This window comes from Ruditapes philippinarum, unplaced genomic scaffold (assembly GCF_026571515.1).
Source record: "Ruditapes philippinarum isolate M1 unplaced genomic scaffold, ASM2657151v2 ctg5594_1_1_1_1, whole genome shotgun sequence".
In the NCBI taxonomy this organism is placed as follows: Eukaryota; Metazoa; Mollusca; class Bivalvia; order Venerida; family Veneridae; genus Ruditapes; species Ruditapes philippinarum.
In genome coordinates, this window is record NW_026851530.1 from 1 (window position 1) to 72,089 (window position 72,089).

The 72,089-nt window shown below is 33.2% G+C and overlaps 2 protein-coding genes across 2 annotated transcripts in view; one reads left to right on the forward strand and one right to left on the reverse strand.

Moving 5' to 3' along the window:
• Window positions 1–6,266: 6,266 nt before the first annotated feature.
• On the reverse strand, window positions 6,267–41,787 carry LOC132736783 (retinoblastoma-associated protein-like). The gene is made up of 26 exons (XM_060724032.1): window positions 41,607–41,787; window positions 39,105–39,284; window positions 38,459–38,575; window positions 32,997–33,128; window positions 31,207–31,242; window positions 30,474–30,547; window positions 29,873–29,983; window positions 28,908–29,008; window positions 27,800–27,868; window positions 26,649–26,755; window positions 21,558–21,699; window positions 20,720–20,893; window positions 19,931–20,045; window positions 19,334–19,485; window positions 18,807–18,857; window positions 18,135–18,244; window positions 17,382–17,554; window positions 15,255–15,319; window positions 14,568–14,645; window positions 13,328–13,432; window positions 12,080–12,193; window positions 11,244–11,308; window positions 10,425–10,548; window positions 9,785–9,921; window positions 7,772–7,879; window positions 6,267–7,275 (listed from the first exon to the last, which is right to left on the reverse strand). Exons 1-25 carry the CDS (start codon window positions 41,636–41,638, stop codon window positions 7,777–7,779), a joined length of 2,667 nt encoding a protein of 888 aa, XP_060580015.1. The 5' UTR covers window positions 41,639–41,787; the 3' UTR covers window positions 6,267–7,275; window positions 7,772–7,776.
• A 4,691-nt stretch (window positions 41,788–46,478) lies between these two features.
• Window positions 46,479–72,089, forward strand: part of LOC132736883 (histone demethylase UTY-like) — a gene marked incomplete at its 3' end in the record, with an annotated part of 45,529 nt that continues 19,918 nt past the window's right edge. The window contains 5 exon segments of the mRNA XM_060724130.1: window positions 46,479–46,649; window positions 51,150–51,216; window positions 52,005–52,146; window positions 53,263–53,312; window positions 54,377–54,435. Coding sequence (XP_060580113.1) covers window positions 46,582–46,649; window positions 51,150–51,216; window positions 52,005–52,146; window positions 53,263–53,312; window positions 54,377–54,435 — 386 coding nt within the window.

Below are 72,089 nucleotides of genomic sequence, written 5' to 3' on the forward strand. Positions count from 1 at the left end.
GCATGTGTTTCTTCGTGTCGTCTGCAGGTTTACACTCAATGAATGATTCCATCGGCTGCTGTACCTTCCTTGATTTGGTGGCGTTCTGTTTCTGCACAGTCTATTGCCAAAAGAAAACATCAATAACAAATTTTAGAAAAAAAGAGAAGAAAATTCCAAAATAATAATATAAAGAAAGAAACGTTCTCGTTCAAATTATTTATATATGTATTTTGTTTTCATGCCAAATAAGTGTATTAAAGGTCATTTCTAATAGCGTTATATGGAATATTTTGGCTATTCTCATTTCGACAAATTACATTCTTATATTTTTTATGCAATGAATCAATGAATAAGACTAAACTTAATGCAGATGATTTAATTTCTAGCTGACAGGGAGCTTGGATATTGCTAACAAATTGTTCATTTATAAATAATTATCCGACATTGCATTAAACAAAGTACTTAAATATTTAAACAACCGAAGCAATATAAACAATGTGTATTGAAATGTTTCATAAAGTTTATAAGATTCGACAAAAATCATATCGTTCAAACTTACCTTTATCTTATTCTTCTTCATCGCCTTTTTAGTGGTCACCTCGTCGTCACTCTTCGTTATTCTAACATTGGCATCTTTACATTTATCTCCGACATTTGCTGGCCTGGCTAAAAACATGTCTGCTATTCTATGAAGCCTTTCTTGTTCTGTTTCTTGCCTTTTAGCTGTATCCTTCTCAAGATTTTCGTCAGTTGGGTGAATTGTAGCGTATTCGATGTCAATTAATTCTAGATCTTGTGTGTCACTCATAGCTTTAGACTGTAAACAGTAGACTGCATCTTTAGGTTGATCCACACTTTCTTCTTTTATCTTCATTTTACGTTGATATTCAATACTCTCTTTGCTGTAAAGCGGTCTTGCTAAAAACATATCCGCTATACGTTCAAGTCTTTCCTTCTCTGTTTCTTGCCTTTTAGGGTTATCCTTCTTAAGATTTTCGTCAATTGGGTGTATTGCAGCGTATTCTATGCCAATTACTTCTACATCTTGTTTATCACGTTCATCTTTAGATTGTAAACAATTGCGTGTAAGTTGATCTGCACTTTCGTCTTTTATCTTCATTTTACGTTGATATTCAATACTCTCTTTGCTGTAAAGCGGTCTTGCTAAAAACATATCCGCTATACGTTCAAGTCTTTCCTTCTCTGTTTCATGTCTTTTCGCGTTATCCTTCTTAAGATTTTCGTCAGTTGGGTGTACTGCAGCGTATCCGATGTCAATTACTTCTAGATCTTGTTGATCACTCTCAGCTTTACTTTCGTCTTTTCTTTTCATTTTACTTTGATATTCAATACTCTCTTTGCTGTAAAGCGGTCTTGCTAAGAACATATCCGCTATACGTTCAAGTCTTTCCTTCTCCGTTTCTTGTCTTTGCGTAATATCTTTTCTGAAATTGTCGTCTGCATTTTCTGCCAATGGATGTATCTCTGCGTATTCTATGTCAACCAGTACTAGATCTTGATGATCTTTTTCAGCCATTTTAGGCTGTGAAGAGCTTGTTGCCAACCGTCAATGTTTGGTTAGCGCCGCTCTATGATTGCCGTCACTATGTGACGTCTTGACGTTCATCCTTCTGTGACGTTATTAATTACGTCATGAACTTTGGTTGGTTAAAGTTTGTTTAATTATTATCACGTACCATTTTAAGGCCCCACCGAGGTGAAAATGTTTTTAAAAAAAAATCGATTTTTTAAAAGATCTGGTGAAGAACTTATATTCAATGGAAAAAATCTGCAGAGGATAATATAACAATATTCTCAAAGTTAAATTGAAAATCGATTGATTATTTTGGTGCAATTCTAAGCCTGATTTTAGTGAAAAGCGTTGTAACGCTTTAATTTTTTTAGTGTCAAATTGCACAATAAAAAATAATACACTGGAAAAACTGGGTTTTGCAAACGTTATTTGTTAAAATATTTGCAGTCCAAGCATGTAAAAATCTCAGTGGAGTCCCTTTAAATACTTGTTTTGAAAATATCTAACATGTTCTCTAATACAAATTGAAACAAAATAAATGCCATCAGTTGAATTTATGAAAATACTTGGCACTACGTTTCTGCAAATATCCACATAAAAAGCGACATTCTTTACACAAGTACTTCTATATAAATTTTAAGGTTGAACTGCAACGTCTTCTTAAAAATTTTACCATATCGTTAGATACATTATTGATGACGCGATTTAACCCATTACTTCATGAGCATTTTGTGAAAAATGGCTGTTTTCATTGAAAAGTCTCCCGTTACAAGTTCAAACTTTTATAATTCTATAAAAACTGCTTTAATACTAATCAAACTTAGCACAAATGTTGACTGGACCATTGCCCTTGCAACAACATGCTCAGGCTTAAATTTTCTGTTACCATGGCAACGAGGGGACATCTCAAAATTGCCAAAAATCACTATTCTGCGTTGATTTTTTTCCATCAAAATTGATTTCAAAGTGCTGCAACTTCTCAATGGATTCAGATGGAGTCAAATGCTTTTCAGCGTTGGTTACACCTTACCTTATAATCAATCTGGGGTCATTTTAGCCTCTCACAAGTCCAAAATTTTCTTGGCGATGAGGGGGACTGTCGCCCCTCTTCAAACCCCCAAACAGAAGGGGGCACATCCCCCTTCTGGCAACCCCCTGATGTATCTTTTGGTCACTTTTTTTTAACAATATTTCTCAAACAAAACAAGTGTTGAGGGCCTAGATAAGACAATTTTTCACCATTTGAGACAACAAAAAGGGAGGTGGGGTGAAAAAGACGTTAAAAGGCGTTTATATCGCGTAATGGGTTAAAAATAGAATACAAAATGCACAATTGAACACCGCTGTCTTTAAGATGACCCGTTTACTTCTTAGTATGATGGTCTAAGGGACATTTTTAATGATTTTAATACGTGCTTGTGCTTCGGAAGCGCTAATGTGTGTTACTGAATAAAAATCTGAGGGATAGTTACCAATAGAATAACAGCCCTACTAGTGTACACCCAATACTTAAAAAGTCTGAATATGTACTGGGATATTTGTAATCCATCACTCCTGAAGCATGCTATAAAGGTGTTCCCGAGTCAGAAACGATGCAGCATCTCGTAGGTAGCCAGGAACACTTTCATATCATAGGCAACTTTTGTAGAGGTTAACTAATAAGTATTTTTTATGGAGGTTCACCAGGTAATGATACATGTCAAATATCTAAGCTTTACGCATTGAAGAGAAAATATCAATGCATTTCAATGTAACTTTATATAAACTAAATGGCTGTATGGTGTGAAACCAAGTTTGACACAAGAGGCATGATTTATATACATTTTGTAGAGGATCACAAGGTGACGACATGCTACATGCCAAATATCTGTGCATTGTATTAACTACTAATATTTTGAAAAGATTACATTTTACAGTATTTTTAGCTTCAGAAACCTATAAACAAATTAGGCTATTATATAACTTTTGTAGAGGACCACCTGAGCATCATTCTTGTGAAGTTTGGTCAAAACCCACCAGATGGGTTTTTTTATCAATATTGTGGTTTATGGCAGACGACGGACAACTTCCGATCACAGAAGCTCACCTCTGAGCACTTTGTGCCCAGGTGAGCTAAAAAAAATAACAAACAACGAATTAACTTTAGTTTAAATTCATATTCACTTATTTAGCGATATAATAAAATTCATTAAATATAAACAGTTATCAATTTAACTAAAAGATATTATACTAACAAAATAAAAACTATATAATTTATGTATTATTTCCACCAAGTATATTCAATTTTGTTACAAGTTAATACCTTTATGACATGTATCCCCTAAAGCAGCATGCCAACAAATTCATGCCATATTTTATATAATTTTCAATACAATACATCTCCCTTGCTGTAACCTAAGTGAGGGGCAAGTGGTTAGCCCTTAACAAAAAAAGAAACTGGAAACAAATACAGTGAATAAAATTGTTCAGTCATTCACATCATGTGCAAAATATGGAGATTTCATTTTGGATACTTAAATTTCTGAAATTTTCAATAACAATTAAAATTTGATTTTTTTGAAAATAAATTTTTCATTTTTGTTTTTGTCAAAACATCTGTAGGCATGCAGTTTTATTAGTATGGCTTACTTACAACATAAATATAGTTATGAGTATTGTAAAGTTGCACAAAAAATATCTGGTTTCATTTCTTGTCTGACCAGGCCATGTACTGTACTGTTGGTCTCTCAATTTTTTGTAAAGGGTAAAGATTGTATGGAATTCAGGGGAAAATATGTGAATTTATTTTTTTAACAAGTCTTAATTAAAATAATTTAAGATTCCATTATTCTATAGCAAAATGACTTTTAAAACAACAAAATAAGTATTTGAATAAATTGAACAAGTGTTACATCTAAATACATGTAGCTGCCTTTCTAAACATTTGTCTTTACTGATATAAAACTTCTCTTTTCTCGAATTACAATAAAAGGGATGAAGTTTCCTTGTGGTTAATTAACCTTTAGTCTTACATATTTTTTAGCTCATTATTTTACCATTATAGTAAATAAAGAAGTTTGTAAAGTAAACAATTATCCAAAATTCTTCATATTTAAATACACATGTATACTCAAACAATGTTCAAAATTCTTTAAAATTGTAAAGTACATTTTGTATATTTGAGCCGCGTCATGACAAAACCAACATACTGCATTTGCAACCATCATGGATCCAGACCAGCCTGCGCATCCGCGCAGTCTGATCAGGATCCATGCTGTTCGCTTACAAACCCTATAACAAGTAGAGAAACTGATAGCGAACAGCATGGATCCTGATCAGACTGCGCGGATGCGCAGGCTGGTCTGGATCCATGCTGGTCGCAAACCCATTATGTTGGTGGTGACACGGCTCATTTTAAAAGCACCTTAAACATTAATGTATCCAGTCACCTTACAAAACAAATCAAACATTTTAACAAAGAAATACCACATACTAACAATAATGTAAACAGTATAGATTATAACATTAACATTATAATATCAATAAAAAGTTCCGCACAATGTAACCTATAACCTTAAAAGCAGTCTTCAGCTTTTTATTTTTTATTGGAAAAAAAATAAATAATTCTGTGGGTTTTTTTAAACTAAGTATTTCAATAATTTTATCTTGGAAATGTGCATTATTTCAGTGTTAAGTCTTCTCTAAAACAGCGTCCCGAGTGCTATTGATAATGTTTCTGTGACATTCGTTTCTAAAAATAGAAATCTAAAAATAAGAAATCTTGTCCGCCTTACTAATCTACATAGACAGAACAGTCCGGAAGATTAGAGGTATAGAGGGGTCTCTTTATTGTTTATATATTTTATCGATGGCAAATTTTATTTTCCACTTGAATTTCTTTTGATTTGACAATAATATGTAACAATTCTATCTAAAAATAACATATTTAACCTTTAGAAAAGCTGAAGGCCGCTCTAAATTTCATTTTAACATGATCAAATATTTCAACAAAACAAAATAAATGTTAAAATCATTCAATATTACCTTTAACCATTAACCTGCTGAAATTGTGCAATGTTTCTGTCCAGCTTTGAATGTGGAACAGTCCATTCAAACATTAAAGGGACTCCACTTAGATTTTTTTTTACATAACAGGACTGGAAATAATTTTTCAAAGTAAATCTTTTATTTGATGTAGGTCTAGACCAATAACTTAAGTGCAAATTTTCAGATCATTGCTCACTCGGTTTTTTCCAGCAAATAATAAAAAAAATAATATTCTAAATGTGAAAAAAGACCAAAAGTTGCAATGCTTTTCACTCAAATCGGGCTAAAAATAGCACAAAATATGACTTTCAACATATTTTTGAGTATATTTCTTAATTATCATTTGCACATCTTTCTGTTTTAAGTGTTCATGCTAGGATATGTAATTCAAATTTTATATTGTTAGGCTTTTGGACCTCAGTGGAGTTCCTTTAAGAGATTGCAATATTAAGCTATACAAAGTTACCAAAAGTTTAAAGCCTGGTCAAGTCTGCACAGAAGTGCAGGCATGCCTGGCTCTATACTGGTGATAGGTTGATCACTTTCTATTCAAACAGGTTAAGGGCAGAAGGGTGTACAGATCTAACTAGTGAGATTTACTATATAAAATTAATAAACTGTACAAACATCTTGTTTTAATATTCTTATGGTCATATCTGGAGAAATTTTAAACATGAAAAGGTCTTTGTTATTTAATACACATGGATTTTTTAAAATGAAAACATAATGTTCAACTGCTATTTAAGTTAAGTTTAACCATGATTTTGCACATGCAATATGCGCTTTATTGGCAATAAACAAACATCATTCTTTCCAGTTACTTACTTTGGTGCAATATTAATCAAGATAACAAAAATTCTATCCATTATCCACAGACATAAAATGGCTTACATTTACTAATTACTGGCAGCCCAACACTGGCTTATATATACCAATTACTATCAGCCCAATACTGGCTTATATTTACCAATTACTATCAGCCCAATACAGGCTTATATCTACCAATTACTGGCAGCCCAATACTGGCTTATATCTACCAATTACTGGCAGCCCAATACTGGCTTATATATCTACCAATTACTGGTAGGCCAATACTGGCTTACATCAACCAATAACAGACAGCCCAATACTATCTTACATTTACCAACTACAGACACCCAATACAGGCTTATATTTACTAAATACAGGTAACCCAATACTGACTTATATTTATTTACTACAGGCAACCCAATACTGGCTTATATCTACCAATTACGAGCAAATAATTCTTGCTTATATTTACCAATTACAGACAACCCAATGTAGACTTACATGTAATTATTACTGGCAGCCCAATACTTGCTTTTATCTTCCTGTACAATTTTCACAGAGCCCAATACAGGCTTATAATATCAACCAATTGCATATTGCCTAATACAAGCATATATCCATAAATCTTTTCAAAATTAATCAAACTTTGACATAATTTCTGTAAGAATTAAAGATGTGAACATAAGCCCAGCATAGTAATTCTTAATGTACAGGCATGAATATTCTTCCAGTGAGCAAGATGATCAATGATGGCAACTCATATCTATTAAAGTTAAAAGTCTTGAACAGTAATCAGCAATCCCACAAATAAATAGATATTCCACCACGTTGTCATATATGTTCTGCTGTAAAGTACTGTCTCATATTTCATTTAACTTACTTCTGTTTACATCAAATTTATTTTCCTGTTTCTATGACTGTGTCTGAAATAAAAAGACAAGAAAAAGATGAAACGGATACATGGTATGAAAAGCATATATCAGATGTATCACACACACGTAACTATCCTCATTGCTTCGTAGAAAAAAATCAAGGCTTATGCTGAAATTTTCTTTGTTCATTAATGGGAATACTTCATTAAAAAAGATCTTCACATGTTTATCTTATTTTATTACTATGATTTCAATTTTTTTTTTTTGCATTACCTCTGCAGTTAATCAACCTAAGCAGTTGGCCCAACCTGACATAATAAAAGGTCCAAAAAGAGGAATTGCTTTACGCTTTTCAATTATTAGCTTCGATGTCCTTTAATTTTAAGATTTTAAGTAAAATAGAAAATCTAGAAAAACAAATCCATTTAAAGATACTGGAGTCTGCAGTATCCATCTACTTTAAAGGTCACTCAATCTTTGTTTCTAGTTAGCAACTAATTTCTGACAAATACCTGATTCCTTTATAAATGTATGTACATTCATTTACCTATGTCAGTGTTTTGCAGTTGAATTTGCTGTGTTGGCTTTTGGTGGAACAACTCGTTTTTTCTTTACCACAACCGCTGGACTACATTCATCAGTACTCTTAGGGCTACTGGAAATAATCAAGAGACAATCTGTAAATAATACAGCTATTAACAGTTTCCAAAATAGTAAAAGCTATCAATAGTTTTAATGAGAGAACATATATCAACTGCTTCCAAGATAATTTATCAACTGCTTCCAAGATAATTTATCAACTGCTTCCAAGATAATATATCAACTGTTTCCAAGATAATTTATTAACTGTTTCCAAGATAATTTATCAACTGTTTCAATTTCTAAGATAATTCATCAACAAGAGGGCCATGATGGCCCTGAGGTCGCTCACCTGTATATAGGCCCCCCCCCCACCCCCGGGCCAATTTTTACCCAAGGGCTTTTATTTGTTTATTTGAACAGACTTGGTAGACACCCATAAGATGTTTCATGCTAAACATCTAAGTTCTAGCTCATTTGGTTTTTTAAAAGAAGATTTTGAAAGTTTTTACTTTACACATATAGTTAAAAACAATGACACCCCTGGGGCAGGGCCAGTTTTGACCCCCGGGCTTTTATTTGAACAAACTTTGTAGATATTTACTTAAATGTTTCATGCTTAATATCTAAACTCTAGCTATTTGGGTTTTTTCAAAGAAGATTTTTAAGTTTTTGCCATACACATATAAGGAAATTCAATGACCCCCCCCCCGGCGGGGCCAGTTTTGACCCCAGGGCTTTTATTTGAACATACTTGGTAGACACCCATTAGAACATGTTTCATGCTAAATATCTTAGCTCTAGCTCTTTGAGTTCTTTAAAAGAAGATTTTTTAAGTTTTTACTATATGCATATAGGGAAAATCAATGACCCCCTGGGGCGGGGCCAATTTTGACCCCAGGGCTTTTATTTGAACAAACTTGGTAGACATTCACAAGAAGATGTTTCATGCCAAATATCTAAGCTCTAGCTCTAATGGTTCTTTAAAAGAAGATTTTTTAAGTTTTTACTATATGCATATAGGGAAAATCAATGACCCCCCGGGGTGGGGCCAATTTTGACCACAGGGCTTTAATTTGAACAAACTTGGTAGACACTCACTAGAAGATGTTTCATGCTTAATATCTTAGCTCTAGCTCTTTGGGTTCTTTAAAAGAAGATTTTTTAAGTTTTTACTATATGCATATAGGGAAAATCAATGACCCCTGGGGCGGGGCCAATTTTCACCCAGGGCTTTTATTTGAACAAACTTGGTAGACATTCACTAGAAGATGTTTCATGCTTAATATCTAAGCTCTAGCTCTTACGGTTCTTTAAAAGAAGACTTTTTAAGTTTTTACTATATGCATATAGGGAAAATCAATGACCCCCGGGGCGGGGCCAATTTTGACCCAAGGGCTTTTATTTGAACAAACTTGGTAGACATTCACTAGAAGATGTTTCATGCCAAATATCTAAGCTCTAGCTCTTACGGTTCTTTAAAAGAAGATTTTTTAAGTTTTTACTGTATGCATATAGGGAAAATCAATGACCCCCTGAGGCGGGGCCAATTTTGACCCCAGGGCTTTTATTTGAACAAACTTGGTAGACACTCACTAGAAGATGTTTCATGCCAAATATCTAAGCTCTAGCTCTTAGGGTTGTTTAAAAGAAGATATTTAAAGATTTTTCTTTCGGTTGCCATGGCAACCAGAGTTCTGCATGGAATTAAATTCTTTGAACAATTTTTAAAGGTGACCACCAAAGGAACATTCCTGTGAAGTTTGGATGAAATTGGCTCAGTGGTTTATGAGATGTCATTTAAAGCAAAAGTTTACGGACGGCCGGACGCCGGACGAAAAGCGATCACAAAAGCTCACCCTGTCACTTTGTGACAGGTGAGCTAAAAATGTATCCCATTAAACCAAGTACAATCACACAAATATTAACTTGTAGACAGATATGATCACATACAAGTTCAAGACTGAAATAAATGACCTACTTTTGCCGATTGTCATCTGTATTTTCGAAGCTCAGTCTTTTTCCTACTGGTCTAGATTGAGCAGTTACACATGGCTGGTTATTTCGAGACTTGAATGCTGATAGACTCTCATTTATGCTCTTCAACTTCATCGAGGACTGGTGGAATAAAGTAAATGAGAAACAACACATCAAACATTATAACTAAATTCAACAGGTATAAATCAAATTTTAATGGCATTTCATTCAAAATATTTATCAAAACCATATAAAAGGTCAACATCATATTTTTATTCACAATTTGCAAGATATGATTTTGTAACTTACAATAGCATTCTTTTTCAAGTCAAAACTTTAAGCACTTTAGGCCAACAGTAGTTGATGCATATGATTTTATCACTTTTCATCATTCAATTGCTTGGGTATTTTATTGTTTTTACTTCTGCCCATGTTACTCCAAGTTTTAAAATATCTTAAAGTACAGAATGCACTACTACTCACATAACCTGAGTCATTAGTTAACACAGAACCTGCTGTAAATGAACTTTTCCATTTTTGGAACTGTCTTTTATCAATTTCGGGCTATATACTGGTGGCAAAGACTAATTACTTTTGTTTCCAGCAATGTTAACATGAAAGATTTAATCCTAAACTGAACTTACCCCAAGCGAGTCCCCGAAACTGTACAGCTGTCGAGATCTAGGTGTCATACTGCCTGGTGATTGGATAGACTTAAATGGAGATACTTTCAGTGGGGACACATAAAAATTCTGTCTACCCTGTATCCTGCAAAAAATATAACTGAATATTTAAAGGGACTTGACTGGGTTTTTATTTGGACAGAACTGGAAATAATAGTTCGAGATTAATGTTCCATTTGATGTAGGTCTACATCAATAACGCTTTTCACTCAAATTAGGCTAAGAAAAGCACAAATATATGATTCTTAATCTTTTTTAGAATATATATCTTAATTATATTTTGGATATCTGTTTGAAGTGTCCCAGCTGATCTATGTAAGAAATACAAATTTTATGTTTTTAGGCTTTTGGACCTCAGTAGAGTTCCTTTAATAATAAATATTTCCAGTCTGTTTAAATGTATTTTAGTATTTCTAGCACTGTCAGACATACATGTATCTAAACAGAACAATGATAGTTCATACAATGCCCAAGAGGCAAGTGCTTTATTCTTTCTCCCTGACTCTTTTGAAATGGGGGTTCTGATTGAAAATATTTTGCAAAATATGTTAAATTGGTCTTAAAAAAAAAAGAAATATAACAATAGCTTATTATTACACAAATATAATATTCTTTATTAATAATATTTATTTATAATATTCAATTTTTTTTTCTTTAAAAATATGCATCATTTTTGCAACTGGAAAGGAAAAGGTCTGTAACTAATGGACAGAAACTACTAGGCACTTCTGTAACTACTAGGCACTTCTGTAACTTATTGACAGAAACTACTCGACTTACCTGTAGACAGGGGATGTATTTAATGATGAAGCTACAGGTCTAGGCACAGGTGATAAGTTTGGTTGCTGTAATGATAATAAACATACATTATGTTGTCAATTTGTCATGGTAAAGTTCTGATATGAGGCAATCTACTCAGATTAGCTTACATATACACGTTTCTCAGGGCTTCCATTAAGACTTCCAAAATTTGGAAGTCATAGACTGATATGTTTAACAGTGGAAGTCACATGATATAGGTAATTTATCATAAAGGAGGAAAAGTGTAAAATTTTAGGAGTCACAAGCGAAAATCTCCCATAATTCCAGAAAGCCCCACGACTATCTAGATAAAACTTTTCATGTAACTTATTTATGACAAGCCTGTGTCTCTTTTGTGACTCTTTTAAAATGGTAAAGAATAGCAATGCATATATTTTGATGTGACATCATTTGTGTTAGACAAAATAAGTGTATAGATACGCTAAATGTTTTGTTTCACTAAGAGCTTGTCAATGAGGAAATAATAATTTTTTACTTTAAACAGTTCTCAATTTATGGATGTGATAAATAGAATAATCAATTTGAGTTGCTTTATTACTAATTTTTTTAACTTCAAAGGTCAAAGTCGCACTTATTATAATTGTATGAAACAAATTCATAAATTCAGTATTGAAGTTACACTCATTCAATATCGTTTATGGTACAGTAATGTATAAAAATTTTGAGATGTTTACTTTGTTTATATTGCAATTAAATATTCAGAATACAAGTATACATTATTTTGTCCATCATTTGCCACTTGACGTTTTTCAAAATGACAACAAACAAACTCAATAGCTGGCAATTGTACTTACAGCTGGTTTTGCGAACTGTAGAATGAAATTTTTCATGGTCTGCATGAAGACAATGTTATAGAAATTGATGATAGAATCATACTGCTGATCTTTTATCAACGTTTGTTTGTATACCTGAAAACAAACCACAATCAATGTTAAAGGAACTCAATCCATTGTACACCAATCCACTTTAAAGGGACTCAACTGAGGTTTTTTAATCATTACGGGACTGGAAATATTTTTCAAAGATTTGTCTACCATTAAATGTAAGTATGAATAAATAACTTGTGTGCAAGTATTCAGTTCATTCCCACGTCCTGTTAATCCAGAATCATCACTTGTATTGTGCAAAATGACCTCAAAGGGAAACTGCATTCGCTCAAATTGGTTTAATAATTGTGCAAAATACTGATTTTAATTTAATCTAAGTATATAATATATTTCATTCCCTTGTAGATTTTACCATTTCAATTGCTTCACTTGATCGATGTGAGAATTGCAAAATTTTTCTTTTCAGGCATTTTGAGGTCATTCGAGTCCCTTTAAACACGAGTCCACTTGACAAGCAGATAAACACGGGAGCCAATATGGCCCCTAATATCACTCACTTAAATGAAAGTTTGTAACTTCTTTCGGTCTCATTCTTGGACAATCGACAGAATTTAAGAACCCCTTCCCTTATAATACTCTGAGACAATATTCATTAAAACCAGGCTTTTAAAGTCAAATTCAGTTTATTTTGTTTGTAAACTGTAATAATTAATAACATTTTTGTAAAGTTTTTTGTACAGAAATCAGAATATCAGATTGTTCACCTTTTGCTACCTTTATGACATATTTCACATTCAGCCCAATAACTTTCAGTGATAAGCTCCTTATATACTATATGTTTGTCTCTTCTAAAGATTTTTTATTCATTTCTGAGGCATAAAGATATATGTACAATAGATAGTTCCTGATTTTTTCAATATTTGCATTGGCAGCCACTTTGTTCTATATTCTATATCATATAATTGACAAAATAAGAAAACATCAATATAAACAACTGATTTTTATGAACTGTCAAATATTTTTATACTTATGAAGGAAAATATTATCATAGCAGCAATATATCCTAAGCATGTAATATATTTTGAATAGACCGTCAAAATGGTTGCCAAAGGAGGTAATAATTGAAATGTGAAAAGCATCTATATGAGAAAACATGAAGTATGACATGGCTAATATTTACATTACGATAAATATATTATTTAAGTCCTGACATACCTTAGGATCAGCGTGAGTCAAACTGCTGTAACATTTCACAATATCCTTAAACTTGATGTCACATTCTGACACTTTACATATACCATACAGTGAGCACATCATAATCTGAAAAACATAAACAAAAGAAAATACTTTATAACATATATGTTCAATCCCTGAAATAGAACAAACATTGCATGCAGTTTTAATGCTTGTTTGATAAAAATTATATGTTGAAAAGGGGGGTAACTCCAAAAATACTGCTTTCAAAATTAAGCTATTTGTATTATAACTGTAGCTCGTCATGATAAGGAAGTATTCCAAGTGTTATATCAACACCTCTATTGGTGTTTGAGAAATGGCCTTAATTTACGTTTTTGCACAATGCCGACAACAATGACACTGCAGTGACCAATATAGCTTGCCTTTATCTTTGAAATAAACAGGCTAAAATATAAACAACTGGAGAACCTTTGTTTTTTTGTTTGTGTGCTTTTTCATTTTTTTTATTTTTTCTTATATTCTAGGGTGCATATAACTATTCATATATTTGATGTCTATGAAAATACAACCTATTTTAACAGCATTTTAATCTATTATATGGATGGATCACCAATCTGTTAATAATTAAAACCCTGCTGTACTGTAAGCTAAATGAATAGCATTTTCATTTATATGTATATGTTAGTTTGTTTTATCTGGTTTTCGACAAAGATTGACAAATTATTTTTTGGACATATCTAGGCAGTCGCTCAGCTTAACTGGCTCTCCTCTACAATTTACCAGTAACTACTACAAACTTCTACTCCCAAATGATTTCAGAATCAGCCTTTTTCTCACTAAAATGAATCCATAACTAGAAATGCTTATAAAACAAAAGTCTAGCAAAAACATGACTTCTGACTCTGTGGATTCGATTTCCAGCCTTGCCAACTAAAACTACTTATCAGTTTTTCGGATAAGACTTTAAATGGAGGTCCTGTGTATGAGTCCTTAAATATTTGGCACGCTAAAGCTCCTTGAATTGGGGCATCTCTCTTGCACTATCCTCCAAAATATATACTGACTAATACTCTTCTGGAGGACTCACCCATATGGGCAACCAATGGCGACTATAAATAAACTCAAATACACATACAAACATGATTTTCAATCTTTCATAGGCCTGACAAAATGGATGGGCTTTCTGGAAGATAGAAACCAACTAATTATAAAGTACTACCAGTATGTATATATAAATTAATAGTTTAGCTTACAATACCTGATCTAAATGTCGATCCATCATCAACTGGGGACAACTTGTTATAGAAAACTCCAAACATGTCCAAATCTTTTGTTGCTGAAAAAGAAAGAGAAAGTCTATAGCAAGGTATATAGTGGGTGAAAGTATGAAAACTTGAGCTTACAGAATAAATATTTCACCACTAGGAAGGATAACTCCCCGACCTAATGGCTAAGAGGGATAACTCCTCTGACATATGATAAAGAGGTACAGCTCATCTATTTTAAGGCTAAGAGGAATAACTCCCCAATTTTATGGCAAAGAGAAATAAGTTCAGAATACTCCTTTTTTATTATGGCTTATAGGAATAGCCCCTCAATATTATGGCTAATACTGAAAACTCCTCTATCTTGTGGCTGAGAGGGATAACTCCTCCATCTTATGACAAACTGGGATAACTCCTCTAGCATATTATTTAGAGAGATAACTCCTCTATTTTATAGCTAAGAGGGATAACTCCTCTATTTTATGGCTAAAAGGGATAATTGCTCTGTCTTCAAACAAAGGATAAGTAAGAGAGATTTTTATGCCACAATAGAAAATGCAAAGCTAATATTTCCTTTTATTCTAAGCAAGTTTTTTTGAAAGACTTCACAATTAGGTTTAGGTAAAAAGTGTTAAAATGCGACAATAAATATTTAGGACAAAATTACATTATATACTTACAGTATCTTTTGGCACATGAAGAAGATCACAAAGTGTTATTAATCTGTGGTAACCCAGTCTGCACACTGAAAAACACAACATAATAATATCAGAAAATGAAATTCTCATGTCCAAAAACCCCTTTAAATACAAGTAAATATTATCATCTTCAAACAGATCAAGATCAAATTGGGAATAATCAAATTTTCAACTACTTTCTAATTGAGCAAAGGTTGATTTAATGCAAAAATAACTAGAACTATCACTAAATGTGATTAAAACCCCTGCAAGACAGCTTTGGAAATGAGGATGTTACTAGTAACAGAATACCTTGTAAAAGAATTGAAATAGAGTTAAGGTTGTGGGCAAATAAAGATAGTTGTGGTTCATGTATGTTGCATTTCCTTTCAATGTGGTTGGTCATTGATGAAATTTTATTGATTTACTCTGTCATAAGTCCAGAAAGACAAGGAAAAGGAACAAAGGGCAATAACTCTATAAATACTGAAGATGGAGTTATGGTTATAGTACACTGCACTTCCTCTTATTGTGCTTGAATATTGTATGAAGTTGTATTGAATTCCAACCATTAATTTTCAAGTTATGCACTGGACAATAAAAAGTAACAAAGGGCAAAAACTTTGAAAAGAGTTATAGTTTCTGTGCACTGCACTTCCTCTCAATATACTTGACCATTGTATGAAATAGTATTGAATTCCAACTAGCAGTTTTTAAGTTATGCTCTGGACAAGAAAAAAGCAATGGAAAAGTAACAAAGGGCAATAACTCTATAATTACTCTGAATAGTTCTTGTGCACTGCACTCCCTACTATTGTGCTTGACCATTGTATGAAGTTGTTTTGAATTACAACCAGTATGTTTTAAGTTATGCTCCGGACAAGGATAAGTATCAAAGGGCAATCACTCTGTAATTTGAATTCCAACCATTAGTCTTCAAGTAATGCTCCGAACAAAAAAGGAATGAAAAAGTAACAAAGGGCAATAACTCTATAATTAGTCAAGATAGAGTTATGGTTCTTGTGCACTGCACTTCCCCTTATTATGCTTGACCATTGTATGAAATTGTTTTGAATTCCAACAAGTAGTTTTCAAGTTATGCTCCGGACAAGGAAAAGTAACAAAGGGCAGTAACTCTGTAATTAGTCAAGATGGAGTTATGGTTCTTGTGCACTGCACTTCCTCTCAATGTCCTTGACCATTGTATAAAGTTATATTAAATTCCAACTATTAGTCTTCCAGTTATGGTCCGGAACAAAAGAAAGCAATGGAAAAGTAACAAAGGGCAATAACTCTGTAATTACTTTAGATAGAGTTATGGTACTGATGCATTGCACTTCCCCTTACTGTGCTTGACAATTGTATGAAGTTGTTTTGAATTCCAACCAGTAGTTTTCAAGTTATGCTCCGGACAAGGAAAAGTAACAAAGGGCAATCACTCTGTAATTAGTCAAGATGGAGTTATGGTTCTTGTGCACTGCACTTCCTCTCAATGTGCTTGACCATTGTATGAAGTTATATTGAATTCCAACTATTAGTCTTCAAGTTATGCTCCGGACAAGGAAAATGGAACGGACCGCTGGACTGACCGACCGACCACCGGGTGACTCCTATATACCCCCCAAAAACTTCGTTTCGGGGGTATAATAAATGATATTATCATAAATGGTTCAAAATGAGTTGATCAGAAACCAGTACATATTTTTTTTCAAATTACCTGGTAGCAGAAAGAACAGAACGAAAATTGGCATGAGACTGTGAAAAATTTAAAACCTAATGTTATTGGCACAAGACAATGAAAAATTTAAAACTTTATGTTATCCGAACAAGACAGTGAAAAGTTTATCGGCACAAGACAGTGAAAAGTTTAAAACTTAATGTTATCAGCACAAGACAGTGAAAAGTTATAAACTTTAAGTTATCGGTACTAGACAGTGAAAAGTTGAAAACCTTTGTTATTGGCATGAGACAGTGATGGGTTTAAAACTTAATGTAATCAACACAAGACAGGGAAAAGTTTAAATCTTTATGTTATCGGTCAAGTCTTTACAGACATATCAAGCAATGTTGGTGGAAAATAAATATGCCAAGTAAAATTTTACTGTTTTGTCAAGCATTAAATTTGTGTACCTTTATTAAAAAACATGTTCAGTGAATGTGATCTTTTAGAACTGTTTACAGGTTTTGGTTGTGAACTATCTTTAGACTGGTTCCCAGCGGCAGGCTGTGTGGATTTTGCTGGTGATGTCACATTTTCTTGTAATGTCCCCCGTGTTCTCTGTCCTCGAACAGGTGATAGGTAACTGGAGATAAAAAAAAAATTATTTTTTTTAAATTGAATTTTCTAAGTTACCTTACCATAACAATATCATTTTATTTTATTAAATTTAAAAAGTCAAATGTTTATAAAGTTGTGAAGGGGAAAAAAAGAGATTTTTAATTACAGTGCAACCTCTGCAAGATGGCAATTTGTAGACCATTAACTTCTTTTTAGCAAAAGTATCAAAGCATTCAAAAATTTTGACACTGAATGCAACCGATGTAAAATTGATGAATGGTTTTGTTCAGGTCTAAAAGATGGACAAGTCTAATTGAGACATTTAGTGTTACATGGGTTAAAGAAATTAAAGACAGAAAAAATTGGATTTAAGTCATTACAGGATTGGAGCAGTACCTCAAAACCTTGTAGAAATCATAAGCACAAAATAAATAAGTATCTTTTTTATGCCGATTCTTACATTTTTCATTCATTATCATACATAAATGGTAAGATTTTAGCATTTAATCATTCAAGCGCCTTGTCTGGTATATACCGGAATACGGTATTTAGTGTGGTGCTCCAATCCTTTTTTTAGTCTAACTCGAAGAAATTAAGGTACTTACAGTTCAGCAGCTGTTGAATGGGAACCATTTCCGTTAACCGCATCGCATGGTGATATAAAATTTGTATTTATTGTCTCTGACTTTTCTATTGCCTCAAAAACTGGTGAACCCTGCAATACATAATACAAGTACAACCTCTGCAGAGCAACCCCTTTTAAAAGGTAGAGATACTGGTTGTTGCTGAAAGGTGCTTGCTCTGGAGAGGTTAAATCTTTTGTGAAGACTTACTAGGGGAAAATTTGAAACAGTTGTTATAAAGAAGTAGCTGTGAAAACAGCATCCTCCAGATTCATGCTCATTTTGAAAATTGATTTAACAGTAAATATTTTGAAGTAAACAAAAAAAGTAATTAACACATTGCAAATGGCTCTTACTATCAACGTAAATTACTAAAAAAAGAGGCCAGAATATGAAAATATAGCCCCTTACTGTGTGAGTCAAGAGTAGAAATAAGTTGATAAATACTGCAAAATCAGTCGTTAAATTCTCATAACATATAAATTATTACTAGAATCTTGAATCTTTTTTTTACATTTCTTGAAATCTTAGTACATTTTTTCTAAAGTTTGATTTTGAAATTTTTTCTGTACAATCAAAAACGAGTACATATCATGCATGTTATCCTTACTTTGAGGTCACAGATTTTTAGAAGAAAAAAATTAAAACACTTACTGTTTTCCAAGCTATACTGTCAAGGATTTTATTCTCAATGCAAGTCAAATGCTGAAAAATATGAATATCAAAAGGTGCTTTATTTTGAAGGTATTTAAACTCAAATTGTAAATACTTACACATAACAGTTCACAGGAATAAGCAGTTAAATTTTGTACTATTGGTATTTTGAAAAATGTTTAAACAAATTAACTTAGATAAAAGGATACGATTACACTAATTTTAATAAAATTGGAAATGTCATTTTAAAGGTGTTCCTAACACTGCTGCGGTCATGTGGTGACTTTTCAACTGACCTTGGATGAAAACCTCAGGCGGCCCTCACAACACCTCGCAGAGGTGAACATTTTAGCCAAGTGTCTTGTAATACGCATATGATTTATAAAGTAAAAGGCATACACACCGACAGACAAAACAAAGTGATTATATTATAGTCCTCTCCGCATCATGTGGTTGGGGTATAACGACAAGGTGAATGTACAAGTAAAAGAAACTTATATCTTCAATCAATATAAACTCATTCTCACCTGAACAACTTCTCTTGTTAACTTTGTCTCCACTTTTATAAAACTCTCCAAAACTTTGTAAAAATCATACGCAAACAAATGGAAGACATCTAATATCCAGGGAAAGGCAAAAACGTAATCTTCAGACTCTGGTCTGCACCGGGATGGATAACCTAAAGAAAACAATATTTCAGTTAAAGTAGTATAACACTAAAAATTTCCACATTAAGACATACTTTTATTATCTTAAAAACATATAAACATAATAATTTAAGTACATATTTTGAGGGGAATTTTTTTTTATCTGTTTTTTCTATCTTAATATGATATCTTCTTTTCTTTTCTTTTTTGTGTGGACTGGGTTTAACATTGCAACAACACAGTATAGGTCATACAGCAACTTTCCTGCTTTACTAGTTGAGGAAGGCCTCAGGTGCCCTCTGTCCACCGACCCTCTGTCAGCTAGGTAGCTAGATATATAACCAGATAACTCCCTCAAAGAATTCAAAGGTCCAAGCAGGACTTAAACCTGCAACAGTTAGGAGCAAAAGATTCTAATTTAGTCACCTCAACCACTTGGCCATGAAGGCCCGTCCTCAAATTTTCCGTCCTACTTACATGAGATATTGTAGGTGATCAATACTATTTCTACAGAACAAGCCAGCAATGATCTATGGAAAGTGTCGTTATTCAACAGTTTACTAAAATCATTCTGTGACAGTCGCTCCGTCTCCTGAAATATTAACATTACTTGTGTTAAATATCAATTGTGTCTAACAAATCTAACATGTGCCTCATAGATCAACAGATTGAAAATAAAATTCAGAGCCACTCATCCTTCAAGACCAGTAGCTACTCAATTCTATTAGCAAGCAACAATTTTCTACTCATTCTGCCATAAATATTTGTAGTTCTACTAGTCAAAACGAGCTGAAAAGTAAAAATTTTGAATCCATTCCAAGAGTAAAATACAATCTTTTTCTTGAAATTATTTAACTCAGCCATACATGGTGTACTCAAATAGCTTCTATTTTACAATTTTTATCATTTATTAAGATTTTTGACAAGGTTATAATTATAGCAGAGTATAAACAATTCAAAGTTTATATTACCCAAACTGAAGGTTGTATGGCTGAGCATAAATAATTATATTACCAAAGTTGCTAGATGATGGTAATATATCATCATTTTTACACAGCCATATAACCTGACATATAATGTTCCTTTCTTAGAAAAATAATATAAATTCATACATAATATACAGCAACAATCTACATAGATAATATAAACATCACAATTGTCAAATAAGTATACATATTACAATCTTGACTGTGTTAAAACTTGGCAGTGTTAAAAACTTAATAGCAATATACACAGCCCGTAATTAACCATTATCTATACACTTACCATATCAAGAAGCATTTTCATAACTCTGTAGTACAGACAGCCTGCTTGCTTAAACCGTTGTTCAGCAATACTTCTCTGTGAGCTGTTTGTTTTCAGGACGTAAATTTCACAAAACTGCTGTCTAAACTTATTCACTCTACTGATTATAGAGGCCTCAGGGTTACATGAACATTTCTGAAAGATAAAAACAAGAAAATATTATACAATCAATCAAATAAATGATCAAGTTCATGTAAATGCCCAGCTCTTTTGCTCGTTTGTCAATTTTCTAGCTTTTTCTTATAATACAAAAAAAAAAGGAAACGCGTAATTCAAATGAATGCCATGATCCCAGCAGGGCCTTGGCACTTGTGACCTTGACCTTTGACCCAGTGACCTCTTAGTAGGTCTGGCAGGAAGAACTTACCAAGACCTTTAGAGGTAAACTTCCAAGTTATGTTCATGTTAAAGTTGTGTAACAAACAAACAGACCAAGAACAAACTACCCAATCTATTGATCAAGGCACATTAAAATTCATAGCTTTAAATAACTGTTTAAACTTACTGAATTCAACATAAAACTGCTTTGTTGCAGGCATGTTCAAAGAGGTTATACAGAACTCGGCAAATGTGTGTTTTTCTAACCAAACCCCCTAGGACAACCAAACTTTTACCATTATAGCTTTACGGTGCACTATCGGTCACGAATAGTTAACCTTATTTTCAAAGCTGTAACTGTAAGTTTGTTTGTACCAACAGATCAGCTGGGAAAACCTTAAATATTCTTGATTCAGGAGTAAGTCTATTTCATCGTCGGTCTTTCTTGAAAATTGAAAATGTGAAAAGAATTCAATCTTACCTGAAAATAATTTTTCAACTGGGAGCATGGCTCTTCTTGCGATGAAGACAATGTGTTGTTTAACTCTTGTATACTGTTCATGGCAGCTCGTATAGGGGTCACAGGGCATTCTTTACTGGGTGTTATTACACTTGATTGTGATCTAAGTAATATAATAAATATCAAAATTATACAGACATATATACAAAGCAAATAAAAAGATAGCTTTAAATATTACATTAAGAAACTGAAAATGTTTGTCGAAAATATGTCCCTAATGGGAAATGAATATTTGCAATAAACAACTTTGTATTACGGTTATGTGAAGGGTTGTGTTAGTAACTACTATTGAAACTAGAACTGCCACTATCATGGCGTGAATACCCCCGCATACCACTTTGTCAGAATCAACAGTGGCCATTTAGAGCTCAAGGACAACCTCCCTGCCAAATCTGAGGTTACTAAGCCAGTGCATTGCTAAGTTATGTATTCTACATGCTTCAAATGTGAAAATGTCAAAATCAATACATTGCGGACAGGACATTCTTTAGCAATTGAGAAGAAAAGCTTTTTTTTGTCAAGGTCCCTGTGACCTTGACCTTTGACCCAGTGACCTCAAAATCAATAGGGGTCACCTTATAGTCATGATCAACATCCATGCCAAATATGAAGACTGTGGGTCAAAGGAATCTTAAGTTAATGGGTGGACAAACTTTTTGAAGTCAAAGTCCCTATGACCTTGACCTTTGATCCAGTGACCTCAAAATCAAAAGGGGTCATCTACTAATCATGATCAACATCCATGCCAAATATGAAGACTGTGGGTCAAAGGAATCTAAAGTTATTTGGCAGACAAACTTTTTGAAGTCAAAGTCCCTGTGACCTTGACCTTTGACCTTGGTGACCTCAAAATCAATAGGGGTCATCTACTAATCATGACTAACCTCCATACCAAATATGAAGACTGTGGGTCAAAGGAATCTTAAGTTATAGGGCGGACAAGCTTTTTGAAGTCAAGGCCCCTGTGACCTTGACCTTTGACCTGGTGACCTCAAAGTCAATTGGGGTCATCTATTAATCATGACTAACCTCCATGCGAAATATTAAGACTGTGGGTCAAAGGATTCTTAAGTTATTGGACAGACAAGCTTTATTTAGTCAAGGTCCTTGTGACCTTAAACCTATTGACCTCAAAATCAATATGGGTCATCTATTAATCATGTCTAACCTCCATGCCAAATATTAAGACTGTGGGTAAAAGGAATCTTAAGTTATTGGGCGGACAAGCTTTTTTAGTAAAGGCCCCTGTAACCTTGACCTTTAACCTGGTGACCTCAAAATCAATAGGGATCATCTACTAATGAAGACCAATCTAATTGCCAAATATGAAGACTGTTTGTTGGTCAAAGGAATCTGAAGTTATTGGGCGGACAAGCTTTTTGAAGTCAAGGCCCCTGTGACCTTGACCTTTGACCTGGTGACCTCAAAATCAATAGGGGTCATCTACTAATCATGACTAACCTCCATGCCAAATATGACGACTGTAAGTCAAAGGAATCTGAAGTTATTGGGCGGACAAGCTTTTTGAAGTCAAGGCCCCTGTGACCTTGACCTTTGACCTAGTGACCTCAAAATCAATAGGGGTCATCTACTAATCATGACTAACCTCCATGCCAAATATGACGACTGTAGGTCAAAGGAATCTTAAGTTATTGGGCGGACAAGCTTTTTGAAGTCAAGGCCCCTGTGACCTTGACCTTTGACCTAGTGACCTCAAAATCAATAGGGGTCATCTACTAATCATGACTAACCTCCATGCCAAATATGACGACTGTAGGTCAAAGGAATCTTAAGTTATTGGGCGGACAAGCTTTTTGAAGTCAAGGCCCCTGTGACCTTGACCTTTGACCTAGTAACCTCAAAATCAATAGGGGTCATCTACTAATCATGACTAACCTCCATGCCAAATATGAAGACTGTGGGTCAAAGGAATCTTAAGTTATTGGGCGGACAAGAAAAAACCGACGGACGGACGGCCGGACGGACGGACGGACAGCCGGACAAGCTGATTCCAGTATACCCCCCTTACAACTTTGTTGTGCGGGGGTATAATAATCCATAAAATATCACTAACATGCATTGTTTAAGTAAGTCTACATGGTAGAGAAATCTGGCAAATGCAAGCTTTTCATTATTAACAGACTGACAATCTACATTATCGGTTGAAATGTTGTTAAAATCAGTTGTACTTTCAGCCTGTAGACTTAAAGTCCCCCTTGATCCTTGGCCAAATCAGTTGTTTTCACTGGCATATTTGTTGCCTCAGTTAAAAATGAAAACCCTGATTCAATATCAACAAGAATTTGTAACAGAGTTACCAACGTTCCCCGCCTCGGGGAAGTTTTATATGAAGCATAAAATTGCGCTATTTCAAAAGATTGAGGTATGGCTGTCAGGACTTTCATTCCAAAATTATGATCAATGCTAGATCTACAAATGCAACTATGAATTTATTAAAGAAATACTAGTAAAATGAAACACGGAATGTAAAATTCTATCATGCTAACCTTTGACCTCTAAGTGTGACCTTGACCTTAAAGGTAGGGGTGATGAACTGGTGTTGTGTATGACATATCATCTAATTAATATTACTATTTGTGCTAAGTTATTTCAAAATCCCTTTAACTATGTAGAAGTTATAGATCGGACACAAAATATACCCTATAACAGACTGTGTCAATCTTTGACCTCTAAGTGTGACCTTGGAGGTAGGGGGCCCATGTTTTGCACCTGACATATCATCTTATTATTGTGATTATTTGTGCAAGGTATTTTTAAAATCTCAGGTTATGGACTGGACACAAAATATACCCTATTACAGAGTATGTAAATGTTTGACCTCTATGTGTGACCTTGACCTTGGAGGTAAGGACACATGTGTTATGCATGACATATCATCTTATCATTGTGACTATTTGTGCCAAGTATTTTCAAAATCCCTTGATCTATGAAGAAGTTATAGACGGGACACAAAATAAACCATATAACAGACTCTGTTAACCTTTGACCTCTAAGTGTGACCTTGACCTAGGAGGTAAGGGTGCAGGTGTTGTATCTGACATATTGTCTTATTATTGTGACTATTTGTGCCTAGTTATTTCAAAATCCTGAAGAAGTACAAAAAATACCCTAAAACAGAATACGTAAACTTTTGACCTCTAAATGTGACCTTGAACTTGGGAGGTAGGGATGCAGATGTTGCACATGACACATTGTCTTACTATAGTGACTATTTGTGGCAAGTATTTACAAAATCTTTTGATCTATAAAAAAGTTATGGAACGGACACAAAATATACCCTGTAATAGACTATGTTAATCTTTGACCTCCAAGTGTGACCTTGACCTTGGATGTAGGTGACCAGTTGTTGCGCATGACACATTGTCTCATTATTGTGAACAATTGTGGCAAGTATTTACAAAATCCCTTCAAAGATAAGAAAGTTATGGACCGGACACAACATATATCCTCAAATAGACAATGTTGACCTTGAATGAGCAAGTGCGACCTTGACCCTGGAGGTAGGGGTCTGGTTGTTGGGCATGACACATCGACTTATTATAACAAACATTTGTGCCAAGTTATTTCAGATTCCTTTGATAAATGAAAAAGTTATGGACCGGACACAAAATATACCCTGTAATAGACTATGTTAATCTTTGACCTCCAAGTGTGACCTTGACCTTGGAGGTAGGTGACCGGTTGTTGCGCATGACACATTGTCTCATTATTGTGAACAATTGTGGCAAGTATTTACAAAATCCCTTCAAAGATAAGAAAGTTATGGACCGGACACAACATATATCCTCAAATAGACAATGTTGACCTTGAATGAGCAAGTGCGACCTTGACCCTGGAGGTAGGGGTCTGGTTGTTGGGCATGACACATCGACTTATTATAACAAACATTTGTGCCAAGTTATTTCAGATTCCTTTGATAAATGAAAAAGTTATGGACCGGACACAAAATATACCCTGTAATAGACTATGTTAATCTTTGACCTCCAAGTGTGACCTTGACCTTGGAGGTAGGTGACCGGTTGTTGCACATGACACATTGTCTCATTATTGTGAACAATTGTGGCAAGTATTTACAAAATCCCTTCAAAAATAAGAAAGTTATGGACCGAACACGACATATACCATCAAATAGACAATGTGACCTTGAATGAGCAAGTGCGACCTTGACCTTGGAGTTAGGGGTCTGGTTTTTGCGCATGACACATCGTCTTATTATAACAAACATTTGTGCCAAGTTATTTCAGATTCCTTTGAAAAATGACAAAGTTATGGACCGGACACGAAAGTGTGACGGACGGACAGACGGACGGAGCCTATTACTATATCCCCCTTTTTTCTTCGAAAAGGCGGGGGACAATTAATAGGAGTATGTTTGGTTGGGAACTTGTGACCCCCAAAGATTTGTTATTTAGTACACACCAATTTAAAATGATATCTCATAAACACTTATTTATTTTAATTTTTTTTTTTGCGTAAAAAATGTGTGAACAGTAGGCTACTGGGTATAGGATTGCACTGTTCAAGACCAGAATAAGAAATCCTGAACGTAAGCTAGGGGTTCAGTCTTGACCTTTTCAAAACACATTTTCTGAAACCATTTCTCTCATGCTTAGATCATAGACACATCTAATCCCTTTCATTAAAGTATATCCCTTTGGTATTCGATCTAACATGTGAAAGACAATAACATTTTTTTCAATATCGAGTGACATTTTGCTTGATACAAACTGATTTCTAATTTTTTAGCAATGACGCAGCAAAATCTTGTTACATTGTACACGTACAGTACCTCAATATGATCATCATCTGCAAATAAATTTGGGAGGGGTTAAATCTGGAAATCTAGACTATTCAGGAAAAATTTTGACACCCCTATCTATTGCTAGTAACACTGTTATGTGCATATATAAAGACTTAATTCTTAAATAACACCATTACTGGCTGTTCTGAGCCTTTTCAACTAAAATTTGAATCAATCCCTTATAAAATCCATTTTCAATTGGATTAATGCATATAATAATTGTGACATACTTGTTACTATTTGGTAAAAGATGTGGATCGTTCTGCAGAAACAGCAGCTCATTCAGTCCACCATGCTCTCTATATCTCTCCTCATATATGTGCTTCAACTGTGAAACCTACACAAATATCATAAATGAGAAATGTGTATATTTAACAGATACACTATCAAAACAAAACTTCAGGCCTGTTACATCAATGTTGATTGTAAAATTAATGAGCTGCTAAATATACCGTAATAGTGGATATCTTCGCATGTTGAAAAGTTTACAAATTCTAAATTTGCAATGTTGATTGTAAAATTAATGAACTGCTAAATACATAAGTGAATATTTCCGCGTGTTTGAAAAGTCAGCGAATTACCTGCTAAATATACTGTATAAGTGGATATCTTAGCATGTTGAAAAGTTCAAGAAATTTTAAATTCCAGACATTTCGCGCCAGGAAATATTAGCCAATCGCTGATCTCGAAGTGAAACAATACAACTTAATGACAGGTTGCCTGAAATTACGCTTGAGGAAATTTTTAGCGATTTTTCTAAATTTGCAAAAACTCGCCTATCTTTCAGTGTCACTAACTTAACCACTTATACAGTAGGTTAGATGGCATTGTCTTCTGAATTTAAATTCAAGGATTGGTTATGGATTTGCATCATAGCAACAAAATTAATATTAAAATGAAGAAAATACTGAGAATTTATTCAGCTGGTTTTGGCAGAATCATTTCATTTCACAATTCTAAAACAATCATGGAAATATTCTACAAGGTTAAGCGACGCTTAAACATTATCTATGTATTTTGAAAAGAAATTAAATCTCTGTAGAATTCCAAGCTCTGGATAGATTTTTCCTAACATCCTTAGCCCTTATTATCTCTTCCTCATGTTGTAAACAAATGTCAAAATCTATTTCAACTCTTAACCTACTGAATTTATTAAATGGACTTGTCCAGCTTCCATTTTGGAACTGTTCATTATAATTTTTTTAGGGATATCAAGATGAAAATTTATTTAACCAACAGTATAGAGCCTGTTCAGACTGCACAAATTTGCAGGCTGGCCTGGCTGTAGACAGGTGGCTTAGTCTAAAAGCTTTCAGTTCCAGTAGTAGAAGGGTTTAACTCTCTCTGTGACATCAAAGCTAAATGCTTATAGTAAACTTACATCTATGTCACCATTTTTTGTTTTCAAACTTTGAAAGAATGGTTCTGTTTCCGTTTGCATGGCTATCAACTGAAAATACACAATAATAAACATATAGCACAGCTAAAATAGTCAATTATACACATATAGCATGATTATTTGATGGAGTACATAAAAATTACCGAACAGAATGTCTATCTGTTAACAATTACAATACACAATAATATACAGTGTTGTATGTATGTACAGTTGACTCCGGTTATAACGAACTCAATGGGACATTAAAATATCGTTCGTTATATCCGAAGTTCGCTAAAAGCGAAGTAGCAACAACTTTCTGACTTGTTTGGATGGGGAAATTTGCCGTGAAAAAGCCATACTCTTCACTGGTTACCTGTGTAACCGGTATTTTACTGCAGTGGTTATTTAATGGTTATTTAATACAGGGCATTTTATTGAGTAATATATTATGTACATGGTACATAAATTTATTCATGTATTGTCTATGAAGTTCTTACCATTTGTTTTCTTTTGCTATTTGTTTATTATCGTTTGGTTAATATTGCAAACACAAACAGTCGATTACTTGGCAATTATCGGGCATTTACATCAATCAACTGAGGGTGTGAAATACAAATTTTCCGTAACAAGTAGGAAATTATGTTGTGAGAACATTTTTCAAAATCTTTATTCCCTGAAGCCATAACTTACCTGTGCAATCATTCGATTGTTTAATTATCGGATAGTGTTATTCGTGTACTGATTCTTATCGAGCGCATCCCGATATTTCAATTATAACAGTTTGTTATAACCGAGGAAATTTAAATGTTTTCCGTCATGTGGGACCTTGAAAAATGGTTCGTTATAGCCGAAAATTCGCTATAAGCGAGTACGTATAAAGCGATGTGATTTAATATAAAATAAAGAAGGAATCGGCCGGGGATGTCAGATTTAGTTCGCTATTAACGATAATTCGTTATAAACGAGTTCGTTATAAGTGGAGTCGACTGCAGTTTATGAGCTGGATAAAACAAATTTGTTTTTTAGTGCTACTAGAAATATTTATTTATATTTTTATTTTATATATGTGCAACATTTGTTATAACCTACTTTAAAATGTTTATTTTACCTCATCATAACTTGTCAGGAAGTGTTCAGACAATTTCTTCAAGATGGCCTTGCTCAACTCGTTCTCGTCCAAATTTTCCATGTGCTTTAATTTCATCATGTCTGAAAAAATAAATACCAGTAACATTGACTGATACTCCGAAAGACAAAAACATAGCTTTACTATGAGGATACAGGGGTGGTGATGTTGGCTTTTTTTCAACAGGATCATGACAGTAAGACACTTTGAATTCACAAGAGCATAGTTCAGCCACTGCATCATTAATGGTCATGCTGTCAAGCAGTTTACCAGTACTACTTTCATGATGAACTGAAAATTTCTGTACATACCATAGCAGAGGTATTGTGCAAATGACCAATGGTTTTAGTTTATACAAATCTATTTTACTTTGATTGTGCTGTAAGCTATAAGCTTATCGAAACACTCTCGAATCCGTTCCTGAAACCAACCAGTACTAAACAATGAATATCAAGTTTCTTGCTCAAGGAAACAACAGCTGCTTGCCCCCTCACAGGGTTTGAACCCATGCGGTCAGCAATCCTTAGATTACTATTCTGACGCGTTAACCACTCAGCCACGCTGCCACTCACATGGTTTTGATGACCAATCACAATGGAAGTGACCAGTAGCACCTGGGAAATGAACCCGAGTCCCCCATTTCAGAGTCTAACAATCTACCTAGTGGGCTAACTGGACATTTCAAGGATACAGTATAAGTATCAAAATCATTTCATCATTTTTAGGGAAATTTTCAAAACATGTAGTGAATGAATTGCAAACAGTGCATGCCATGATCACATGACATGGATGTGTTTTAGACACCATTTTAGCAAAAAATAATCTTTTTTAACCATCAGCAGCATCTGGGAATAGTCAATTTTCCAGACCCATCAAAAGATGGAAAAAATCACTAAACAATGATATTTTATTTAAGATGTAAAATGTATATACATGTTTTAACTTACCAAATGGAGGGTGAAGCTGGAAAGATGGGGTATCTCTCAATACAAATTCTAGACATGTGAGTAACATATAATACAGGTGGATTAACTCATGACTGTCAGGCATCAATCTCTCTGTAAATAATAAACAGAAATGTAGTTTTAAACTGTGGTTTCAAGGTGCACAAATACAGTACAGGTCTTATTTCGCCGAAACAGGAAAGATGTTTATGGTTTACCTCGGGTGTTAAAAACTTCAAAGCAACATCAGGGGTCAAAACCATCTCACCGAGATACATATAGATCTTGATATAGAGCGATAGACCCTGGTTATTCGCACCCATTCAGTCGCCTCTTACGATAGTGACTGCAATTCTTTAGCCTCCACCATTAAAGGCAACCCCTCAGCCACAAGGGGCACAAAAAGAAATTAACATGTATCAGATTTCCACATAATAATATTTTCCTAGCTCTTATGAAAAAGTATCCTTCGTAAATTGCAAATTGTGTTGCGAAATTTGCTAAATTGGAAAAAAAAGTTAACAACAAAATAAACTTACATTTTTGTACAGTAAAACACGTGTTTGCAAATACATTTATTGCAAAAAATTTAAACGTTGCTTACCTTTTGCATTAAGGAAAAGAGTCCAACACAATTCCTTCCGGTAGTTAGTACCTTCTTGATTGAACGGTACAGCACTGCAACAATTAAACAAAAAATATCATTTATTGAAACAAAATATATTCATATTACAATTTGGTATGTCTTGAAACAAATATTAACGAAATGTCTGTGTTTTTTTTTTGTTCTAAGATCATTTTTAAGTTTTTGATTTTTTTTTTTCAGCATTTCTGTCAAAACCTGTCAGCAATGTTGCCCTGTTCTGTAGACTGTAAAAGTTGTGCCTTCTTTAATAAATTTGCAATATCATCAAGGCTTTGCAATATGAACAAGAGCTGTTGGTAGGACTATCGTCAATGCTTGGATAATATAGAATTTTCAAAGTTCAAAGAGCCACAATTCTGTCAAAATCCATGTTAGAGCTATGGGCCTTGAAGATTGACCTCCTTTTATGCTCTCAAATATGTGTTAGTCCCTTCAGTACATCTGAAGATTCAAGCTTGCACACAAAAATTTAACAATGTTAAGTGTTACGCTGACGCCAACACCTTGGTGAGTACAACAGCTCTCCCTATTCTTCAAATAGTCAAGCTAAAAATATGTATGTCAAGTCTAAATTAGTCATTTTAAAATTTTAGTCATTAAAAATGATGAATGGTTTGGTCCAGATTTAAAGATGGACAAGTCCATTAAAGATATTTAGCAGTGTAAGGTTTAAAATAATATTTTGCATTACCTCCTTTCTTCCTCTCTGAAAACCGTCCCCCATTCCCTGTTGATAACGAAAAAAAAAAATTACAACATAATGACAGTTTTATTTTTTTGCAATTCTAGCACTTTACATAGCCATTTTGTGAAAAAAGTACTAAATCCAGTTTGTAAAATCACCTAATTCAGGTGAAAAAAATAATCTGTTCCTCATTAACTTGAAGAAATCTGGAAATCAAAAGTTTTATGCATTCAAAACATTTCTATCTATTATTACACATGCTTCAATATAAAGGCATGTTTCAATTGGGATTTTATATTTCTAATTAGGAAAAAATAAGCATAATTGTTATTAGGAATGGGTAAGACAGTCTGTCCTGGTGACACAAGGAAAAAACCCAATTTCTAACAAACTGTTTATGTTTTCAGCTACAGCATATCTAATCAAGACATTAATGATTCAAGAAATAATAAATATTTATATTTTACCAGTTCCGTATAAATATAACAAGAGGGCCATGATGGCCCTGAGGTCGCTCACCTGTACATAGGACCCCCCAACCCCCCCCCCAACGTTGCAGGGCCAATTAAATCCAAGGGCAAGTTTTTACTATACACATATATTTAAAAACAATGACACCCCTGGGGCCGGGCCAGTTTTGACCCCAGGGCTTTTATTTGAACAAACTTTGTAGACACTTACTAGAAGATGTTTCATGCTTAATATCTAAACTCTAGCTATTTGGGTTTTTTCAAAGAAGATTTTAAGTTTTTGCTATACACATATATATGGAAAATCAATGACCCCAGGGGCGGTGCCAATTTTGACCCCAGGGCTTTTATTTGAACAAACTTGGTAGACACCTATTAGAACATGTTTCATGCTAAATATCTTAGCTCTAACTCTTTTGGTTCTTTAAAAGAAGATTTTTTAAGTTTTTACTATATGCATATAGGGAAAATCAATGACCCCCTGGGGCGGGGCCAATTTTGACCCCAGGGCTTTTATTTGAACAATCTTGGTAGACACCTATTAGAACATGTTTGATGCTCAATATCTTAGCCATAGCTCTTTGAGTTATTTAAAAGAAGACTTTTTAAGTTTTTACTATATGCATATAGGGAAAATCAATGACCCCCCGGGGCAGGGCCAATTTTGACCCCAGGGCTTTTATTTGAACAAACTTGGTAGACACCCATTAGAACATGTTTCATGCTAAATATCTTAGCTCTAGCTCTTTGGGTTCTTTAAAAGAAGATTTTTTAAGTGTTTACTATAAGCATATAGGGAAAATCAATGACCCCCCGGGGCGGGGCCAATTTTGACCCCAGGGCTTTTATTTGAACAAACTTGGTAGACACTCATTAGAAGATGTTTCATGCCAAATATCTAAGCTCTAGCTCTTATGGTTTTTTAAAAGAAGATTTTTTAAGTTTTTTCTTTCGGTTGCCATGGCAACCAGAGTTCTGCATGGAATTAAATTCTTTGAACAATTTCTAAAGGTGACCACCAAAGGAACATTCCTGTGAAGTTTGGATGAAATTGGCTCAGTGGTTTATGAGGAGATGTCATTTAAAGTAAAAGTTTACGGACGACGGACGGACGGACGGACGCCGGACGAAAAGCGATCACAAAAGCTCACCCTGTCACTTTGTGACAGGTGAGCTAAAAAGCCCATGCTCTTCGTAGTGAGCTAAGACAACTTAGACAGCGGACACAACAAATCATATGCAGGTATCGACAATAAAAAAATTAACAACTCATACATACTCGTAACTTTAAAATGCGTGATGAAACAGCAATCAACAAAAATTTACCTGTGAAATTTCTGATAAAGTGGTGATGATATACAGTATTGTTTTTCTACCCTCATTACATGCCGCCTCACTGCCTCGCTCAACCTAACTTCCTCCCTAAACCTCCTCATCTTCTCCGTAAATGTTATCACACTGAAAAGTTAAAAATAGAATAACACTACCCCCTGAAAGTTTGTAATGGACTTGACCTGTTTTTTCAGTTTGGAACAGTCCATTCAAAGATTAAGAGATGTGTCACAGTTGTCAGGAATGGAACAGGTTACCCACACATCTAAGGTTTTGAAAAAATTTCTAAAAGAACATTTTATGCAATCAATATCTGTTTAGTCCTTTCAATCCAGTCATTCTACTCAAATTTTATTTATTTATTTTTTATGTTCAGTGCATAATTTGAGTAGTACCTATTCATTGTCAGACATAATAATGCGCATGCGTCAAAATGGTAGCACTTTTTTGAAAACGGTTAAAAATTTGTGAAAAAAAAGGATTTAAAGTAGTTTTTCTAGTGATTTTGGATTTGATTTATAGCTGAAAATGGATATAAATAAGTAAAGTTTATATAGTATGGGAAATAAAAAACGGAAGAATAGAAATAGCAGTGGAACTGACGTTGAAGAAATCAACAATAGAAAGGTATCTAAACAAAGAGGCCCGTCTGGTGATTTAGATTTTAATATTTCTGTGAGCGACATACTTAACCAGACTAATTCCGTTTTATATGATGATAACTCTGATAATAGTGTATTTGACATAAATTCAAAAGCAAAAGTTTTCGAGAAAATGGCGTCCAATGAAAAGAACCAACAAACAAGGATATTATGAAATGTTTAAATGGAATAAGTGACAGATTATGTGCAGTAGAGAAAAAACTTAGTGCTTTTGACCAGATTGAGAAACAAATTTCTAGTTTTGAAAAAAGAGCTTAAATCAATATGGGTGGCTATTGATGATAGGGCAAAGAAGGTGGAAGAGCGAGTAGCTAAAATGGAGGATAAGATTGACAGCACAGACATAAGTTCAGCCATATTAGCCGGTAAAGTAGATGAGCTTGAAAAGGTTCGGGACAGTATTAGAGAGGAGGTGTCTTATCTCAAATCTCAGTCAATGAGGAACAATCTTATCTTCACCAATGTACCGGAAGAACAACTCTAGCGGCAATGAGCCAACGGAAGTGACCCGAACGTAAACTACGGAAACACCTCATGGAAGCTTGAAGGTTGCCAAGGAGACAGCTGACAATATCCGCCTCGAGCGTGTTCACAGATCACCAGGTCAGCCATACCTGGGAAAACCCGGACTATTGTTGCCAAAATTTACATTTTTTCAAAGACCGCGAGTTAATTAGAAGACAGTGGAAACATTTGAATGACACACCTTATAAAATGTACGAGCAATTTCCACAGGAAGTGATTGAAAAGCGTAGGAGACTAGTGCCAAGAATGAAGGCCGACAGAGAGAATGGGAAAAGGTCATGGATTGCATATGATACGCTGTTCATCGACGGTAAGCCTGTCCGGGAGTAGGGATGCGCCGGAGGTGAGCTAGCTATCTTGTCATGGAACGTGCATGGATTAACATCTGACAAAAAAAGACTCATAAAGACTTTGTAAATAATCATTTCAAGTCACGATATATGTTTTTTGTATGAATCTTGGACAAATTCTAGTAGTAATATTTCTTTAAATGGGTATATTTCATTCAATTTTTATAGAAAATTTCAAAATAGGGGTGCGCGAAGATGCAGTGGTGGGGTTATTTTGTATTTTAAAGAGCATTTAAAGAAGGTATACAAGTAATTAAAAATCACCATGATACAATCATTTGGCTTAAACTTGATCGTAATTTTTCAATACTAAAGAAGATATTTATGTGTGTGGTGTATATATATGGGGTGCAGACTCACCTGCGTACAATACTTTAAATGTTGATTTGTTTGATTTATTAGAAAATGATATATTTTTATACGACAATTTAGGGGCTGTGTACATTCTAGGAGATTTCAATAGTAGAGTAGGAAATAAACATGATTTTATTATACATGATACTTTGAATAATGTTTTTGATGATATAGATTATGACCCCGATAATAGTTCATGCAGGGCCTCAATAGACTGTAAACATAACAGCCATGGTATAAGATTATTAGATTCTTTGTAAATCATCATGTTCACGAATAGTTAACGGTTGTATCGGGGACACTAATCATCATACTTTTATTTCGCATAACGGGGCATCTGTTATAGACTATTTATTATGTAACGAACGCAATTTTTCACTGATCAATAATTTTAGTATATTGTCATTCAATGAATGGAGTGATCATGCCCCCTTACAATTGAAAATATCATGCAACAATACACCTGATAAAGATATTATATTTACAGAAATGAAATACAAATGGAATGATGTATATAAACAACAGTTTAGATCAGGAGTCATTGCTAATTTACCTCTATTTAATAATATTGTTAATGATTTAGACAATAACAGTCGACAATCTGTCAATAATGCACTTAATAGTTTTACAGATGTATTAAGAAATGTTAGTGACCCATTATTTTCAAAACATGTCAGTTTAAAAATGTTCATTGTTTTGAAGAAGAAAGTTGTATTAAACACGCTGATTGGTTGATATAGAATGTAGGAATGCACGTAATAAGTATTTAGAATCTTTAAGGATGTTTAATATCTCAAAGACAGCTTATTTTAGAATAAGGTTGTGTGAAAATAAGTCATTTTATAAAAATATTGTTAGAAAAAAGAAAAGCTTACATTACAGAAAGAAAATGTCTGAGATAGAAAATTTAAAGAAAGGTAAACCTAGAGATTTTTGGAAATATTTTAAAAAGAAATCGAACAATTTTGGAAAAAATATAACGATAGAAAATTTAAAGAGTATTTTTCTAATATAAGTAACGACTTATTTGCTTGTTTGCAATGAGGAGGCTAATCAGTTTTGTAATAATAATGATTATATGAAGTCAAATGATATTTTTCCAGAATTAGACCAGCCAATTACAGTTTGTGAAATTTTAACTGCTGTAAAATCACTAAAGCGTAACAAAGCGTATGGTAGCGACTGCTTATTAAACGAGTATTTTATTGAAAGTATAGATATTTTATCAGCTCATATCTGTGATTTATTTAATGGTATTTTAGATTCGGGTTATTTCCCCGATAAATGGACAGAGGGTATTATAATCCCTTTACACAAAAAAGGTTGTCACGATGACGTAAATAATTACAGAGGTATTACTCTTGTTAGTTGTATGTCAAAATTGTTTACTACTGTTATTAATAATCGAATTGAGAAATTTGTAACGAACATAACACTATTTCTGATGCTCAATTCGGATTCCGTAAAGGAAGGTCTACTGTAGATGCTATATTTGTACTTATGTCATTAGTTGAAAAATATTTGAATGAAAATAAAAGATTATATGTTATATTTGTTGATATGATGAAGTGTTTTGATTCTATTGATAGAAATGGTTTATGGTTAAAAATGTATAATTTTGGAATACAGGGTAAATTATTAAGAATTGTTCGTGATATGTACCAGAAAATTAAGTCTTGTGTCAAACTTTGTTCAACTTATTCTGAATATTTCCAATATGCTGTTGGTCTCCGTCAAGGGGAGGTAATGTCACCTCTACTATTTTCAATTTTTGTAGAAGACATTGAATTGTATCTTCAAAACAATCCCGACTCAGGTTTAATATTAGATGATATTGTTTTAATTCTTTTACTTTTTGCAGATGATATGGCAATTATAGGCAAAAGCCTGAGGAAATACAGGAACTTTTAGATCTTTTGTATTTATATTGTAACAACTGTGGCCTTAAAGTAAATACAACAAAAACTAAAAATAATGGTATTTAGAAAAAGAGGTCGTATTTTACCAACTGAGCAGTGGAACTATAATGGCCAAAATATTGAAGTAGTTAATGATTTTAATTATCTTGGGACAGTTTTTAATTATACGGGCAATTTTACATTAAATCAGGAATATTTGAGTGGTAAAGCTTTAAAGGCAATGAATGTTCTTCTTTGTAAGTTGAAAAAATTTGACCTTTCTCCCAGAACATTATGTCAGTTATTTGACTCATTTGTTTCATCGATATTAAATTATTCATGTGAAATCTGGGGATATACTAAGTCTAAAGAGCTAGAAAGAATACATTTAAAATTTTGTAAAAGGTTATAAGAGTTCAACCTAACACTTGTAATGCTAGTGTATATGGCGAACTGGGAAGATATCCCTTATATATTCATAGGTTTGTAAGGATAATAAAATACTGGTTAAAAATTGTAGAAACTGATAACATAATCCTTAAGACAGTATATAATCAAGCTCTAGATGATAGCAACAATGGTCATAAAAATTGGGTTTCGAATGTAAAGAAGCTTTTGAATGATTATGGATTTTCATATGTATTTGATAATGTTAATATTATTGACAAAAAAATATTTTTATTTGAATTTAGAAGTCGTGTTATTGATTCTTTTAAACAGGAATGGTATGCTACTTTAGATAATAGTTCTGTATTGTATATGTACAAAAAATGTTAAATGTAGTTTTGAGTATGAACTTTTATTTGGATATCTTGCCAAGATGTTTAAGATTTTATTTCTGTAGATTAAGAATGAGTACTTTGTCTTTGAGAATACAAACTGGCAGATATTCTAGAAATAGAATTGTTAGAGAAGAAAGATATTGTTTATGCTGTAATACCTCAGACATTGAAGATGAATTTCATTTTGTTTGTATATGTCGTTGTGTTATTCAGAGTTAAGAAAAAAAATATTTGAAAATTAAATATACCAGAAACCCCGTCAGTTTATAAATTTTTACAATTAATGAATTCAAATAATAAATATGAATTAATTCAGTTATCAAAATTTGTTAAAGAAGCACTTGCTTTGAGAAAACACACTGTTAAATGTTGAGCGTTAAACATCATGATAGCTCATTCTCCTTTTCGTATGTCTTTGCTTTTTTAGTTCGTAGTATACATATTTATCATTTAATTTTCTTGTTACTAGATAAATTAAGATAAAGAATTTTGAATCATGATTGCAATTACCATTATATTGACGTTATGCTTGTAAAAATATTGTATTATAGATGATGTACTATGTACAAATCTTAATAAAGTATCTGTTCTGTTCTGTTCTGTTCATATTTGTCATAATTATGATTATAATACATGTGTGATAAATTTTGTGATGGAAATACTTATGTGCAATAATTGGTATAAGAAACTTGTAATTGAATAATTTATGTGCAATATTTGATAATAGTAATGTGAAGTAAGCAAATGTCAGACTCAAAAAACTTTGAAAATAATTCTTTTAGCTAAAGTTCAACACTAAAATGATGTCATGACACAACTTTGTATCTACAAACAAATAGATGAATACTGCAATATATAGTAAGCAAGTCATAGTATATAACATACTTGCTGCCACATTGCTGTAAGATACTTGTCAGTGTAAGGCTAGGATATGCAATACAATCATCTACACTACCGTCTGGTTTCCTCGAATATATAACAACTTCTTCCTTTGTTGATACACTGAAATATCATATTAATAAACTATTAACAGTATGCACCTACTGGCATTGATATATGGGTATTGAATAGTGGCTGTTAGAGGCCTTTTGTTGAAAACTCTCAATTTGATATTGAAAATTCACACAGAACTATACTGAACACTTAGAAAAACCAGCTTAAAATTAAGGCATAAATAAGGTCACTTTTCTGCATTTTATATATGTGTTTCTATCATCTTTAAGAAGTGACTTTATTAAGTCTGTTAAATCTTCTTTTTTATAGTTAGCACACAAGTACTTCCCCAGGTATCGAAAAATATTTTCAGAGTCACTCGTCCATCAGGATGATAAGCTTTTACATCCAATGTGTATTGTGCAGGCAACATTTTTCTACTTGTCCATTATCAAGTTCTCTTAAATTCTACTTGTAATAACAAGAGGACCAGTGGAAATTTTTGAAGTTCCCAATTAATAAAAGGCACGAGTCATCACAAAAACAGGGGGAAAAAATATACTGGAAGTCTTAATGTATGTACGATTTAAATACAAACCTTAAATCAATCACTGCTGTGTATATTGCCAACATTAACCAATCAGTGATTCCATTCCTCAAGTTTGACTGATCTGTATTAGAAACAAACTCTTGCCATACATCCCATGCCTTCGTCTTCACCTCGGCCGAGACACTCAAAACTTTGCTTAATCTTTCAAACTCTTCTTCTGCTGTTGACCTGCAACACAATGGAAAATGTAGTTATTAATTAATAAAAACTATAAATTATAATTTACAATGTTTTAGATCCATAAATAAATAGTTTTTGCACTTTCAACAAGATCAGGCTTTTAAAATAAAGTGAAGCCTTCATCCCATTCATTGTACTTTCAGTATTCATGCACATGCACAGTTATGAAGAACTGCCAATTGAAGGGCTTGAGCTATGCCAGCAGGGTCTCGAACCTGGACACCACCTCGGAAGCTGGATTGGTCTCAACTAAATGGCTGAATAGTAACTGCATTTTCTGCTACTTAATTTCTTTTTAACTTTTATCTAGGAACAAGAACTGGTTAAAACCAGGTGATGCTCCCCAAATAGGTTTTGGACACAGGACAGTATACCTCTTGCAGTGTTTATGTCCCAGACAAAGTTCAGTGTAAAAATGGACAAAGGACAATAAGTTGAATAACTCAAAAAATAGGCAAGACAGAGTTATGGTTCTATTGTATTGCACTTCTACTCAATGAGATCTATCTACCTACAAAGTTGCATGTTGATATCTCTTATAGTTTTACAGGGTTTTACGGGACGCAGAATTCTGCGTCCCTATACGCATAAATTTTGACATGTACGCATATAAGTTATCCACTTGCGTCCAAATGTACGCACAAAAATAATCCTAGACAATAGATATTATTGTTTCTGGCCCGACATGATTTTATCTCTTTCTTCTCGAGGCTCACAAAATTCCATTTAAATCTAATACAGTAAGCAGAAAATGCTTGCATTGTTTATTTCGGAAGTTAACATAATTGAAATCTACTGCGCATGCTATTTGCAAGTGCCCGTTGCAGAAACTGATGACGTTTATCGTGCAAGCTACAGTAACTGATGACGTTTACCGTAAAATCTATTTTAGGTAGCTGTTTTTGGTTTTTCTGTTGCTATATTTAGACGGACTATTTATAACAAGCAATTACTATTGGTTAGCGTATCCAATGTCGATGCGAATGTAATTTGTACATGAACGGCGATAATAAAAAAGGCAGTGCTTTTTGCAAACTTATTTTCATAGTGTTATAGAAATTAAGTCGCTGGGTATGTTATTATCGTTGGTGTTATAAATATAATGGTTTCGGCGAACTTAACTTTTGACTGGGACATCAAGTATGTCCCAACTTATGAGGAGGTGCAAAAGCGGTTTCGTCATCCTTTTGTTATATGATATTTTTAAAAACGCAACATATTTAGCTGACTGGTCTGTAAAAGTTATATATTGTGTGTTTACTAGTTCAGCTAAAAATATATTGTGTGTTTACTAGTTCAGCTAAAATATTTACAAATAGATCAGTACAAATTTTCAGTCTGTTGGTGTAATCACCTTATCAAAAACAAAATATGCTACTAAAACTTGACATTCCAGCCACTCAAAGACTTATAAGCCTTGGAAATAGCACATGATATTATTGTAAAGGGCTACTAAAGGGCTATAAAAAAAAACCTAGTGATAAAAGATATTGAAATCATATACTTCTTATGAAAACAGTACAATATACATGCATATCTCTTACAGGGTAAATAAATGATTTTAAGCAAAATAGAGTGGTCTTCATAGTCTTTTATAGTGAAAATAATTTTGGACCCCTAAAATTCAGGCCTGGACCCCTACTTTTCTAGGCTGTGCATCCACTGGACCCCTAAAATTTCAAAGAGATGTAAAACCCTGGTTTTAGAGTTACGTCTCGGACAAGGTTCAAAGTGTAAAAATGAACAAAAGGCAATAACTCAAAAATTAGGCAAGACAGAGTTATGGTTCTTTTGCACTGCACTTCTACTCAATGAGATCTATCTACCTCTAAAGTTTCATGTTGATACCTTTTGTTATTACCTGGTTACATAGTAATGTCCCAGACAAAAATAGCAGATGGACAAACAAAGCAGCGACTTCATGCTTACCCGTCGGTAAACATAAAAACTGTATCCATGTCTTTATTCTTTCTATCCTATTTGATATTTCTTTTGCCTTTTTTCTTGCACACTGTTAAAGAAATGTCAAGTTTCGACAGTTTAACGTACAGATGTGGTAGATGCAACAAAAAGAGAACAAATTATTATATCTCTCAGTCTCTGATCAAAATCACATTTATATTTAATGATCTTTGTCGATACATGCGCCCTGTGTAATATTTCTTTTTCTCATAACCATGAGAATCTGGTGCAAAACAGCAATTCTGCAGATTCTGTTCACTCAATATAAAGTAAACAGGTAAAGTACGAGATAACAAAGGTACGAATTTGACAGATTTTACATCTTTGGAAAATCCCTCATATTTTTACCCTTTATTGGAGCTTTCCACCGAATCATCCATTGTAATATTTTAGAAATTAACGTATTTTAGTAAGAATGTTAAGTTTTAGGGTAAAACAATCTCCTTCTACATTCCTAAAGTCCATATGAAGCTTTGCAATTTTGACAATGTTGACAAAAGCCAAAAGCGCGCCATTACAGGTTTGTTCGATTGGCATAAGTTAATTACCCGAAAGGAGCTTATGAATTCTCGAAAAGTTTCCACTTTCGCAAAATTTTATTTTTAAATAGTTTCTTACTGTCAAAGCTACTGGTCGCATTTTGCCTAAAAGATGTTTTATCTAGTTATTCATGCAATATGATATTGCATGTAAGAAATGTATGAAAAAAAGGGCCACAGGTTCGGTAAAACTTGCATGAAATGGATATAGTGTCCATATACGATCCTCAATGGTTGAGTTTCCTGACATTAAACTCATTCAGCCACAAACATGGACGATCATAACAATTGTGCTTTCTCCTAGACCTTCATATAATGTCACTAAGTAATCCTAGGGCGGGGCCATTTTTGCACCAATCGAAAATTTATATAACTTATTGTAGATGGCAATGCTACATGCCCTGGACACAGATCCAGATTCTTTGGTTTAATGTTCTTAAGTATTAACACGACCTCTCCTTTATAAGGATCCGGGGTTTTCCCCAAGGAAAAATGAATCTTAGTGTTAAATGGTGGTTTCAAGTATTGCATTTTTAGGTACACTTCACTACATTTTCCTAGATTTTTTTTTCAAACTGAAATACATAGATCTACAAGTTAAATCTTTATCTTAAAATGTCTGCATATTAAATGTGGTAGATTCTCATGAATTTAAGGGTGCATATCATAAAATATATGCTTCTACATTTTCCGAGAATCTTTCAGATATGCACAAGTGTTGAACACTGTTAATTCTCCGGAACGTTTACTTTGTATTGGTATGAATAGCGCTGTATAATGTATTTTATAGAGTTTATTGTGAAACGCTTATCAGCTAAAACTTTTCACATCACTATCTCAAAAGTATATAAAAAAAACCCTACATATTGCTCACAAGTGAATACATATAAATACCTAATATGAGATCATATGCATAGAAATCTAAGATGTGAGCCCTTGCAATGGCTGTATGTAAGAGGGAAGTTCATGTTGGCAATCATTGACAAAACAGTACTTTCATTTCTACCACATGTTTCTAAAATTGCTCCCAGTAATTCAGTGTTTGACAGGAAGTTGATCAGTTATATAAAATGTATTTGGTTTCCATCATTCATTTATGACAGCTTCGACTTACACTCTAGTATAATGTTAATTTTCTGATAAAAAACCAGCAACATATCTGGGCGTCTAGGGACATGGGCTCCAGCCCCTTAAGCCCCCTCCCCACCCCAGTGTATCCATGCCTGCAACATTGTGAAAAATCTGATTGTTTTGGTTCGGTATTTTTTGAATATGTGAATATCATATATCATATTTGATAAGACAACTTTGTTTGTTTTGTTTTTGCTTTTTGGTTGGTTGGTTGGTCGGTCGGTCGGGTTTTACGTCGCACCAACACAGAAGAGGTCAAATGGCAACTTTGCAGCTGGTGGAGGTACACCGCATTATCTCCTGAGTAGAACTATCGACAATCCATATGCTTGCTGAAAGAGTTCTAAGTCCCTGGTGGGATTCTAACTTTCAGCGTCGAGGGGCAAATGTTTTGAAGTCACACGATGTATTTATAAGACAAGTTACATGAATGAAGTACCTGAACCAAAGGCGGAGGTCAAGGAACTCACTCAGCTCAAAATTCAACTACGCAGTCACAAAAAACATATTTAAACGCAAAAATTGTGTCCAGTAAGGAAGTGGGACGGATAGTTATCCTAAAATAGCAACGCCAGTACACCAAAAATGTGGAAAAGTCCATATATGTACAGGTATTCTTCAAAAAAAGAAATCTTTATTGAATCACGCGCAAGCTGACTGACATTCATTATATATGCATTTACTGCACCTAAAATAATCATTTCCTATAATCATTTAAGACACTTACATAACATGTACGTTTCAAAAGTAAATCAATTAACATACACAGACAAACGTGCTTTGATTTCTTTTTCTATACTTAAAAAATATTTTGTGCAGAACACGAGTGTATTTAATTAGCAAGATACGAGAACATGGCAGTTTTCTTTTTGGTGACGTAGGTAAGGTTATGATTGTAAAGTATTATCACATCTATAAATGGTCTAATATAATATCCCGGTCAACTTACATAAACAGGTAAATATTCTCTTATAATCAAAAATGCTTAGCAAAATAGGATTCTGTAAAATATTATTAAGAGTGCTCATCAAATTTCGAAAAAAAAATAAAGTCATCAAGAAAGCTTGAATTACAAAAAACAAAACAAAAAAAAAACGTGGTAATTATTGTGGTTATTCTTTGCTCAATATTTTTAAAGGCACATTATGCCGATTAACTTTTTTCTTCTTTTGAAAGGGCAAACACGAGTTTTAAGGGGTATAAATAATGATTTTAAAGCATGTTAGAGGCTTATCACTTGAAGAAAGTGGTGATTAATGTGAAATTATTCGTCATAAACAAAGCAAAATGTAGTAGTATTTCGCATTGAAGTCAAAATAGTAAATCACAATAATTGCACTGATTTCAAAAAAGCGAAACAAGCAAAAATTTGGTCAGGCAATAGGCCAATGAGTACCTTTTTGTATCAATGAATTAAATAAAATTATAAAAAAAGTTTTTTGAAAAAAAACAAAAATGAACGCATTTCTGTAGCATAATGGGCCTTTAACGTAGCGAGATATGGCATATACATGTAACTACAAAATGTAATTATGTTTAGATCCATACTACGCACTTGCCTAAAAAATTACATTAATATTGTTATTAACGATAATGACACTTCGGACCAGATTCAACTCACAAATTATTTAGATATCACCATGATTCGATTTCACCTGTTCACAGATGCAGTTGTTTTATATGAAGAAAGATTAATAAGTATTGTTATAAAGTTAGGAAACGTAATATACATAGTAACTATTGTTAAAAAAACAACAACATAAAAACAAACGCAAAAAACTCTATTTGAAATGATTCCACATCAGAACAAAAGCAATAGAAAACAACAGCAACAAAAAAGGAACTACAAATATGCAAGTTAAAAATAACAACAACAAAAACTAATTAAACAAACAAACAAACAAACAAACAACAGAGAAATATTTTATTTTCATTGACAGTATTAAATTACCGGTGTACAATAATAAGAATAACTTATGAATTGAAATGCTAATTAAATACTGCATCATAGTTTATAGTAGCGCATCACCAGTTCATGCATATTCATGTTAATTCCTATGAAAAATTAGAAATTGTTCTAAATTCTAATGTGTTATCAAATGAACACCGAATATCATTTACCTTAGCCTGATTATTTTGAATTCACAGAAATTATTTTATCATGTCAAAACATGTTGTTAAAGAACCCTTCCTACAATATTAACGGAATATCTAGCGGTATCTGAAACTATAAAAATCCGCCAGGTTTTGCATCAAAAAGTACATGGCGTTTTCATCCTATCATTATGGTCGGTATAAGGTCCCATTCCCAATCCAAAATAACCCCTCCTCCAATTTTCATACACAATATCGCAACTTTTCATTTTCTTGTTAAAAACTGATTTTTAAAAGAGGTAACAATTTGTATGCTCATACACATAAATAAAACTAAAACGTCTTTTTTAAGGTAGTTTTTTTTCTTCAAACTTTCTAATATGCCTGAAAATGCTACATATTTATACATGCACTTTGCCCTTTTCTCAAAACAGCTGTGAAAAAATTATACATTTCTTCAAGAATGTACATTAAACATATAATATAAAGTAACAACCATGATTTCTTATACTAAAGTCATAGTATGAATGGTCATAAGTTTAATTTAAAAAAAGAATCTCATCTGAAGGCGTGTAATTTAAATATTAAATTTTCAAAATTATGTCACTGTGACAAATCGTGCACGTTTGCTTACCAGTTTTAATTAATATTTATAAATGCGTTGTTTCTTTATTTTCTTTCTTGATTTCTTACTAATTAACTCTTTAAATACATTGTTTTATTTTGCTTAGGATTGCTCATTATTATTAACCTCAGTAGGCCCTATATAAAACTAGTCAAAATATTTTGTCGTGCCAAAGCTAGATTTTGAGATATTTTTGTACTGGGTCAGAATCACACATCATAGTTGGGCTAGCCCTAAAACACAATTATGTAAGTTTACCTCCTTTAGCACAAGAAATTTACGTGTTCATTGTCCAACAGAATCAACATGATGTACCAATCAGTCATAACCCTTGTGCTACCAACCACCCACACCCAGGAAAAGCGGGTTCAGTCCATTAGTGAAGCCAAATCGTCCGCATTTGGACCACTGCCAGAATCTCGATCCCGCACTATATAGAAAGTGCACTGCATTAGACTAGGTTATAACACTGTTGCATTGATCAGTTTTAACATGATTTTAATTGATTATAATGATCAATTGGAACCAGCATGTAAAATCACAGAGCTACATGTATATAATTATTTAAAGTATTATGTGTACAGTTCTCGTAAAGGTCAACGAACTTGTATATTTTACAGGTGCGTCAATAGATCTATACAATTTTAACTCTTTTTATTTCTTGAACTATATAAAATTAAAAGTCCAGACAATGTTCTTCAAGAAAAAAAATCTCATAACAACAGAGATCTCTATGGTAACACTTATATTACCAACGGACACTATATACGTAGGTAGGGTTCGATTGAGACGATAGCGATATAAAAATAAATATATTCAGCAGAGGATTAGTCGAAAAGAGTTAATTAGCACATAAAGCCACAATAAAGTTTTAATAAAATTTCTTTAAATAGACACACAAGGGCCATCTTCCATTTAAATTATTACACTTAACATGGCACTGGATAAGGAAACTGTGGAATTAACCCAGGAGGAACATCAAGAATTGACAAAATATGACAGGTAAGCATAATGAATTTTACCGGTTTCACATGCATGGGTTTCAATAATTTTTGTTTATTTTCATTGAACGCGACTGCTCGCACTCCTGCTACATTAGATATACTATATTCTATATAAAACATTCATATTTATTTATTTACACTGATAATGTTTTTGACGGCATAAACAGCAAAAATACACTATTATTTAATGGGCTTGTCTCTTATATGAAATCATATTAACATCCTGGTGCATTGACTTGTCTATGACACATTTAAAAGAGATTAACTGCAAAGAGAGATGTACAGATAATGTCAGGTGACATCAAGAAAGAGCACTGTGTGCATATAGTCCATGTTTAATGAGAGTCCATCCGAGGATGCAGTGTCTATTCTAGGAGGGGGATGAGGGGATTCACTCATATTTTTAAGAATTCCCCCTATGTTTTCAGTAGCGGGGGCAGTTTTACATAAAGATAGAAGGAAAAAGATCAACAAATGTAATAAATTCTCACTTTTCGATAAAATCCCCGGTTTTTTGAATTATAGAAAAGACACAGGACATGTCAATTTTGAGAATCTGGCCATTATCCGGGTCAGCTCGGCCCTAAAACGTACTTGATCGGCCCCGAGTCAGCTCGACCCTATTCCAACTCGGCACGGGTCAACTCGGCCCATTTTTTAATTATCAATATTTAGGTTTGTGTTATCACTTTTTATTGTTATTATTGTAATTATTTATAAAACACGGTTTTTTCACATAAAAGTTTCAGAACTAGCAGCAGACAGGCTTTTCTTATCAGTAGAATTGCGAGTAAAGATAACCAATTGCGTATCTCACTGTATTTCTGACTCGTGGTAGGTTTAACCGTAAATTTAAATACCTTCAGTGTCAAACAATGTGTTGAAATATATACTGAGAGGAAGCTAAGATCACCAGCTTTTAATTGGTGTAACAAATTTTAAAATCTGACATTTAATCGCCCCAAACTAGAGATTTAAACACCCCAAACTAGAGATTTAAACACGGCTAAATTTGCATTCAGGGAAACTAAGGGAAACAAGTCTTGTTTTTTCTCTCAATATACCTCGGTTATTTACGCAAACTCCGCACAGTGATTACCTCCCTTGGCAGAATTGTAATTGATAATGGGAGATTACTGCGTAGGAGATTGTTATTTACGTAGTTCAACAGAGAGAGTTTATAAATATAAGACAAATAAATAACAATTTTTTTCTAAATATACTTTATTTCGGCAGAAGTACAATGTATAACTATATAATAATAAGATATTTCTTATTATTCATTTACCTTACCAGCATGCAAAGCAAAGTTAATACGTAATATATATTTTTGTAAAGTGGGCCGAGTTGACCCGTGCCGAGTTGACCCGTGCCGAGTTGGTATAGGGCCGAGTTAACTCTTTTCCCAATTTTGAAGCACGAGGTGGTGAAGTCAAGATATATTGACATGCCAAAGCTAGATTCTGAGATGTTTTTGTTCTGGGTCATAATCTCGCTTCTATTGCCACAAAATATCACAATATCTCATGGAATAGCAAAATTAGTTCAAGTTAGACTAAAGGTGGTGATAATTTAGCTCCATGCAATTTTCATGGAAAAAAACAAACTTATCACCTTATCTATTGGTGACAGGATATTTTGCTTCCTGGACAAGTGGATGTTATCAGCTTTGGACTTTCAATCTCTTAGACATTTTTGCACTGCATGGATGGTCTTTTGGCTACCATTGTTCATATATATGGTACTTTAAAGGAATATTTAAAGGGATTATGCCTGATTAATCTGTAAAATAATGTGCGATATGGTCTATGTTGTTATAGCTTGATTGGTCAACTGATTGGAATTTGGATTATAAATCCTGAGTTATCTCGGTTATCACTCTAATACAATCAGTGTCACCGTGCATTCTGTAACATCATGTGTGAAGTCATACTTAATCTCATTTATAATAATATTACAATTTATATATTAAATTGATAGCTGACAATAATATTCATTTTTAAAAGAATTTTAATTTTGACAATACATTTAAATGACAATTTTTGAAAATTCATTTGTTGAATATTATTTGTTTTTAATTTCAAATCAATTATTGTAACATTTATATTATAAAAATAGCAAAATTTTCAAAAGTGTTTGTATTTTTCTTTTGAATTAATTTATCTTTAGATTTTGTGATATACTTAAATATATCTAACCTTACCTATTGACTTAATAAGTGAAGAAAATAAAGTTACTTGAAAAATATATAAAAAAAAGTGTTCAATTTTGAAAAAATATTAAACAATAATTATAAAACATATATCAAGCTAGATAGTTTGATATTAATAAAAAAAAATTAGCATTTTTGCATCAGCAGCAAATTCAGAAGTGAAAAAAAATGAACATATTTGCATCAGCAGCAAAATCAGAATTAAGTAAGTAAGAAAGTAAAGTAAAGTAAAGTAAAGCAAAGCAAAGCAAAGCAAAGCAAAGTAAAGTAACAACTTTGTTTAATGAGGCAACACAGTTGTGAAGGGGCCATATTAAAACTTAGAGAAATGTATGTGTATTGTTAAAAAATAGATTAATATTTAACTGTTGAAAAAACAAATACACCAGAGGGAATGTAAAGAAATAATTTTTAAAAGTGAAAGCAATCTTGCATTTATATATATGTTTTATGGTCCAGCCTACACTGTGAGTGAAAGCAGTTAATAAGTCATCAATGTAATTGAGAACACTGTCTTTATGTTAATTGAGGATATTATTATAATTATGTCCAACATGTATAAGTTATTAAGCCAGCCAGCATAGCTCAATAGGTTAGAGAGTGAGACTTGTAATCTCAACATTGGGTCGATTCCCAGACTGGCCAACTAAAATAACTTATCAGTCTTTCGGATGAGACTTTAAATTGAGGTGCCGTGTATGAGTGCTTTAATTCTTGGCAAGCTAGAGAACCAGGAGAAGCTTCTGTAATTGGGGCATCTATCTGTATCTTGCACTTTCCTCCGAAATCTAAAATGGCTAATGCTCTTCTGGAGAACTCGCCCATATGGGCAACTGGAGGCGAGTGTAAATAAACTCAAATACACACAAAAATAAGTTATTATTAAAGTTGTCTACAATACTAGACATAGACTTAAGAGTTTGACCATTGAAATGACTCTTTGACCTTCCAAATTTCCTAATGGCTTGTTCTGACCCTCAGGATTTTAACTGGAGGGATAAATTTTGTTAAAGTCCTAGGGATTTGGATTTGTAATTGGTAAAACTGATTCCATACTGATCAAAATGACCTTCAAGATTCCATGGCAAGTGTGACCCCTGACTTAAAATGCTTATCTTGACTGGTGAATAGAAGAATAGGGACAGCTATTCTACCCACTCCAGTGATCGTCAATACATTTTTCATTCTTCAGAAAAGGCAAACATTAGTTTTATAACATTCAAAAAATGGTTTTAGAGTATGTTAGATGCTTGTTACGTTGGCCACTGAGTAACCTGTTTGAAAAATACAACAGGAAATTAAAGTGAAAAAGCTTTTGAAAATTAAAATAAAGCATTTCTGGTGCATAATTGGCCTTTAAACCTTTTTTTTTTTAAAAATTGGTATGATTTTAGACCCTTCAGAAGAACCAAAACTTCGTGAAAATTCTGACTATTAATTCCCTGCATTTCTGAAGATCAATCATAATCATACAGATGCTGTCATTGACCTTGACCTTTATTTGACCTTGACATTAATTTTAAGGTCAGTGATCTTGAGATTTAAGGTCAATGATCTTGACATGTAAGGTTTAGCTATTGAATATTGATAAAATTTGTTATCAAATTTTACTCACATATTTAATTTAGTTATTTATACTTGGACTTCAGTTGTTTTATTATGATAATTTTTTTACATACTGTATTTAATTTTTTAATTTATGAATTTTACTCATACCGAGTCACGCTGGGGCAAACAACACTTAGAATAAATCTGATATGTTAGATAATTGAAGTTTGACTTCGACATTTGAATGACATTGACAGGGTAAAATTATTGAATTTTGTTTAAATTGCCTTTTTGTAACTACATGTTTATATTCACGTATTTAGTACATGTACCGTAAAATTCCTATTAAACGCCCCCAGGGGCTAAACATTTTCCAAAACGGGGGCTATTATTACAACACAGTTTTTTCCTAAATCCAAAAATCATTGTAAATACATTTAGTGTTAGCAAGTGTTGATAATAACATTAAAAAGTGTTAATATTTTAAAGTTCATACTTTAAAATTAAATGGATTCTGAATGATTTGATTGAAATTATGGATTTACTCATGAGTTCAGCACTGATGACTAGATTGTTTTTCTTATCAAAAGGCCTGGGGGCCTTTATTAGGGGAGAGGCGTTTATTAGGAATTTTACGCTATTTATATTTGGACAATACTGCATTAAATTTTACTTTAAAATGTTTAATTTCATGTAGATATATAACCTTGATCTATATCCTTGATATTTTTCTTTCAGTTGCTCATTTGGATTCTTAAAATTAGATAAGCCTGAGGAGGCAGCCACCAAAAGTTTGTTGGAAAAGGTTAGAACTAGTTTATTATTTGAAGATGCTGCAAAAAAGCTTTATTTGACAGTTTAGTTTTTCATCCTTTTTTGCAAGGAATCTTGGTGTACCTACATGTACTTTATAAATTTTTATACAATAAATTATTAAATACATTTGTACCTTTGTAATTTAATGGATAAATGTATGTTCAGAATTGTAAATTATTTTTGTTTTATCAATGCTGTGTTAATTGTACATGTATATTTAGTTCACAACTGTACAATTATATGTTGGGGGAGGCTCTGTGGTTAAATGGTTCTGGTTGTCGGCTTCCATCTGCTTCCCCCTCACTGCTGTGGGTTTGAATCCTGACAGGGACTTTGGATTTTTTCACGAGGAAGTTACGGAGCTAGCAAATGCAAGGTCTGTGGTTCCACTGAGGTACATACATATGTATGTTTACCTGCTTGTGTTTAAAATAATGCACATAGGAGCACCTGAGGCTTTCCTTCAATAGTGGGGCTTTTTTTTCACAGGTTCAGGAAGCAGCCCTGCCCTTAACTTTTTGGGAAAATTAAACAGTATATTTGTAAAAGAGGAAGAAAAAAAATTGATGAAAATTCTATTTGGGGAAAACTGCATGATTTTAAAGAACTTTTATTTGCGGTAGCCACCCTTAAACAGCCCCTGCTATAGAAGGAAAAAATAGCCTTGAATAGTGAGGCTTGAAAGTTGTTGAATGACCTGACAGCGTCAGTGTGGCTTAAAATCAGACCCAAAAAATTATACAAGTGTCTTATCAAATTATGTATATTGAAATGCAGGGTGTACAGTTTTATGAGTCAGTGATCAAAGCGGCTGTAAGGAAGGCCAAGAAAGACAACAGCGATGAGAAACCGAAAGTTGATGCAGCAATCTTTTGCAGACTAGGACATCTTCTACTCTTGTTGGAACAGTATGAGAAAGGTAGGAGCAAAAATGAATAATTTCTTGTAATACTAATAAGTAAATGTTATCTGGAACTCTGCAAATGTTGTTTTTTTTACCAAGCTAACTTTACCGTTTTAGCCTCATAGTTCACTAGCTGTCACAACAGATTAGTCAACCTGTTGCACTTATTTTTCGAAGCTGTAACTATAAAAGTTTGTACTTTAGATAAGCTGGGGAAAACCCAAAATATTTTTAATTTGGGAGTAAGTCTATTATTAACAGTATTCTCCAGTTTAAGATGAATATTGGAGGGTTACTGGGCATAAACAAATTTCTTCCATCTATGCCCAACTGATTCTACATTTCTGAAGCACTTTCCACCAAACTTTATAGAATGGGTTAATTGTTATAAATATTAACCAAACTTAAAGTTTTAAGGAGCGTCCTTGGCAAAGTATTACTTCAAACCACTTACCCCTCACTGCTTAAGGTTCCAATCCTGCTAGGGACCTGGGATTCTAGAGAAAGCTGAGAAAGCTATCCAGTTAGCTTAGGGAATGTTGGTTGTTCTACTCAATTTCCCCCTTGTGCCTGAAATAATGCACGGACAGGCACCTTAGGTCTTCCTCCACCAGTAAAGCTGGATAGTCACCATATGACATCTACTTGTGAGTGCCACATAAAATCTGATGCCATGTAAAATCCAACCCCAAAAAAGACTTTTTGAGAGAATATTATAAACAGTAAAGTTTATTATTGAAAGGGGTAGGGCGAATATCCAATTATCATTTAGGCAAGAATAATATAACAGTCAATTAAAATGACCATATAACCTGTCAAAAATCATTATGACAAGTTGATAATATATTCTCTATCTAAAATTATTCATGGAAGGGAACCTGAGGTCTTCCTCCACCAATCAAATTTGGACAGTCGTTAATGACCTATACTGTGTTGGTGCTACTTAAAACCCAACAACAACAAAAAAGAATGTACTACCTAATTGATAAGAATTGAAAATAAATCTTAATTTGAAGCAACCATGGTTTAAAGATAAGAGAAACATCACTTTTGTCTTCCAATGAAAATCATCGTTACAACTAATGAACTATGCAGTATTATAAATATAAATATGAAATTTTTTGTTTACAGCACTCTCAGCTTACCAGAAGTATTACCAGTTACAAGAAGACCATTGGAAAGTAAGTTCACTTTTTGTTACTGCTAGTTTTATTTTGTCTGCCTACTGAGCTCAATAGGGAATGAATCAGATAAATGAACCAGTGATTATTGGTGTGATCCTCGAGTGAGGACTCCGGGTGTATATTTTTTGTGAAAATAGATCTTGTATATTGAGTCTAATGGTCAATAGTAATAAGGAAACTGTCACTATGAAGCATTTTTCTAATGTACCAATATTTCATAGACTGCTTAATTCAGGAAGAGGAAACAATATAATAGAATTTACTCTATTTTTGAAAATTCGTAATTATACTTTATTATACCCCCGCACAACAAAGTTGTAAGGGGGGTATACTGGAATCAGCTTGTCCGGCCGTCCGGCTGTCCGTCGATTTTTTCTTGTCCGCCCAATAACTTAAGATTCCTTTGACCCACAGTCTTCATATTTGGCATGGAGGTTAGTCGTGATTTGTAGATGACCCCTATTGATTTTGAGGTCACCGGGTCAAAGGTCAAGGTCACAGGGGCCTTGACTTTTAAAAGCTTGTCCGCCCAATAACTAACGATTCCTTTGACCCACAGTCTTCATATTTGGCATGGAGGTTAGTCATGATTAGTAGATGACCCCTATTGATTTTGAGGTCACTGGGTAAAAGGTCAAGGTCACAGGGGCTTTTACTAAAAAAATTTGTCCGCCCATTAACTTAAGATTCCTTTGACCCACAGTCTTCATATTTGGCATGGAGGTTGATCATGACCATAAGGTGACCCCTATTGATTTTGAGGTCACTGGGTCAAAGGTCACAGGGACCTTGACAAAAAAATAAGTTTTTCCCCTCAATTGCTTAAGAATGCCTGTCCGCAGTGTATTGATTTTGACATTTTCACATTTGAAGCATGTAGAATACATAACTTAGCAATGCACTGGCTTAGTAACCTCAGATTTGGCAGGGAAGTTGTCCTTGAGCTCTAAATGGCCACTGTTGATTCTGACAAAGTGGTATGCGGGGGTATTCACGCCATGGCAGTGGCAGTTCTAGTTATTATTAGTATAATATGATTGATATCTTCTTTATTTTTTCAGAATGGTCCATTCCTTTATGGCATGGGATTTGTTTACTTCCACTTCAATGCATACCAACTGTAAGTATATCTTCAAATTATAGTTCTTTTTTTGGTTCACTAGAGCACATAATTATGCTCAAGGTGATTTCACTTGTCCGTACAGGCTATGGGACAACCTGGGCAACATGGAAAATTGATTTTGCTGCCCCTGCTATGAACACCCCACATATTCACTGTATAAACACTCTGTCTGCTAGCCAACAAAATGGTTTGCCAAATCACTCAGCCAGTATCATCAAAATTTCATATAAATGTTCCTTGGGTGCAGTTAAAAAAAATTCCATTTCATGCTGAACCGTGGTGATATATAAGATATTGGGATCACAGAGATTTTTCAACTTATAGAAAAACAACAATTTTCTTTAAAATCATGCAGTTCTCCCAAAGATTTTAACTTAAACCAGCTTCTTTATTTCCCAAATAAGCAAATTTAACAATTATTTTTCCCAAAATCAAGAGGCTAAAGCCTATTCCCAGTTTAATGAGAAAAACAACAGGATTGACTTTTGTCCTACTTTATTACACCTGTTACACCAGAGCGGCCAAGAGTGGCCTAGGTTGCAGTGAACACATGGACACCTTAGGGTTGAATTAGGAATGACTCAAGTTGCCATGTGGACTCTGAGCAACAGCGACTATTTTGAACATACACAAAACAAAAGCAGAGGATAAGTGTGTTCTCAGTGCTTGACCGTCAAGGTCAAATCATCAAAATTTGCTAAAAAAATGTCATAACTGTTATTTATTTAAAGATTTTGTTTATACTTGGATAGAAGAACATTTATGACAAAATGACAAGTTCAATTTTTTTTTTAAATATGAAGATAGTAATAAGAAAAAGTTGAGTGTGGCCCGTTTTGTGGTGGCTCTTGTTTGATAAATATTGTGTTTATGATCGATAACTTCAAAAGGTCATTTGTTGATTTTATAGAGAGCATGATATTAATTTGAAGTACTTGAAATATCATAGTTCATAAACAGACAGATCAAACAGTTATATTTTAAGAATGGCATGACACATTTCAGGCTTATGTCCTTTTCCTTGTCTGTCTTCTTAGCTCAATAGTGGTAGACTTGGATTTTTTATCCAGGGGTCACTGGTTGGATTCTCAGGCAAGGCGTAGTTTTTCTCTGACAATTGATATATGAGTGTAGGTTTAATACTAAATTTATTGAACAAGTGGAATAAAATCATATGCGAGCCTCTTGCTAGCATAATATTGCTTTACTAACAAGTTCAATAAATTTAGTATTGAATCTACACGACTATAACATTCTGTTCTGTTTATCATATGTATAAAATAACCATGGTAAACTATTAAACAGAGTCAGTTTTCATTGACACGCATTTTAGTGTAACGCTATGTTTATACATAGCGCAAATGACGTCACATCAAAGTGTTATTACAGTAGTGTAATATTGTTTTTATTAAATTGCTTTATTACACTCCTGCGTCGCAGTTTATTTGATAAATGGGACTTGATGGTAAAAGGTAATTTTTGCAGATTGCAGTTGTATCGTTGTAGCAGAAGTCCCATTTGTGTTTAAATATTAAAATATTTTTCATAAAGTGTTTACAGGGGGGTATCACGTTGGGTGGGGGGGGGGCAGGATCTGACCCCCAGGTGTCTGTGTTAGACAGTACATGCTGGTATAAATAAGGATCTACATGTAATTATGAAATTGACCAACCAAGAGTATGGTGTCTATATAACTCACATGCTCGCCTTTCTTTACACTGTTGGCATAGATAATTCACTTTAGTTTATAATTGAGATTTTCAAAAGAAATATGATGCCATTGTTTAGCTAGAAATCAATTTCCATTTCATAAATTACACACAAAGGTACATGTAGTAAATAAAAGTTCATAAATGGGAAAGTTCTTTGTATTTATGAAGTTCATTCTTTGTGAATTATGAAAATATTAATATTGATATTAATTTTATCAGTCTAAAAGAAGATTCAAAGAAATAAAAAATTAAATAATGCTTATTGGTGTGATAAACATAGGAGTGTTCTACCCTTACAATTATTTTAGTCCTCCTAAACCTAAGTTATTTTGAGGCTGGTTGAAAATAACTCTCACTCCCTCAATCATTACAAGTTAACCTTATTTGACCCCTTTTAAAGCCTTCTGTTCAGCTTTGATAAATTCCCCTTGAGTCGCCTCCCAATACATGCCTTACTACATGGTTATAGTCACGTCTGCTGTTTAAATCAGTTTCTGTTCAATATCTTTGTTTCAAGAATTAACCAAAGTATGCAAATGATTTCTGAAAAACAGTCTTGAAAAAAAACAACAACAACAGCATTGTCTGGATTTTACCATATAAATAGCATGATGGAAGCTTAAGTGTTCTTTGTTCGCAAACAAAGAGGAATAATCGTATACAGGAAGTTAACTACCAGCTATTTCTTAACCTCTGACCTATGGCCCACTTGTTATGAGCTGTGACCTGTTCATACATAGAGTAGTAATAGTTGTAAATCAGTGATCTCTATGGTAGTGTGTGTGTAAAAACGTTTTTGTTCATGTTTTTGTATGGGAGATGATTGGTTATATTTATATATATCAACTAAACACATGGAATTAGTGTCATAACACAATAGGTAGAGTTTTTAGTTAATTAATACATGTTTTCCATACAATATTTTAGATATCTTGGTTTGCCCGAGCTTATATTTACTGTTTAAACATATAACATAAACTTGGTAAGGAAAGATTTTTGTATACAGCTGTTGCAACTGTGCTGTTTGGTTTTTAACCTGAAATAAAAATAGCCTATAAAATTTGCTTACCTGGCTGAAATGGTGATTTTTGTATAGCAGGGTGTACCTATTATCAAGTGGATAAATATAGATTTTGTAGACATTCTTTAATATTTCAGCACTGTATACTTATATACATAGTAATTGGATTTACAACTGAGTTATTTATTGTGTACGATTTGTAAATAAAATGTGCTACTAATAGTGACCGAGTGTGCGATGGTGAACTGTTTAAGTGTACTGTACGAAAGGATTTAATCAAAGAAAGGAAATCGTTTTGAGACCGAGTTTATCTTCAGAGAGTTGTGTAGGTATTTGTTTTCTCCCTTTATCTATATAGCAGCGTAATAACAATGTCATAGTCGAAGTGTCGGATAGCTCGATCATGTCAAATATCATGTATGCAAGATTTTTATGAAGATATATACCTCATGAGTTATGATCCTGAACTCATAATCTTTAATATTTACAATGCAATCTTATTTTGATTTACATATACAGTCATGTACTTCTTAACAGCATTTGTCCAGTTTAACCCAGTTTTTTATTTTACTTTTTTTGTGGTATTAAATCGATCAGAGTTGTCATTAAACAGCAAGCCTTGATTTCTTCTTTGTACAGTAATGTACATGTGATGATACACTCTAGGTTAATATGTATAATATATAAACATCAAAATATCTCATAATTTTGATTACATTCTAGATTATTATGTATATATTTAAATAAACATCAGTATATCTCGTAATTTGTTCCGTATCCTTGACATCATATTTTTAAAAGATTGTACATAATTATCAAAGATCTAATCGTTTCGGAACTAGGTCATCTGTGAGACGGGTCTGCATATTTTGGGTTAATAACGTATGAGAACCTCTCGAGTACATAACCAAATGTTGAGACAAAGATGGGAAAACTGTAATACTGGTGTTTACGTGCCAAAATATAACATAAGTTTGGTTTCGTGCATATGGACAAGTTTTTTTTCTCGTCTGAATTTTTTTTTGGGTCCCGATTCTATATTTAACTCTAAAAAGCGTCTGTCAAAGTGATCTTATGTAATATTATACATGTAATGTCATATCTAAGCAGCATGTGCAGTGCTCGTTATAGGGAGAATTTCTGATATATATAAACAGGACTCGGAGTTTGTGAAATTAATTCCTAGGGACAGTAATTCATATTTCTTTACAATTTAGTTAGTAGAAATATCTCTACAGTTTGTTTATATAGCTTATATGGAAATCACTACAAATTAAAGTAATAGTTTGTAAATAGTTGACATTTATAGGTCGGGAAGTGTTTGATTGGATTACTAGTCTCTAATATAGATATAGGTCCAATAAGCATTGGATTTGTAATCCCCAAAATTCATTCTTATTATGATGTCACCACTCCTTGTACACCCTTCTCTGTGGAATCTCAAACAAGAAAAGCACAAGGGTTAATGAAAGTCAAAACATTTAGTGGTCTCTCGTTGGATCTCTGGGTAAAGCTTAATTTCCGTTCAGATGGACTGACCCTAAGATATATATAAAATCAGAATTAAAACCAGACACAGGGTTTCCTTCCATTAAGTTCCAAAATTTGGAAGCCAGAGACTGCAAAATGTCCAAGTTCATTGGAAGTCACATTATATAGGTAAAGAAAAGTGTTATAGTTTGGAAGTAACAATCCAAAATCAGGAGAAAATAACTCCCAAGCTTCCACTAATGGAAGCCCTGCAGACAGACCAAAACAAACAAAGGGAGATTTGCACTAAGATTTATTCCATTAAAAGAAACCACATCCATAAATAAGAAAATATGTTTCTAGGTTTAATAGTCTTTTGGTTGATTTTATAGTTTAGAACTGGGTAAAACTTTCACCCCTAGCTGAAGGCAACAAGATGGTAAAAATTGTTAGGTTATCTCCCCCCCAGCAAATGCGGGTTTTTTGGCTATATCCCCAGGTAGTTTGGGTGCAAAAATATATAGTCACTGCATTGGCCTCCAATGCGATGACAGCTGGCCTATTATACCTGTCATTCCAGGATGATAGGCCAAGGTTACATTTTTAATGACTCGTGTATTTTTTTTATTGCAATATTTCTATATCGTTAATCTTCTTGCCTAGGAGATTGATGTTAGGCTGAGTTATTAACATGAATGCATGGTATTGGAGAAAAAAAAATTCATCTGAGCATATGAATGAGTTTTTAAAATTTTAATCAACATTCCATTTGTATGATTAATGTCATAGTATCATTTTTAATCTATTGATGAAACTCAGTTTGTTGCGCTCGACTGGGTCGTGTAACTTGTTTGACTATATCGTAGACGCAGTGAACTGGAGTAGTGGGAGTGTTGTATGTGTGATTAGGCACATTTTTCTTCCAATAAGATACGCTTCAGTGAACAAAGCTGAGTTTACAACTGGCGTAGAAAATACATATCGTAGAAATATATTACACTACAAAGGTGGGAAGGGGCGGCTATATATATGATATTAAGCATTTGGTTAGTAATAGTACTAGAGATTCATTGAAAAAAATTCACCCTGTGGTTGTGTGTGTGTTTTTTGGGGCATCTGTTTTTGTTGTTGAGTCAAAATTTTAATAAGTCACATGAATGAAAAATAGGGAAGAGAACATTTTGGTTGAATTATGACTGAGCATTATGATATTTGAAATTAAGTTGATAAAGTTTTTAATTGACTTAAACCACTAAAAAATTATGGATTTGTTATAGATAATGAATACTATATTACCAATTGGTCTAGTAGAAAAACATGCTTGGAACTTTGTCAATAAAGTTTGATTATTATAACACAGCAAAGGTCACTGACCTGGTTATTCGTTGACCAGTTTGCAATTTCAATCAATAGCTATCTACTAAAGGACATTGACTTCATTATTGAATTAATGATCCAAATGTTCACATGCTTGCAGTACATTGATTTTATATATATAATTAAGATTTCCATGGTTACTGATGGGGGGAGGGGGGGGGTACACAAGACTGCAGGTGCTTTGTTATATATAGAGGCACCTGTGAAGAACCACTCTCCTTTCTTGAAGTTGTTTCATAGGAGCCTCATGTTAGAATTTGTGTCGAGACTTGAATATTAATAATGAGCAGTGATGATCCTTTTTGAATATATTGAGTATTTGATATAAAAATGGTGTTTTCAGTAATGTCACAAAAATAAAAGGTCTTAGGAATTTTGATGAAATGCTTCACACTGCTTAATTTTCTAAATTTTGTTGCCCTACTTTACAAGTGTTTTCACACAAGTTTTAATTGAGTTTAGATATCACTTGTTTATTCACACCAGTCTTAGTTAAGTGTATATTCACTTGTATATTCATACAAGTCTTAGTTGTGTGTAGACATCACTTGTATATTCACACAAGTCTTAGCTGAGTGTAGATGTTACTTGTATATTCACACAAGTCTTAATTGAGTGTAGACATCACTTGTATATTCACACAAGTCTTAGTTGAGTGTAGATATCACTTGTATATTCACACAAGTCTAAGTTGAGTGTAGACATCACTTGTATATTCACACAAGTCTTCATTGAGTGTAGTTATTACTTGTATATTCACACAAGTCTAAGTTGAGTGTAGACATTTTATTGTATATACATACAAGTCTTAATTGAATGTTGATATGACTAGTTTATTTACACAAGTCTGAGTTGAGTGTAGTTATCACTTTAATATTCACACAAGTCTTAGTTGAGTATAGATATCACATGTATATTCACACAAGTCTTGTTTGATTGTAGATCTCACTTGTATATACAAACAAGTCTTAATTGAATGTTGATATGACTAGTTTATTCACACAAGTTTTTGTTGAGTGTAGTTATCACTTTTATATTCACACACGTCTTAATTGAGTGTAGGCATCACTTGCATATTCACACAAGTCTTTGAAGATAACACTTGTATATCCATGCAAGTCTTAGTTACGTGTAGACATCTCTTGTATATTCACACAGGTTTTTATTGAGTGTAGATATCACTTGTATATTCACACAAGTCTTAGTTGGGTGTAGATATCATTTGTATATTCACACAAGTCTTAGTTGTGTTTAGATATCATTGTATATTCACACAAGACTTAGTTGAGTGATGATATCATTGTATATTCACACAAGTCTTAATTGAGTGTAGATATAACTTGCATATTCACTCAAGTCTTAGTAGATTACACTTGTATATTCATGCAAGTCTTAGAGGAGTGTAAACATCCCTTGTTTATATACACAAGTCTTAATTGAGTGTAGATTTCAAAAGTATATTCACGCAAATCTGAATTGAGTGTAGATCATTCCAGATATCACTTGTTTTTTCACAAGTTTTAGTTGAGTGTAGACATCACTTGTAAATTCTCACAAGTCTAAAGTGAGTGTATATTTCACTTGTTTATTCACACAAGTCTAAGTTGAGTGTAGATTTTACAAGTATATTCACACAAATCTTAACTGAGTGTAGACATCACTTGTATATTCACACAAGTCTTTATTGGGTATAGCTATTACATGTACTTCTTTATTCACATAAGTGTAAGTTAAGTGTAGATATCACTTATATATTAAAACAAGTCTTCACTGAGTAGAGATATCACATGTGTTTTTATGCAAATCTAAGAGTAGATGATAAATTCACAGAGGTCTTAGTTGGATGTAGATATCACAAGTGTGTTGAACAGGCCTTAGTTGAGTATTGATATTAAAAACAAGTCTAAGTAAAGATATCACTATTTTATTCAGACAAGTGTTAGATTAATGTAGATTTCATAGGTGTATTCACACAAGTATGTATTGAATATAGATTTCACAGCATATGTAGGTTGATATAAATATTATTTGAAACTGTTCATTATATAGTCTGTTTAAGTTAATATGTAAGGATTTTATTTTGAAAAGTCAAAACCAAGGAAAAAAATGTCCTAAAATCAAACATACACTTAAACAATGATGGAGTTGTTCAATACTTTGTCTGCAGGTGATATAAATATAAAATATATGTAATGTAAGGAAAAAGAAATTGGGAACCAGACGGTCGTGATTTCGGGGACCGATTGATATAAACTTGTAAAAAATGCTCTATCTGCAATTGACAGGTTTTGTAAAATTGAACAATATACATGTACACGACGTATATACAGACTTAATGATGTGATCAAAAGAAATAAAAAATGGAAACAAAAACCTAACATGTCGCTACAAGTAATTAACAAGAACAATGTACATGTGTAACACAAACCTGCAAATATCATGAGGACAATTAACTGTAGATTTATTTCATATGTTGCCGAGGGTTACAAATATACGCGCCAGTTTGTTAACCCCGTAACCTGTTTAATTTCCTAAATGAACTGAAAATATGAAGTTGGTCAGACAACTGTATAGATTATGGTCAGACTGCACAGATTTTGCAGACTGGTCCGGTTCAATATCGGCAGTAAATGTAAATCACTTCCGGTTCCACGAAGTTAAAGGTAAAAAATCAATCTGAAACAAATAAATATTATCTACCGGTCAAAGCTGGCTTAATTCTTTTGTAAATAGTTCTATGGTTTAGTGGTTTTCAGAAGTTTTATTTATTTTCATAAAATCAGGGAATAAAGGATTGTAAAGTAAACCTAATGCATATAGATGATGGAATTTTAGTTTCGCATATAAAGTAAAGAAAATACAAATGCTCAACAAAAGCACTTTGTTAAATATATGTATATAGAAATATATATTAAATCATGTATTGTATTTATACTTTTTGATATTTTATTTTAAAGTAAGCATTTGGCATACTAAAGTATTGTATAGTTATCCAGCAAGGAAGAAATTTGATATTTAGCCCAATTGAATGATTGCCATGATACTGACTTTCCTATAAACTTCCAGTTTTAGAGTTAAGGCCAGGCCGTACATAATTGCAGTGTGACCATATTATACTATCAATAACTGCCATGTACCATTTAATTTAGCATTTTGATGCTGAACTCCCTGAATTTACTATTGGATTGATCTGTTTTACACAGCAAGGCAAGTTCATTATTCAAATTTAGCTGTGTTAGCTTGCTAACTATTGTGTTAGCAATATTTTAGAAACAGACTATAGCTTGTATTGATTATGTTGGGAGTACAAATCGGTTTGTTGTATGATGTGGCTTGAAAGTAGGGCAATAAGGGGACAATTGCCGGTATTGTGTGTACCCTAGGGTTGCTACTGGTTTCGGATTACCTGAGAGAAAGCACGGTGAGGAAAAGGGTGTGCATCGTAAGGGGGTCGAGAGTTGAAGTTCACTGTTAAAACTTGGAAGGTTGGAAGGAAAATCATACAGGTTAGAGATCTGTTCTTGCATGGAATGCATGGGAAAATTTATGTACATGTGTGATCTATTTTTAGAAACATGGAAGCGAACTGGTTTTTGTAAAAGGATAGAACTGTTATGATGTTGTACACAAGAATGTTATGAGAGGTGATTTGGGTGCAGAATAATCAAGAATCCGAGATTCATTCAGCAATAAAGAGATGAAAGAAGTTGAATATAATAAATGCGGTCTGGTTTTTACTTTGATTTGAAACGAGTATCGATAAAGACCCAGCACATGTTGCATGTGTCATGTATAGTTCGTCTCTATTTTGTACGATTTGTGATGAACTGTAAACTTAACATGGCAGCTGGAAATTTTCGTAGCTATTTTTTTTTTTTTTTTTTTTTTTTTGCTATCTGCTGGCAATGGCCAAGGCGGCAGGAGTGTGTTAATTATGTTTGCCTGGTGTCTGGTAATGAAAGTTTTGGCCGAATGAGAAATTTTTGGTGAGATATTTTTTGGTTAGATCGTTTTCTTGACCTGAGTTGAATGATGAGCCATGGTAAATATTAATGTAGTGAGTAGATACACACATACATTACAGAAATTATAATGCTGTTATTTCGGTTACCAAGGCGATAATTATCCTTGCAGGTAATTTAGTTATTATGAAAAAAAATTTAATTTCAAATTTCTTATTAATTTCTGTTACCAAGGCGATAATTATCCTTGCAGGTAATTTAGTTATTATGAAAAAAAAAAAATTTCAAATTTATTATTAAATTTATTATTAACCCTTACTTCCCTAAATATCTTAAATGGACTTGTCCATCTTTCAATCTGGACAAAACCATTCATCAGTTTTAGGGGGAAAATTTCAACATCTGTTCTGATTACTGACTAAATAGCAAACAGTTCAGACCATGATCAGACGGCATGGATTTGCAGGATGATCTTGGTCTGCATTGGTGGCATGGATAAATGCAGGCTAGTGGTGAAAAAGGCATTTGTACAATTTAATCATTTTGAATGGGGCAGTTCAAGTGTTAATGAAATAAAATTCAGTATATACATTATGGGTGACTTTAATGTAGAATTTGTTTTTAGAAACAGAAATAAGAATGTGTTGTTGTTTTGTTTTTTTTAACTTTTTTGTTTATTTAATTAAAGTACAAGTCTTTAGTTAAAGAGTTTTAAATATAACATTATAATAATTAAAATGAAATAGAAATTAAATCTTTATATTTGTTAAAATATAACTGCTTAACATGCATAACTGCTTGACATCTATAAACAAGGATGTGTCAAATAAGCAAAATTCATGTAGGTACATAAGTATTAGACAAATGTAAGTAGTTACCATGACTTGTATACTAGTATAACTTTTTTCCTCGTTGGTCTAAGTGGGTTGTTGTTGACCGGAAATGCATGAGGACATTTTACGGTTCTTGTTGCAAACTTGACTCGAAAGTAGTCCACAAAAAAGTAGTCTCTTGACCTTGGTCTCATGTCACAATGCAAGCAAAGTTCATCAATAGATGAATTGCAGCAGATTTTCCTCATTTTATGCAGTCATTTTCAATTGTTTTCCTTATTAAGTGGATAATAAGCAAGTTGTATTAGTGATAATGACTAATATCGACTATGCAGTACTTTTTTATACACCTGTTGTAACTTGTGACAGAAGTGGGACCCACCAGTCCCTAGGGACTTTGATGTTTGGGTAACCTGATCCCTATCAAAGGCATGTAGTCCTACCTGCGATTCAATCCCACTGTTTTATGCACCTGTAAATTGTAACTTAGCAGAAGAGGGACTGACCGTCCCCAGGGAATAGAAGGAACTTTGATGTTTTGGTAACCAAATCCCAGTATTAGGCATGTACCTGCTGAAACATTCAGATGATTCAATCTCCACTGAATGCCATTGCTATGAGGTTAGGATTGAGTTCGGGATTTTAACAATTGAATAGCCAAGAGTACTTTTGAAGGTCGGTTCGGTTCAGTATCTTGACATATCATCAGTTTGTCACCCTAGTGCATTAATGGGTTAACCCCTATTGATTTATATAAGGAGTTAACCCGTTTCTGCACTAAGGTGAAGGCCCATATGTGAAGGCCCATGTTTTGCTCTTCACTTGTATCATCTGGGCAATGGCACTCAAGGGTTAATTACAGTCCATTATTGCTGTTGACATACATGTATAATGCTGCATAACTTGGTCTGGTTATCTGGTTCCTGACCTAATTTTATTTAAATTTTATTCAATAAGTAGGTCATCCTTTTAGATAGCAGCAATATCACCTTAAGAATTATGATAATTTTTATGAAAATTTTGAAAATGTATTTAAAAGTAAAATAGTATTAAGTGGAGAAAGAAGAAAATCTACACATTGCAAATGGCATGTATAATCAGCGAATAATATAAAAAAGGTTAAAATTTGCAAAAAATAGCCCTCTCTGTGTTAGTCACATAGTAGAAATATGTTGATAAATACTGCAAAATCATTCATGAATCACATATAACATAAAAACTATTTCTTGAATCTTTTTAAGAATTTTTAAAGTCATTGTACATTTTGTCTTAAAATTGATTTTCTTGAAATATTTTGGCTGATTTGGAGGCATGCAGCTTTAACCCAACTCCTTACTCATTTATTTACATAAATATTTCATTCAAGTGAAATGCGGCATTTTAAATTAAACTTCCTTTATAAATTAATAACATGAAATACGAAATATTTCAACAAGTAAGATTATTTATTACAACCTGCCTAAACTGGTACGAAAAGTTACATTATATAGGTTACAGGTACAAATGAAAGCTATTAAGTTACTGATTTACAGGTCGTATTGATTTATTCCCCCCATGGTGAACCTCTTTACATGCTTGACCAATTGTCCAACTGACCGCACTCCAAACAATTTTCAAATTTCGAACAAGTGCTCTGTCTGCAGATATTAGAAATTATTGATTTCTTGTGGATTTTTGTGTGTACATACCTTAGGCAATTATTAGTTTAATCACAGTATTTATGTAGTAGTGCCTACTTAACCTTGCCGTGTTATGTTTAGATAAATTCAACTTTGTGACATAAAACCTGAATGGTTGAAAATTTTTGTCTGTGTCTGAAAAAAAAAAGTTTTAATATTCTTGGACTGTTAAATTTTTATTTGAATGTCCAGTATTCACTTTATGATATACAGATCATTGTGCATTAAGAGTGTTATTTCTTTGGAAGTACGGATATTTAAAGGTTTAAAGCAAGTTCAGTCCGGACTTATTGGCTGTTTAACAAAGGTAGTAAAAAGCCAGGTAAGATTGACTGGTAAAAAAAATAAATCTGTATTCAACTAGTCATTGTACTGCTAAGGTCAAAGGTTAAATCTGCTACAGGCTAAAATCAGTTACATATAGCAAGGTTTTTTCAGACATACTTAGTTTAACGTACTTAAATTTGGTATATAAAACTATATTAGATAGCCAAGTTCATTGTTAAATGTGTGTTCAACTGAGTTTATCAGGGAACAGATCTACCTGTCTGTTATATTTATAACAAAGATAGGGAGATTATATTTGGATTGTTTAAATTAGTTTGAATCAGTTTTGTGATAATAGCTTGATGGCATTATATCTATGTACAATCTAAATACAAATAAAATCTTAAATCAGTCTATAAATAGAACAGAATGACAAATCTCGTATAAAACTGGGTCAAATACTTCAGTTGATCTTTTATGTAAATACACATAAATGGTGACCTACTTTTGTATAGGTGTACAGTTACCTGTCTAGGCAAGTATTTGATGAATTGCCCAGTTTGCAATAATTAATGTATGTTTATTTTTTTTGGCATTCGAAAATAGGGCATTGACTTAGAGACTTTGTTATGCTTTGTTAATTGGCTATGGACAAGCATAGTAAATTGTGTGTATGTCTCGTTTTACCACTAGCCAGCTGGCGCAATAGATTCTAGCCATGTGACCAGGGCAGACGCAGATCAGCTGGCTTAATATGTGCTGTCTGTATTATTCATTCATTATTGCAGATCATTGATTTGTTTTTATTATTCCTCAGTAAAGTAAGTTGGTATCAGGTACTAAACCCGTTCCCAGTGGATTTTTGGAACAGTCTTTTTCACAGTTTTTGAGGGAATTTAATATCAAAATAGATTTAAACAACTGATGAATCTAAGTCTATTGTCACAGCTCTCATTAGGTTGTCAAATAAAAGATGCTCTAATATTCTCTGTCACAAAATTATTAATGATGAAGTTTGACAACATTACTCTAGCTAGTTACAACGGAAATTTAAAATTTAATTTCAAATTTCTTATTAATTTCTGTTACCAAGGCGATAATTATCCTTGCAGGTAATTTAGTTATTACGAAAAAAAAAATTAATTTCAAATTTCTTATTAACCCTTACTATCCTAAATATCTTAAATGGATTTGTCCATATTTCAGTCTGGACAAAACCATTCAACATTGTAGGGGGGAAATTTCAACATCTGTTCTGATTATTGACTAAATTATTGAACAGTTCAGACCATGATCAGACGGTATGGATTTGCAGGATGATCTTGGTCTGCATTGGTGGCATGGATAAATGCAGGCTAGTGTTAATGAAAAAAAACAAGTATATACATTATGGGTACCTTAATGTAGAATTTATTTTTAGAAACAGAAATAAGAATGTGTTTTTTTTTTTTTTAACTTTTTTGTTTATTTAATTAAAGTACAAGTCTTTAGTTTAAGAGTTTTAAATATAACATTATAATAATTAATATGAAATAGAAATAAATTCTTTATATTTGTTAAAATATAACTGCTTGACATGCATAACAGCTTGACATCTATAAACAAGGATGTGTCAAATAAGCAAAATTGATGTAGGTACATAAGTATTAGACTAGTATAAGTAGTTACCATGTATACTAGTATAACTTTTTTCCTCGTTGGTCTAAGTGGGTTGTTGTTGACCGGAAATGCATGAGGATATTTGAAGGTTCTTGTTGCAAAACTTGACTCAAAAATAGTCCACAAAAAAGTAGTCTCTTGACCTTGGTCTCATGTCACAATGCGAGCAAAGTTCAGCAGTAGATTAATTGCAGCAGATTTTCCTCATTTTATGCAGTCATTTTCATTTGTTTTCCTTATTAAGTGGATAATAAGCGAGTTGAATTAGTGATAATGACTAATATTGACTATGCAGCACTTTTTTATACACCTGTTGTAACTCGTGACAGAAGTGGGACCCACCAGTCCCTTGGGACTTTGATGTTTGGGTAACCTCATCCCTATCAAAGGCATGCAGTCCTACCTGCGATTTAATCCCACTTTTTATATGCACCTATCAATTGTAACTCAGCAGAAGTTGGACCGACCCGTCCCCAGGGAATAGAAGGAACTTTGATGTTTGGTTAACCAAATCGCTGTCAAAGGCACTTACCTGGGGTAACATTGAGATGATTCAATCTCCACTGAATGCCATTGCTATGAGGTTAGAAATTAGTTTGGGATTTTAACAATTGAATAGCCAAGAGCACTTTTTAAGGCGGGTTCGGCTCAGTATCTTTACATATCGTCAGTTTGTCACCCTCGTGCATTAATGAGTTAACGGCCCATATGTGAAGGCCCATGTTTTGCTCTTCACTTGTATCATCTGGGCAAAGCCTAATTTCCTCTGGCACTTAAGGGTTAATTACAGTCCATTATTGCTGTTGACATACAGGTAAGTGTATAATGCTGTGTAACTTGGTCTGGTTATCTGGTTCCTGACCTAATTTTATTTAAATTTTATTCAATAAGTAGGTCATCCTTTTAGATAGCAGCAATATCACCTTAAGAATTATGATAATTTTTATGAAAATTTTGAAAATGTATTTAAAAGTAAAATATTGTGAAGTGGAGAAAGAAGAAAATTTACACATTGCAAATGGCATGTATAATCAGCGAATAATATAAAAAAGGTTAAAATTTGCAAAAATAGCCCTCTCTGTGTTAGTCACATAGTAGAAATATGTTGATAAATACTGCAAAATCATTCATGAATCACATATAACATAAAAACTATTTCTTGAATCTTTTTAAGAATTTTTAAAGTCATTGAACATTTGTCTCAAAATAGATTTTCTTGAAATATTTTGATTCATTTGGAGGCATGCAGCTTTAACCCAACTCCTTAGAGTCCTTACTCATTTATTTACATAAATATTTCATTCAAGTGAAATGCGGCATTTTCAATAAACTTCCTTTATGAATTAATACATGAAATATGAAATATTTCAACAAGTAAGATTATTTATTACAACCTGCCTAAACTGGTACGAAAAGTTACATTATATAGGTTACAGGTACAAATGAAAGCTATTAAGTTACTGATTTACAGGTCGTATTGATTTATTCCCCCCATGGTGAACCTCTTTACATGCTTGACCAATTGTCCAACTGACCGCACTCCAAACAATTTTCAAATTTCGAACAAGTGCCCTGTCTGCAGATATTAGAAATTATTGATTTCTTGTGGATTTTTGTGTGTACATACCTTAGGCAATTATTAGTTTAATCACAGTATTTATGTAGTAGTGCCTACTTAACCTTGCCGTGTTGATAAGTTCAGCTTTGTGACATAAAACCTGAATGGTTGAAATTTTTTGTCTGTGTCTTTTTAATATTCTTGGACTGTTTAATTTTTATTTGAATGTCCAGTATTCACTTTATGATATACTGGTCTTTAATTTCTGGAATTTAGAGTGTTATTTCTTTGGAAGTACGGATATTTAAAGGTTTAAAGCAAGTTCAGTCGGGAAATATTGGCTGTTTAACAAAGGTAGTAAAAAGCCAGGTAAGATTGACTGGTAAAAAAAAAATCTGCATTTAACTAGTCATTGTACTGCTAAGGTCAAAGGTTAAATCTGCTACAGGCTAAATCAGTTCTATAGCAAGGTTTTTTCAGACATACTTAGTTTAACATACTTAAATTTGGTATATAAAGCCAAGTTCATTGTTAAATGTGTGTTCAATTGTTTGGAGTTTATCAGGGGAACAAATCTACCTGTCTGTTATATTTATAACAAAGATAGGGAGATTATATTTGGATTGTTTAAATTAGTTTGAATCAGTTTTGTGATAATAGCTTGATGGCATTATATCTATGTACAATCTAAATACAAATAAAATCTTAAATCAGTCTATAAATAGAACAGAATGACAAATCTCGTGTAAAACTGGGTCAAATTCTCCAGTTGATCTTTTATGTAAATACACATAAATGGTGACCTACTTTTGTATAGGTGTACAGTTACCTGTCTAGGCAAGTATTTGATGAATTGCCCAGTTTGCAATAATTAATGTATGTTTATTTTTTTGGGCTATCGAAAATGGGGCATTGACTTAGAAACTTTGTTATGCTTTGTTAATTGGCTATGGACAAGCATAGTAAATTGTGTGTATGTCTCGTTTTACCACTAGCCAGCTGGCGCAATAGATTCTAGCCATGTGACCAGGGCAGACGCAGATCAGCTGGCTTAATATGTGCTGTCTGTATTATTCATTCATTATTGCAGATCATTGATTTGTTTTTATTATTCCTCAGTAAAGTAAGTTGGTATCAGGTACTAAACCCGTTCCCAGTGGATTTTTGGAACAGTCTTTTTCACAGTTTTTGAGGGAATTTAATATCAAAATAGGATCAAAATACTGACATCAAGCTCACCAACCGGATGCATGGATGTGCAGGGTCGACTATCTCTTTACATAAAGCAGAACTTTAATCAAATACTTTCGGTTCCAGCAGGTTATAGCTAAATTTAAACCCAGATTTTGGCCAAATATAAACCCTATTTTTGGTCAAATACAAACCCAGGTTTTGGCCAAATATAAACCCATTTTTGGCCAAATATAGTCCCCAGTTTTTGGCCAAATATAAACATGGTTTTTGGCCAAATATAAACCCAGTTATTGGCCAACTATACTTAACCTGCAGGTTCAAATGTGGCATGCACAAAGTACTTCATACTCTTAGGGCCTTCTCTCAGATGAATCTGTATCTGATTATTTTCATACATTGTAATATATAGCATACATAATAAAAATATATTGAAACAAATGAAGTATTACATTGACAGAAAAAGCCCTCTAGGGAAATCCCCGTTGTAACTAGCTAGAGTAATGTTGTCAAACTTCATCATTAATAATTTTGTGACAGAGAATATTAGAGCATCTTTTATTTGACAACCTAATGAGAGCTGTGACAATAGACTTAGATTCATCAGTTGTTTAAATCTTGAAATTTTTTATTGGATCAGCCCCCAGATCACCTGAATAGCGAGAGCATAAGATTAGTGCATTAGTGATCAAGAGTTCGCAGGTTCGATTCTGAGGCGAGGAGAAATTTCTCCATGATTTTTTATCTTGGACATTCAAGTAATTTCTCCATGATTATCGAGCTCGAACATTGCGTCTCATGGTCATTGTTATGTTGATGGAATGCAGAGATCATGAAAAATAAATAAATGTGTTAAAATTGGAATAAAACGGAAAAGATAAAGATTCATACAAAATGCTATTGCAGCATATTTATAAGTTGG

Bases quoted from the DNA above. Each gene is read 5' to 3' on its own strand.
- LOC132736783 (XM_060724032.1), bottom strand. From the start codon at position 41,638: ATGGATGATTCGGTGGAAAGCTCCAATAAAGG. The intron at 33,129-38,458 runs GTATGTTATATA...TTAACTTTTCAG, and splicing joins TTACAGCAATGTGGCAGCAA to TGTGATAACATTTACGGAGA. The intron at 9,922-10,424 runs GTAAGTTCAGTT...TTATTCCACCAG, and splicing joins GTTTCGGGGACTCGCTTGGG to TCCTCGATGAAGTTGAAGAG.